This window comes from Xyrauchen texanus, chromosome 32 (assembly GCF_025860055.1).
Source record: "Xyrauchen texanus isolate HMW12.3.18 chromosome 32, RBS_HiC_50CHRs, whole genome shotgun sequence".
Classification (NCBI taxonomy): Eukaryota; Metazoa; Chordata; class Actinopteri; order Cypriniformes; family Catostomidae; genus Xyrauchen; species Xyrauchen texanus.
In genome coordinates this window covers 31559795-31620742 of record NC_068307.1, presented here as the reverse complement: position 1 = coordinate 31620742, position 60948 = coordinate 31559795, and the positions used below count along the sequence as shown (strand labels likewise).

Below are 60948 nucleotides of genomic sequence, written 5' to 3'. Positions count from 1 at the left end.
AATTTTACATGTATTAATTTAGGCAGACTTTTCTATACAAAGGGACTTACAAATGATGAATACAACAACATGAGTGAATTATCCTATTTATTTATTTATTCATTGTGAAACAGAAACATGATAATGTTTTATTTAACTTTTTACAGTGATAGTATCAGATGGTATCATAATTTGATTGTGTACATGTCAAAAAATGTAAAAAGGTGAATTTTATAAATATATATTTGACTTAAAAAAATAATCTCTAATATTCTGGTTGGAACTGGGTCTAATTTGGGCGGGCCCAGGCCCACCCTTGGCTACGCCACTGGCTAACATCATAGTGAGCACATAAGCCGGAGTTCAGCTACACACTGTCAGACTGCGGAGACATCTCTCGTACCTCTGGAACCCTAAACCAATGCTTCGCTTCTCGTCTTGCACCTGGTCAGTGGGAACAAATTTTACTCTTCTACCTGTGTGCACCAGCAAAGAAGCACTTCTTCAAACTATTCCGGGTTAGTAGTATTTACATTGCACTCCTTAAAGTAAAAAATTAAAGAAGTAAAATAGCCACTTGCTGAAAAGTATGCCTTTTTAAAGGCAGAAATATTTCACAACTGTTTACACCTGCTAGCAATACATCCCTCTTGCTGATGGGCTTTAGCGCTGTTCCTTAACAGCGCTTTTTGAGACTCATTGCATTCAATGTTAGCGTATGAAACTCATTACACTTGGCTCTAGTGGTTCTGAAAGTCGAAGCAGCTCACCTCTCTTCCTGCTTACTCCTCTGCAGCTCCCGGAAATAGGACAATGTGGCCTCTGTGAGTTGCTTGAAGTTCTCACTTGACCCCTTACAATTGGGCAACTGGATAAAGAGCGTGTTGGTGCCCAGTCTGTAAGTTTCCTTCCTATGAAATTCAAGGCAGTTGCCAGGTCAACATACATGACCAACTAATGCCCTAAGTCTATTCTCCTATGCTTGACAAGGTTTAAGCAGAAAAGGCTAAATGTGTTCACAGCGTTGGTGCCTTCGATCTTCACCACCGGTGCTGCCCTTTCCAGAGTTGCACATTTGACTTGACGCTCTCCCCAGTTAGGTGTCCGTACCTTAATGATTGGCTGCTGATAACTCAATCGAAGCGTGGTGATGTGGATATGGCCGAGTGACATCTCTGGAGAGTGAAGCCAGGAGAGGAAGAACGGTAAGGATTGACACCTGTGGGAAATTATTTCTAACAGCTGTTCTGCATTGCAGTGAGAGCTGGAAAGGGATAAAAGAGGCAATCCAGACCACCGGAGGAGGAGAGAGAGGTGCACGAAACTGTGTGTGTGAGACCGAGTGCATTTGTTGTGCTGAAAAGCAGGACCATTTAGGTGTTTATACTGAAAAGTATTGTGAATTAAAAGACTTATGCTGGACATTTACCCGGCTCCTGCTTCCTCCTTCAGAAGAATCTAGAAACCTGTTACATTGGTGCCAAAACCCAGGATTAAGTGACAGGCCGGATGGCTCCCCGGCCTGAGTCGGGCGATGGGGGTATGTGGTGCTTTACTAAGTCAGGAGAGTGCAGTAACAGCGAAGGTACAAGTGTGCAAGCACAGACTGGTTGCTAGCACTTTGGGGCCTCAAGGGCAATTTGACAAAGAGCGTGTGAGTGTCCAGTCATCAAGTTTCCTTCCTAGGAATAAAACTCTCTAATCGACTCTCGGTCATCGGCACCTGACCAGTGAACAAGTTCAGTCCATACTCTTACACTTGACAAGGTTCAAGCTGGGTATAACCCTTTTGTTGCACCAGTACCAGCAAGCACTAGGCTTGATGCCCACTGCAGCCACAGTCACCCTGCTAGGCTTGCTACAGATGAGACCTCTCCAGTGCTGGCTCTGCCCGAGGGTTCCTTATCAAGCTTGGCAACATGGTGACCTTCGCCTCGCTGCCTAGCCACGCTAGCTATTTGGAGAAAAAGTTTTACGGCAAAGTGTGAAACTTGCCAGGACAGGCAGAGTCATAGTTGTCACTACTGATGCGGCCTTCATACAGTGCTCCTCAGCCTGTGTAGGATGCAAGTATTGAGTATTGTGCAAGATATGGGAAAGCAGGGGAGCAGTGAAACAGTCACTGATTCCCAATGTGGTAGAGCCATGGGAAAATCATTTGAGGTTGGATCTGCTCTCGGAAGCATCCTCGGCCAGTGCTATGGAGACTGCAAATCTGGCATCTGACTGAGGCTCATCGGACACAACAGGGTTGTCGCAACTGTTGTAAAGCACCATACTACAGGCCAGGGCCACCTCAACGCTTCATGCCTTCAAGTGGCAAACAGATGAGGACACAAAGGATTGCCGTGTGCAGATAATACTCTCCTTCCTGGAAGAGCACTTGGATGCAGGCTCACTCCATCCAGGCTCAAGGTTTATGTCACTACCATAGCAGCCATTCATGACCTCTGTGGACATGACTATAGAAAAAATACCTCTGGTCAGCAGATTTCAGCTAAGATCCTATTTTGCACTGCTACCATCTCAGTGCTGATGTTAAACGCACTTATGTGTTCCCCATTTGAGCCATCTGAGGCACGCATACGCTCTTTGAAGACTGTGATGCTTTAGCTTTAGCATTAATCTAACATGTTGGAGAACTTCAGGCCCTTTCGGTCAGTAACTCCTGTTTAGAGTTCGACCAGGCCTGTCAAAGAACATTCTGAAGCCTAGCTAAGGTAAACTCCTTTAGGGCAGAGATTACTCTTGCTCTGCCCAGTGAAGGCATTACACACCAAAATTGACCAAATAAGTAAATTCAGAGTACCAGAACAACTGTTTGTTCGTTTTGGAGGATGCACAAAGGGTTTATGCGTCTCCAAGCAAAGAGCATCCCACTGGGTCATGGACGCTATTGCATTCACATATGACTCGCAAGGCATACAGTGCACCATGGGGATCAAAGCCCATTGACCAGGTGTCTGGCCTCCTCCTGGGCATGGGCAAAAGGCATGTCTCTAGAAGATATGTGTCTGGCTGCAGGTTGAGCTTCCCCTAACACCTTCGCCAGGTTTTATAACCTGCATGTATCTTCCCTCTTCACGTTGGAGACTGCAAGTCTGACATCTGACTGAGGCTCATGTATCTTCCCATGTGTATTCAGGTGGGAACAGGGTTGATCAGTAACCAATAAACATTTAATACTGTGTTAGATTAAAAGCTATGGTCTCCCTATTCCCACTGGGGTTAATGAGAGCATTTGTACAATGGTTCACTTAACTGTTGGCTAGTGTCATTAGCCCTGAGGATTGCTCTGCTCCCCTAAATCCTGCTAACCAGGGAATTACTGGGAATAGATGTTGAGACACTGATCCACTAGCCTGCATGGCTAGTGTCTCTATCTTGACATCAAGCCATTATTTTACTGTTCCCACTTACCAATATGAAGGTGTGGCTACAGCGATGCTTTGGACTACCCTTTTATGTCTATTAGGCATTGCACATCAGTGCCACGGTGTGATGGTTTACTGCTCCAACAACATCAGCTTCCGACAGAAGATCTCTGTTACTACATAACCCTGGTTCCCTGAGATGAGGTAACAAGGCTCCAAACAAATTCCGACTGCCACATCTGTGAGCTGCAATGATGAGAATCACCCGGACTGGGGTGAATGAATTTGGTTTGAGATTCACCTCCGGCCGGAGCTCCGCCCTCTCAGGGACAACTGTCGCTAAGGCCTCGGGGACCACCTCCCTCCATGATTTTAGGAGGTTTAGATGGTAAACTTGACGTGCTCCACCCTATCTGTTCGCTTAACCTCATAGTTGAGGTCTCCGACTTGCTGTGTGACCTCAAAGGGCCCTTGCACTAGATGTCTCCGCAGCCTGAAAAAGGAAAAGTCTGACAGTGTGTAGCTGGACTCTGGCTTATGTGCTCACTATGATGTCAGCCAGTGGCGTAGCCAAGGGTGGGCCTTGGCCCGCCCAAATTAGACCCAGTCCCAACCAGAATTTAGAGCTTGATGTAAGCAGTAATACAAGCACTTATATCCCAGTGTGAATTTTCATAGTCGAGTGCTGCTGTCATATAGCCGGCTTTGACATTCCTAAGCTTGGAGCAAATTCTCCTGTGTTAATCGACTAAAAGTGTGGAGATTTGCTCTAAGATCAAGAACATACAGAATTACATTTTTACTGTTTGAAGGTCCCTCCTTCCAAGCTTCCTGTATGATGTCGAGCAGGCCGCGTGGCATGCACACAGCAACTCAAATGGGGAAAAACCCTGTTGAGGCTTGCGGGACCTCTCGCACTGCAAATAGCAAGGGTTCAAGCCACTAGCATCCTCGTGTACAAATTTACAAATCATATTTTTTAAGGTTTTATTAAATTGTTCCACCAAACCATCTGTTTTGTGGGTAATAAACACTGGTGCGAATAAATTTAATACCTAGCAATTCATATAGTTCATGTAGTGTTCGTGACATAAAGGTAGTGCCTTGATCAGTGAGGATATCTTTTGGAATCCCCATTCGGGAGATTATTCGGAAGAGTGCCTCTGCAACACTACGTGCTGAGATGTTGTACAGGGGCACTGCTTCTGGATTTTGCGTTGCATAATCCACTAGACCAACACAAATCTATGCCCGTGTGCAGTCCGTTCTAATGGCCCGATGAGGTCTATGCCAATTCTCTCGAAGGGGACCTGGATAAGAGGTAAGGGGTGCAATGGTGCTTTTGGGGTGGCCGGTGGATTCACCAACTGACATTCACGGCACGCCACACACCACTTGTGAACGTCCCCATGAATGCCGAAGTGTGTGCCGGCTACATCACATGTCTAAATTCACAAGAGTGGCCTCTGCTGTCTCATGATCAGGTATTTATAGAGGAACTGTGACCTAAATAACCTAGTATGCAGCCTGGGTGATGCCCCCAAACCAACGGACACACAACAACAACCATAACTGATAAAAGGTAATGTGAAAAACTAAAGGGGAATGAATCATTTTGAGGTGTTGAAAGTGTAAAATTTTGCAGTTAAGGAAGGTTTGGTGTGTATGTGTGGTGGTTTGTTATCTTTTTGCATTTAGAAAGTCTTACCAAATTGCGACCTGTTAAAACTGCTGTGTTTTTTATTAATTATTGTGCCATACCATGATATTGACAGACAAATGCATGTCATAAAAGTAAAGACTAAAGCAGTTTACTTATATCACACAGATGTTTAATTCCAGTTATACACTTGCACGTGGTATTACATTTACAGTTTACATGTTTGTTGCAATCACATGGGCTGGAGATATTTGGCATGCATATCGTAATAAGTCACATGACATCTTTGCTCTATGATCCCATAAGAATAATTTTTTTAAGTGTTTCTCCTAGACGTCATACTAAACCCCGATAGCACACGTAGATCACCCAGAAGCCTATTTGATGTGTGTGTCTACATCAGGAAGATGCTGTTTGCTAATCTGGAATATGTCTATAAGATGTATGTCAATCAGATGTCACTAAGACATTCAACAGATGTCTTTAAGATGTTTGTGATTTAGAATGTTTGTAAATCTGATCTTTTTAAGATGTTTAGCAGATAATAATTAGATGAAATGCTCTTAAACAGACATCTCAGAGATATATTTGTGCTATCTCTGGGAAACTTTTCGCCAAATGAATTCGGGACTTTTGAGCATTTTGAGCCCTTCAATAGGCTATGGAACGTTTTGCCATGTTTCACTGTCCAACCTTTGAAAGATAAACCTCTGAGCAATACAATGTTAATATCACCAGGAGAGGAGAAGTTGATTTACAATTGAAAAAGGGTAATTTGAAGGAGTCACCAGTCACCACGGACATCCACCAAGACGGCATTATGGATCTGGACACTTCAGGAGATATTTTCGATGAGGATGTGGCAACACAGTTCATAATTGAACAGAGTCTGCTGCAGTGCCACAAGCAAACTGAGGTCAATAACTCCTCTGGTGACGTCTGCAGGTGCAAACAGACTTTCCGCCTATAACAAGCTGGAATTCAATGATGTTGTGAAATACTTGAATTAAATTTTACATTTTTGTCTGCAGGAACATTCAGATTACTCCTGCGAGAGAGAAAATATTCAATGCCATAAAACATGGTAAGAATGCTTGACAACCTTAGTAGGTTTTCAGGGGCATTTCTAATGTTTTTGAAAAGTAGCTGTAAAATAATGGATGAGATATCATCACACAATAAATACTTCCCTAAAGTTCATTTTAAATGTCCGGTCTCTATTTTAGACTCCACATCTATTTACTGTCTACTGATTTGAATGTAATCATGTTACAATTGTTATTTTTCCCTTTCAAAAACATTCAAACAAGCAATGTATTTAACATAATGGTTCCTCAGGGGAAGTAACAAAGTATTAATATTTAGTTACTGTGCTTAGTTAAAGCTGAAGTGTGTAACTTTTTCAATGTTGAAATACTTACATTGTATACAGTCATTCGTTGGGTAATTTTCTCAAAAACTGTAAATACTGTGTTTCTTTGACTTTACAAAAATATCTTTGTTTGGTTTGCCCTGCCATCCTGCCCGACACACAACATTGGCTCGACCAATGGGGTGAGCTGGGGGCAGGACTACAGAATCTTCACACTTCAGCTTTAAGTACATAATTGTACTTTCAAGTTCAATAATTGTAATTTTCGTTTCTATATTTCTGATGACTTCTATTTCATTAGTCGAACTTGTCAATTCATTTTGAGTAATTGAGGAAGTCAATTAATATTTTTACACCAATACATCAATCCAGACACTTTTGTTACTTTTGCGACTGATCAAAACACAAAATAACACTGTTGTAAATGTTAGCATATGCGACTCGGAGATAGTGATGTTCAATTCGTGGACAAATCGTTTAAGTCAAATCTTTCAATAAATGCGATTCTCTTGAATCAGTCAAATCTGTTCGAAAAGCAGTCTGAATCATTAATTTTGCGAATCAATTAGTGAATCTGAATCAAAATAATCCAGAACCCAGAACGGCGTGTTTTATGATACGGTTCATGTAAATTGTTGTATTCATTTTTGAATCAAACTTTTAAAATGTTGTGAGGGGGCCTGTGTAGCTCAGTGAGTATTGACTCTGACTATCACACCAGGTGTCACAAGTTCGAATCCAGGGTGGTTGAGTGACTCCAGCCAGGCCTCCCAAGCAACCAAATTGGCCCAGTTGCTAGGGAGGGTAGAATCACATGGGGTAACCTCCTCATGGTCGCTATAATGTGGTTCGCTCTCGGTGGGGCGTGTGGTGAGTTGTGCGTGGATGCCGTGGAGAATAGCGTGAAGCCACCACACGTGCTATGTCTCCGCGGTAATGCGCTCAACAAGCCACGTGATAAGATGCACGGATTGACAGTCTCAGAGGCTCAGAGATTCGTCCTCAGCCACTTGGATTGAGGCAAGACACTAGTTCCAAATTGGGGAGAAAAGGGGAGAATAAAAAAGAAAAGAAAAAAGAATGTTGTGAAATACTGATGAAGTTATGTGCGTGAACATGTGTTCAGATTTCCCGCCTTTCCTGGAGAACATGTCCATATATGTAATATTTAGCAGTTGGTGGAAGGGTAATAAAATGTGGTAACATTTACATTTAACCAAATGTACAATTTGGGTACTTTCTATAACACTGGTGAATACAGATATCTGACATCTATAGCTCACAACATTGTGTATAAATGTACTAAACCTCTAGAAATGCCTGAAATAGAATACTGTGAAATATATATCAACATATAACAAAGAAAAAAACAGGAATTCTACAACAGTTTATTGCCCCGACATTTAAAACATTTGGGTCTCTTTTTGTCACTTTTTTTTTCCTTGCCATTTTGCCTTTCTGTTTAATTTCTAATCCTGTTATTGACTCATGTCTCTTTCTTGATGGTTTATCAGGTGATGAAAATGCTCTCCGTAAACTGACAGTTCACCAGCGAGCCTTTTATGAAGAGGATAGCACAGGATTCATTCCATTACACGAGGCTGCTATACAGAGCAACCAGAACATCCTTGAGATCACATTCAATGGTCTGTCGTGCACATTTTTAGGCTTGTAGCAAAGGCAGACTAGAAAATCCAATGAGTTGTTCAGTCTCCCTATGTTGTCACATCCCTGTATTAGTTACTTCTGTGAAACACAAAAGGTCATCTTAGAGGGAATGTCTACTCTTTTTCTACAATGTAAGTGGATGGTGATTTATCAACATGATCACACAGGAATTCGACATGTTGGTACCGAATGTTCCGGTTTCCTGAAATTGACACCATTCTGCCGAGATACTGAAAAGTGCCATCTTCCATCAGACATTTTTGCATAGATTAAAATGTGTTTACCTTTTCCTGTGATGTTACTGGTGCTACTGAGACATGTGTTCTTGTCCTGTGGGAGTCAGAAAGCAATCACATTCACATAATCAATGGTGAGCATGATTTGGAGGTTGCATTTTTGCTTTAAAATTTTAATTATACTCCACTGATGTTTAGATTTAGGGTTGGGGTTTGAATTTGAGTAAGGGAGTAGAATTAACTAAAAATACAACTTGCTTTTGGCACCACTCTGTGGATATTTCACCCGGAAATTGGAGTGCACAAGTGCTCATACATTCAACAACACGTCAAGCTTCGGCCACTGGGGGCAGTAGTTTAATTTCAGGTGAAGAACTTTCAACCAACTGTTGGTGAGTTCACATTGAGATCATCTGGTTTTTATTTAGTTAAGCGCCAAAAAACCCCACTATAAAAGTAGTCCATACGACTTCTGTGCTGTATTCCAAGTTTTCTGAAGCCATATGAACCTAATGATAATCATTCCATCTGCCATAACTCTTAAAAGCCCTTATACTCAGGTGCATTTTAAGGTTGCTGCCCACAGTTTTTCACACTAAAATTGAAATGCTTACCATTCACACACACTGTGAACTAATTGCAAAAAATCTGTCTATTTTTTCTGAGGACACCCCAATTAAAAAATAAACAAAGACTCCAATTATTCATAAATAATATTGTGTTTTTAATTTTATAATAAACAGAATGTTTGTTTTTTTCAATAAATAATTTGGTCCTAACTTTGTTAACATGTAATTCTGCTTCTGTTCACTCTACCTCACTTTGACAAGTCTAAATTTATTCCACTAGATGGCAGCAAGCACTTCTCTATCACATTCCATCACAATATACTCATCTGAAATGTAGGTGGCACTCTTACACATTTTCGCCCTCACAGATGTGCTCGTCCATAGACATTCAGTCTTATTTTCAGTTCAAGCACCACCCTCATTGTTTCATTGAATATTTTAGCCAATGAGTGGACTAGAAGCTCAATCTAGGTGTCATTAGAAAGCTGAGATCCTCCCTTTTGTAATGATATATAACATTTTATCATCAATAGTCTAAAAACATATTTTTCTGATGATTATTTTTAATGCTTTTCCTTCTGGATGGGTTGTAACATTGGATAATTCAGCCAAGCAAGCTCCCAAAGTAAAAAAACAGAATTTTTAGGTAAACGCAGATATAAAGTTTTTGGCTACTTGTGGCTTACAGCAGCGATTATTGAAGTGTAAAAGAGGTGTTTGTATTTGATGACTTACAGAAATCATATTTCACTTTGTGATTCTTTTGAAAATCTTTCAATCTGTGGTTTTAGGGCAACAAATGAACTGTACAGTCACGTTCCTGACAATGAGAGAATTCTTTTGGTGTATGACTTGTCCATTTAGGTGCTATATGAAGGACTTTTATTTGTATAGAAATATTTCTACCCCATTAACTTTAGGTGGTGCTAATTTTCAACGTGAATGATTTGAGGCTTTATTTTGTTATTTTAAGTAACATAAATGCAGAAGTGATGGTTATCTCTTAAAACGTTTTGAAGCTTTCAAATGATACCTCATATGCCTGAGCTATACATATGGGGACTTTAATGTTTGAAGCAAAATAGCGAAATAGCGCCACCTTTGTGCGCCGGCGGGTCCATAGGGTTTAAGGGTTAACTTTGATGGTGCTAAATCTCTATCTACTTTCGTTGTATGGAAAAGAGAAGCTCAAACATTCTGCCTAACATATCATTTTGTGTCTTACAACAGAGAAAATAATAATGGTGTCCAAACAACATGAAGGTAAGTCAATATTCATTCTGAGTGAACCATTACTGTAATTAATCATTTCCACAGCTTCTCCTGAGGATTCAAAGCACAGAGGGACTCATCATGGTAAAACAGCCCTATTCTTAGCTGTGGAGAAAGGTCTTGTGGAAAACACCTGTTTTTTGTTGGACAACGGCAGCAGTCCAGACACCCTGGATGAGGAGGAAGACTCGCCTCTCATTGTAGGTCAGTAAAGCTTCATTAAAATGACAATTTAAAACAGAATGAACTGGCTTGACAACTTTAGTTTTCTTTCCCGTTTTTATGTATTTCCTATTTTTTTCAAATTGACAATATTATTTACTTTGACTTTTGTTTGATAGTAATGATTACATTACACTTCTTTTGCAACCAAATTTGACAGACAACTCTTTCAGTTCAGTTATGTTCAAGCTGTCATCTTCCTCCCCACAGCCATACGAAACAACCACTACGACATGGTGAAAGTTCTACTCAACTTTAATGTTAGTGTTAACCAGGAGGGGGCGCACCGCAGGACCGCACTACATGAAGCTGCCCGGTTGGGTCTGACAGATTTTGTAGATCTGTTGTTGAAAAACGGGGCTCATCCTGACCCCATGAGCACTTACGGCCTGACCCCTTTAGCATTAGCTGCACAGGGAGGACACCTGGAAATCATTCGAACTCTTCTGCGGAGAGGTCAGCATTTGTGTTGAAGCATATGATTATGTAAAAATGGGCTGCATCCCAATTCTAGGGTGACCATACATCCCCTTTTTCGGACCTGAAAAAGTGTCCGGCCGGGATTTGGCTTTGTCTTCATAGTGATGTACTCTCTATAGTTAGGACTATCATGCATTCTGTATATATCCCCTTTATCTCGGAAGAGCGAGATAAAGGGGAGCCAGAGGCGTCAGTTCCACAGAGAGAGAGAGAGACGCACATGGCCGTGTTGCATGTGTGTCTGTGTTTTATTTATGTTTGTTTTAAGTTAAGTTTGAAACTCGAAATTTATGTTTACTGTTCAGCCGATTCCCGCCTCCTCCTTACCCATCCTTGAACTGTAACACATTCCTTACGAAATATAACCGTGGTCTTTGTAGTAAAACCAAAGTAAACACAACATCTACTATGGTTGTGAGAGAATGCAAAAATATTGCAAGGGAACCCAAAACTTAATGTGAGGGAACGCAAACTATTTTAGTCCCTCCCTTTCCTCTAAGAGGCTCCATTGTTCTTCTCTAGGTGATGGGAAAGTCCAAATGTTTGAATATGTAGAAAGATAACAAGCAAGTAATGGCACATGTTTCCATAACATAAATTCTGTGTGTTGTTTGCAAGGGATACTGCGCAATAATGACCCAAAAAGCATGCACAGGTGCACCCTTTGAGAATCCAATGAAAATAGTACACAATTAGCTTACTATATTCAATGTACAGTACTATGATATACAAAATATTTAGGATGGTTAGTGTATGAATTGGAATGCAGCTATAGTATTGTACATTATAGTATAGCATGTTTGTTATGTGCCGTTCAAAGTCACTAATAAAACTCTGATGTAGGTGCTAATGTGGAGTCTCAGGCTCAGGACAGCGCTACTATCCTGTTTGAAGCTTCTGCTTCAGGAAACCCTGATGTGATTTCACTACTGCTGGAACATGGAGCAGACGCTAATGTACCCAAACACACAGGCCATCTGCCCATTCACAGAGTGGCTCACCGTGGACATGTGAAGTTAGTGACGTTTTTTATATGATGTTTTTTCAAAGCAAAGTCACGGAAAACAACACAGTATGTAAAGCTGGTTTAACAGCCTAGGAATAAACCATGGTTTGATTTAAGGCTTTAATATTAGCAAAGAATTTCAGTCATAACAGGCCTCACTGTTTCACCCCTAAAGGTATCTTTCACACAAAAATGAAAATTCTCTCATTATTTGCTCATGCCATCCCAGATGTGCGATGTCCTTTGTTCTGCTGAACACAAACTAAGATTTTTTGAAGAATAATTCAGCTCTGTAGGTCCGTATAATGCAAGTGAACATTGGCCAGAATTTTGAAGCTCCAAAAAGCCAAAAAGTTGTGCTGCACCATTTGCATTTGCTTTGAATGATATCTCAAATTTTGCAGCTAGATGAGGAGAGACATTCTTAAAGTAAGTTAAAATTAGGTTTAATAAATAAATGTAATGATCTGTAATTGAAATAAATTTTAACAATTAATTTTATCAAAAAAATATTTTACTTTAATTTTAAAATTAATTAATTTAAATGTTAAAATTATTTTAAAATTAAATCAATATTTCTTTTTTAAAATGTAATTAAAATCAAGCAATCCAAATAATTTGCTAAGCAATATTGAAGTATAACTTGCGTAACTTGTCCCACACAATTTGTGCAATAAATGATTGATAAGCATGCTAAAATTAAGCAATTCATTCATTAAAATTTTATTTTTAACAATTAATTAATAAAAAGTTAACAATATATTATAATTTAATTATTTTTCAAATCAAGCAAGTAATAAATTGTTTTTATATTAAATTAATTAAAATGTAATTAAAATGTAATTTAAATCAAATTAAAATTACAATTAAATTAAAATGAAACAATCAAAAATTAAATTAGTTATATCTCATAATATCATTGTGGCAGGGCGGAGGGCGAGGCCGGGTCGTGATCATACACACCCGGTCCCGTATTAGGCTAATCAAGCCTCCGTGAGGGATAAAGGTTGACTGCAGAGGATTGGGCGGGAGAGAGAGATTGTTTACGGACATGTCCGTCATGTGTGTGTTTGTGTCTTCTGGATGTTGGTGAGGGCGTTGATGACTTCGGCCAGCGGTGAAGGCTCCATAGCGACACTCTCCTCCAAACCGGGTTCTCGGCACCACTGTAAAGTGATCAATGGAAAGGAGGGGGCGAGAACCGGCTTTTCAATATAAATAATACTTTAATTTCAAACTAAAACAGAAGACACAAACACACACATGACGGACATGTCCGTAAACTATCTCTCTCTCTCTCCCGCACGATCCTCTGCTGTCGACCTTTATCCCTCACGGAGGCTTGATTAGCCTAATACGGGACCGGGTGTGTATGATCACGACCCGGCCCCGCCCTCCGCCCTGCCACAATCATAGTCTAATTTTTTAAATATGTAAATTAAAAAGATATCCCCCATCCCAGTGTGGCTAATTTTTATTTGTATCATTTGTTATAGCTAACTAATTTTACTAAAGGGCTGCATTTAAACTACTTTAAATTATGAGTAACTTAACCCTGACTCTGTATATAAACATCATCTCCTCTCAGGGCTCTTGCTCTTCTGATACCCATAACAACATGGGATGCAGTAGATGACAGTGGAATCAGTCCCCTTCATTCAGCAGCAGCCAGTGGACAAACACAGTGTCTGGAGATGCTTCTCAATGCCGGTTATGATCCCAACTTCATGCTTCATTCATGGGTACGGCGTAACTACGACGACAATCGCCAGTCTGCCTTGTACTTTGCCGTAGCCAATGACGACGTCGCATCTACCAAGGTTCTGCTAGAAGCTGGAGCCATGCCCAACCAGGACCCTATCAAATGCCTGCAGTTGGCGCTACACCTGGGCAACTATGAGCTGATCCACGTGTTGCTACGATATGGTGCCAATGTCAATTATTTTTGCAGGGTGAACACAACTCACTTCCCGTCGGCTTTACAGTACGCCCTAAAGGACGAGATTGTGCTGCGGATGCTGTGTAACTATGGTTACGATGTGGAGCGTTGCTTTGACTGTCCATATGGAGACGGCTCGCACGTGCCACATGGTTACGAGGGCTGGAGTGATACTGTCATCAAAGACACTCTGGTGATTAGTTAAAAAAAATTGGCTAGGAATATAAATTCTGTCATTTTTTACTCACACTCAATTTAAGTCTTTATTCACTGAAAATCTTATTTGCATTCAGAGACAAAAATGGCATGTTTGCACACAAGGTTTGATATCATGGACGCTTCATTGATCATTGAGTTGATGACAGAAATTACATTTTGTGTAAATTTCTAATGTTTCAAGCACTGATTTTGGACCTAATTAAACCGTATCTCTCTGTAGTTCTGTGAGGTCATATCAGTGTCATGGTTGAAGCATCTCTCTGGAGATGTGGTACGTATCATGCTGGACTATGTTGATCATGTGACCTTCTGCTCGAAACTGAAGGCTGCTCTCATGGAGCAAAAACAATGGCCTGAAATCTGCAAAATTCAAGGTTTGTACAAGAACAATGTAGATAAAAATGTGACATGGGGTCTTACGAAGTCTCTCAGGAACATGTCCAGGTCATATTTAACAACAGAAATGAGAAATTAGATTATACTTTATAATAAAGACGTTTAAATCTACTTTAGGACCATTAAGATTTATTGCATTGTGACATTATTTTCGTGACACTTTCCCCAACAAATTCTGATTCTCTTATGCAAAACATCATATCTTGTTTTTCTCTTCATGATTCTCTGAACATGATCGTCAAGAGATTGTATGTACAAATGGTGGAACACAAATGATGATTATTATTTTAATTTTTTTTCTTACGTTTTTGTTCACAGAGAACGTTCGCTCTTTGCAGCACCTCTGTCGACTGAAGATCAGGAGCTGTTTGGGTCGACTGCGTCTGAGAGCTGCAGTTTTCATGAGCTTCCTTCAGTTGCCAGATCGACTGAAGCAGTTCATCCTATATAAAGAACATGACCTCTACAGCCAGAAAAGTCAAAGCAAATGAAATAATCAAAACATACTTCTGATTTACGTTTAAGACAGATGTGGCTATAATGGTCCTTAAAATGTAAAGTAAGGCTAAACACTTTTTTTAGGGGCTGATTATGCTTCTGCCTTTAATAAAGTATATCAAATAATATGATGGACTTGTTGTCCAAAATACCCAAGTATCTTCTTAACATACAGGTTTTGAGAATGTAAACAAAGTCTTAAATTTGATACATATTTATTGAAGTGAATAATTTGTATAAATAAATAAATAATGGATGATATCATCTTTGATAAGAGCATTGATATATTTACAAGTCCTAGCGATAGCATGTAGGAAACAGAACTGTGTATAGAGCTTTTTTAACCTATATAAAAATGTATTTTAGGAGGCTACATTGTTTATGCTGTGATTATAAACAAACGACAAATTCTTTGAAAAAATCGCCTTATTGTCATAAATGTTACCACATATACATTTCTTGTCTTCAACACTATTAAAAATATTTTAAAAGTTTCCAAAATCTCGTGATTTTCTTTTAAGATTTTCTTGAAAATGCCCAATTCCCAATGCACTCTAAGTCCTCGTGGTGGCATAGTGTCTCGTCTCAATCCGGGTAGCGAACGACGAATGCCTCCGCATCTGAGACTGTCAATGCACGCGTCTTATCATGTGGCTTGTTGAGCGTGTTACCGTGGAGAGGTAATGCGCATGGAGGCTTCACACTATTTTCTGTGGCATCCACACACATCTCACCACGCGCACCACAGAGAACCACATTATAGCGACCACGAGGAGGTTACCTCATGTGACTCTACCCTCTCTGGCAACTAGGCCAATTTGGTTGCTTAGGAGACCTGACTGGAGTGACTCAGCACACCCTGGATTTGAACTTGCGACTCCAGGCTGATAGTCAGCTTCAATACTCGCTGAGATACCCATAGGCTGATAAGGGTTTTAGAATATAATTAGTAATAAGTAAAACAATTACTTTTCAGACAGAGTAATTAGTACAGTAATCTAATTACACAGTTGAAGATGCATTTCTTAGTTAGTAATTCATGACTTTGTTTAGAGTAACTTACCCAACACTGGTCATTTCAATACAATGTTCTGACCACCATTCACTTGCGTTGTATGGACCTTCTTTCATTTTTGGTTGAACGTCTAGGTTACGTATCTAACCTCCATTCCCCGATGGAGGGAACGAGACGTTGTGTCAGAGAAGCGACACTAGGGGTCTCTCTTGAGCGCCGATATACACCTCTGATCTATGAAAAAAGGCCAATGAGATGTTGGCAGCCGGTATTTGCATATCCCACCCCCGGACATACGGGTATTTAAGCGGCGCAAATACGGGAGTTCATTCAGGATTTTTCTGAGGAGCCGGAAATGGTCCGGCCACAACAGTGGCTCGGCACAGCGACATGGCGGGGAAGACACAACGTCTCGTTCACTCCATCGGGGAACGGAGGTTACATACGTAACCTAGACGTTCCCCTTCTGTCGCTCTCTCCACGTTGTGTCAGAGAAGCGACACTAGGGGTCCACTTATAAACGCGCCATGTGCTGAGCCATGTACGTGAACTGCTGATACAGGAGCGAGCAGGTATTCTTACGTGCAAAGGCGACCAGCTGTATCAGACTGCACGTACCCTTCCCCAATGCCCCATTAAAGCCATCAGAGTCCTTCTGGTTACCCTGGAGGGGGGAACAAGGTGATGGCCGCCAACCTGGGAACGGGCCAGCCTGGCTGGGCCTCTTTTCTCTCTATGTTTCTCGCATAGAGCAACTACGGCCGGGGCCCTTACACTCATTGAGGGAAGGGGGTCTTAGCCCTTCTTTCAGGGGGAGAAGACCCTGCAGAGGCCACACCTACCCTGCAGGGGAGGCAAAGAGTGGCAAATACATCACATGGCCTGTTAGGACCTATGTGGAAAAGTTGGTGCGGTGATAGATCCAGCCTCGTACAGCATGGCGACCGAGGCAGCTGTAACTGCCTAAGGGAGACACGGGGGTCCGCTTGTGAGGGGACAGTACAGCGGAATTACACACAGGGGAAGTCCGAACAGGAGGCCTTACCTGTGGAGCACCTATTCCAGTACAGGGTAGATTGGGTACCCGTAGTGGCTTGGGTCGGCGAGTTCCTCCGCTGAACTGCGGACCCAAAAGGGCTAGGGAGGAGTCAACCACGACCCGAAGATGGGATCTCCTGGGAACGGAGGCGCACTATTTTACCTCGGCTGAGGGAAAGGCCGCTAGGCGCAAGCGATTCACCCGGCCAGATCGTCAGCGGGAAAACACGGGACGATACTGACTCAACTCGGAGATTGTAAAATCTCGAGAAAGTGTTAGGTGTTGCCCACCCTGCTGCTCTGCAGATGTCTGCTAGGGAGGTGCCCCTGGCCAGTGCCCACGAGGACGCAACACCCCTGGTGGAGTGAGCTCGGACCCGCAAGGGGGGCACGGCCTGGGTGTGATAAGCCAATGAAATGGTGTCGACAACCCAGTGGGCAAGCCTCTGTTTGGAGACAGCATTCCCTTTCCGCTGTCCCCCGAAGCAGACAAAGAGCTGCTTAGAGCGTCTAGTGCTCTGCGTGCGGTCCAGATAGATACGCAAAGCACGTACCGGACACAGCAACGAAAGGGCTTGGTCTGCCTCCTCCCTGATCAGCGCTTGCTGGTTCACTACCGGATCTATGAAGGGTGTGGTAGGAACCTTGTGCACATAGCCCGGTCGCGGTCTTAGGATCACGTATGTGTCTGCCAGACCGAACTCCAGGCAAGTGTCGCTCACAGAGAATGCTTGCAGGTCCCTGACCCTCTTGATGGAGGCGAGCGTGATCAGCAGGGCAGTCTTGAGAGAGAGGGCCCTGAGTCCAGCTGAATCTAGCGGCTCGAAGGAGGGTCTCTGGAGGCCCATGAGGACGATCGAGAGATCCCAGGAGGGGAATCGGTTAGGCCGGGAGGGAGGTAGCCTCCGGGCACCTTTTAGGAACCTGTCAATTTTTATTTTATTTTATTTAACCTTTATTTATCCAGGTAAACTGTTTGAGAACCACTTCTCATTTACAAACATGACCTGGCCAAGAGGCTACAGGAATAAATAAGAACATACTGTACAGCTGTACATAGTCAAACACATAACACATAGAACAAGCAATTAAATTAAAAAAGATAGACAACAAAGGGGAAAAGAAAAGGAATAGAGTGCTTAAATATGTGTGTATAAATATGGTTCATTATTGTCAGCAGGAACAAGAGTCAACTATGTAATGTTCGAAATTTTTTTTAAAGGTGGAGATTGGGATCAGAGATGTAAGTTTCAGGGTATTTTGTAGTATATTCCAGTCATGTACTGATGCAAAGCGGAAGGCATTACATCCAAAGGTAGTAGAAGTAGGGGGGGTACTAAATTTAATCAAATTACTTGATCTTGTGTGATAGGTGTTATGAGCGGCATGAAGTAGGGATGACAAATATAGAGGTGCCTTGCCTCTATTAGAATTGTCTTGTATATGAAGAGAAACCAATGATGGAGCCGCCGGGTATAAAGGGAGGGCCAACCCACCAGTTTATACAGGTCACAATGATGAGTGTGAAAGGGTGCATTAGTGGCAAAACGGATGGCTGAATGATAGATGGTGTCAAGTTTTTTTAGAGCTGTGTTTGGTGCCATTCTGTAGATAATATCTAAAATTGGCAGTACTGTCGTCTTAACGAGATTAAGTCGTGCTTACCAAGAGACTTGCTGTCTATCGTGTCGTGGTGAGCCGCGATGGCGGCGACATACACCTTGAGGGTGGAGGGTGACAGCCTCCTCTCCAGCCTCTCCTGTAGAAACACGAGCACTGACCTAAACGCGCACTTCTGTGGGTCTTCAGCCTGGGAAGAACACCAGTTTGCGAACAGACGCCACTTTAGGGCGTAAAGATGCCTGGTCGAGGGGGCTCTGGCTTGGTTGATAGTATCTATGATGGTCGGTGGTAGGCCGGCTAGATCTTCCGCATCCCGTCCAGGGGCCAGACGTGGAGATTCCAGAGGTCTGGGTGCAGGTGCCAGAGCGTGCCCCGTCCCTGAGAAAGAAGGTCCTTCCTCAGGGGAATTTGCCAGGGAGGGGCTGTCGCGAGGAGCGTGAGGTCCGAGAACCAAGTCCGGGTGGGCCAGTATGGGGCCACCAGAATGACTTGCTCTTCGTCCTCCCTGACCTTGCATAGCACCTGTGCAAGAAGGCTCACTGGAGGAAATGCGTACTTGCACAGCCCCGCGGGCCAGCTGTGTACCAAAGCATCTGCCCCGAAGGGAGCCTCTGTCCGGGCATACCAGTGCGGGCAGTGGGAGGTTTCTTGGGAGGCAAACAGGTCTACCTGGGCTTGCCGAACCGGTCCCAGATCAGCTGGACCGACTGGGGGTGGAGCCTCCACTCTCCGCCGGGCAAGCTTTGTCTTGACAGCGCGTCCGCTATCACATTGAGGTTGCCGGGGATGTGAGTGGCGTGCAGTGACTTGAGTCGCTGCTGACTCCAAAGGAGGAGATGACGGGCGAGCTGTGACATGTGGAGGGAGCGTACTCCGCCTTGGCGATTTATGTAGGCTACCACTGTGGTGCTGTTTGTCCTGACTAGGACATGTTTGTCTCGAATTAACGGGAGAAACTTCCTCAGGGCAAAGAAACAGCCAGCAGCTCGAGGCAGTTGATGTGTCAATGCAGCGGGGATGGTTCCAACGGCCTGCGGCTGCGTGCCCGTTGCACACGGCACCCCAACCCAGTTTGGAGGCGTTGGTTGTGACCAGAACGCGTCGGGACACCTGCTGCAAGGGTACCCCTGCCCGTAAAAAGCAGAGGTCTGTCCAGGGTTTGAAGGTTTGGCGGCAGGCGGTGGTAACTTTCACATTGTGCGTGCTGCGGCGCCATGCTCGTCTCAGGACACGAGTCTGGAGCCAGTGCTGAAGTGGTCTCATATGCATCAACCCCAGCGGCGCGGCTGCCGCGGAGGATGCCAAATGCCCCAGGAGCTGTTGGAATCGTTTTAGAGGGACCACAGTACCTGGCTTGAAGGAAGCGAGGCATTTCAGCACCGACTGAGCACGCTCGTTGGAGAGACGTGCTGTCATTGAGACTGAGTCTACTCCAAACCGAAAGCCCCAAACGGCTGAGGTGCCTGAGCACCTGGTCTCTGTGCACGCATAGTAACTCTCGCGAGGGGGCCAGGATGAGCCAGTCGTCGAGGTAATTGAGTAAGCGTATGCCGGCTTCTCGGAGCGGGGCAAGAGCTGCCTCTGCGACTTTCGTGAAGACGCGAGGGGACAGAGACAGGCCGAAGGGGAGGACTTTGTACTGATACGCCTGGCCATCGAACGCGAACCGTAGAAAGGGTCGATGTCGAGGGCGAATCGAGACGTGGAAGTACGCGTCCTTCAGGTCTGCCGCTGCGAACCAATCTAGATGCCGGAAGCCAGATAGAATTTGTTTCTGGGTGAGCATTTTGAACGGGAGTTTGGACAGGGTCATATTGAAAACTCCAAGATCAGGTCCAAGATCGGTCGTAAGCTGCCGCCTTTCTTGGGTACAACGAAGTAAGTGCTGTAGAAACCCTTCTTCGTTTTGGTTGGAGGGACAGGCTCTATCGCGTCCTTGATTAGAAGGGAGGCGATTTCTTTGCGCAGGGACTGGGCATGTTCGCTGTGTACTGCGGAAAAATGAACGCCCACGAAGGGGGGTGGAGGCCTGGCAAACTGAATTGCGTAACCGAGTCAAATGCTCCGGTGCATCCAGCGTGACGGGCTGGGCAGTGAAAGCCACGCCTCTAAACTCTGTGCTAGGGGCACCAAGGGGACGAGTATTTTGGACGTACCCGGCGGGGCTTCGCAGCGGTGCAGAACAGGTAATGCGGCGTCGGGCGGCAGTGAAGCGGCCAGAGGCTCCGGTGCTGAGAATAGACTCAAAGCACTTACCTTGCTGAACCATCCACAAACGCAGCCTCGGTGTGATCGCTACCCAGACACATGAGACAACGCCTGTGGCCGTCTGAAGCGGAGAGCACTCTACCGCATCCAGGAACAACACAGGGGCAGAAAGGCATCTTTATAAAGACGCGTCCTTAAAAGGACGGTCAACGCCGCTGTGTTTTGCTCTTTTAGAGGAAATTACTCTTTTAAATAAAATCACTCTTTTAGGAAAAAAACTTGTGAGAGTTTTTTAATCTGCACTGTCGAAGCGCCCAGGGGCAGGAATGTACAGCCGTGCAAACAGGAGAAAGCCGCTGTTGTGCACCGTAAGACCCATAAATACCCGTATATCCGGTGGCGGGATATGCAAATACCGGCTGCCAACTTCTCATTGGCCTTTTTTCATAGATCAGAGGTGTATATCGGCGCTCAAGAGAGACCCCTAGTGTCGATTCTCTGACACAACGTGGAGAGAGCGACAGAAGGGGAACTATCCCTTTAAGGAGCTAAATCAAACAAGCGCAGACCTCATCATAACGTCATCATAACTTCTCAGCCAATCGGCGGACGCGAAGAAACAGGACTTCCGCGTTTGTGGGCGGATCCAAGTGGGTGTTGATTTGTCAAGAATAAACCGTACAGCAACATTGTAACTTTAATTGTGAATAAATATATCGATAATTGTTGCGTTCGCTGGAAAAACTGCAGTAATGCCGGGAATAGAGAAATTACCGATAGAAGAGACTCTGGAAGACAGTCCGCAGGTAAATAATCATAATTTAGCCAGCAAGCTAACGCGATTAAATGCGTATAATAATGTAATAAACATTAAGTGTATTTGTCACCTTATTATGTAAAGCTAAGCAGATCATACATTTCTGTCGTTTGTATGTTTTAATGATGTCATGATTTGACAGTTTCTGGCTTTTAATGGTTGATTTTCTGCTGTTTAGCTTTGCTGTTATTGGTGGTGGATTTGTCAACATCAGTAATTACAAACACATAGATGAATCACAAATCATATCACAGATATGTAAGGAAATTGTATGGTCTTCTAGAGAGAGTCGGCCTACATTGTGTTTATTTACTTGAGATGAAACTGTGTATAAGGTAATTATGAATAAGAGTGAATTAAAGTCATATTTGCATTGGGTGGGTTTTCTAATCCAGTTTAATTTTGTAATTACATTGTAATGAATGTTGACACCAAAATTAAACTAATTCATTAATTTTACTTACTGATTATCACAACTTCTGTGTTTTCATGCAAATTTCTGTAGAAGATTCAGAGATTCATGTAAATTTTATTAAAAAAATTTACATTTCACTCACATTTCTATTATTATCATGTAAATTGTAATTTTAATAAATGGTTGTGAATTTAGAAAATGGGAAGTGGCACTCATGACATTGGTGTAACATTTTGTTAATCATTTTTGAAAAAAGTTGTTTTACAGATCAAGTTTAGCACAAGTTTTACACTGTTTAGATCATTTTTTTTTTAGTTATAGAGGGTGATTATTCAAGTGTTAATGAGGGTTTGACAGCTTGAGTTTGACACAGAATAGTAATTTTTAAATTGTATTTATTCATACATATGCAAAACTTGTACTAGTAAAACCCATTGACAAACACCTGCTGATTTACATTCATGTTTGTTTTTGTAGACGCGCTCTCTTCTCGGTGTGTTTGAGGAAGATGCAGAAGCGATATCTGGGTATTTTAGTAAGCTCTTTAAAGCCATGCAGAGAATTTATGACGCCCAGGTTAGAACAGCCCAGAGTTTACATTGATTAACATTCAGACTCCTTCGGCTCTGCCTGATGTACATGAAATATTCACTTGAGTGATATTGAAGTTGTTTTTGATCATTTACGGATGAATCACACAAAATGTTTCAAGGTTTCCAGGACATATTTTACCCTAAAATCTAAATAAAGATACCTGAAATTGTATAATATGTTTCGTTAAAGACAATTAAGCTATTTGTTAGGGCTATTACAATGTTTTGCATAGATTATTTTCATGACAATTCACATATGTGACAATATAATGAAAATAATCTCACAGTATAACAAATTATAATGGTCTTTACTTTATAACTCTCTAAGAAAAATAACAATTCTATAATATCAATTTTGAGCTGAAGTTGGTCTTTTATTGTTTCTCATTTCAGAATGAATTGAGCGCCGCCACTCATTTAACCTCTAAGTTACTGAAGGACTATGAGAACCAGGTGATTTCTGCATTTTCACATGTATTGTCTCACCATTCTGATGTTCTATATGTTGATTCTGCCCATATATGGAGTTCTATCTTGTAACAGTTTCATTGATGTCATAAGCTCATGTTTATAACACTAATAAAGTAATTCTCTATTATTTGCAGCGTTTTCCTCTAGGGGGCGATGATGAGGTCATGAGCTCAACTCTGCAGCAATTTGCCAAAGTCATTGACGAGGTCAGAACGACATCACTTTAATGATTAATTCACTTCCTGTGGGAGTACTGGCTTGTATTGTGATGTTTAATGAGCTTTTACTGCTGTATGCTTTCAGCTCAGCTCCTGCCACGCTGTTCTATCCACACAGCTCGCAGATGCCATGATGTTCCCCATAACGCAGTTTAAAGAGAGAGACTTGAAAGGTACGACACTGCAATGCATTATAGGGGAGAGATTTCAGATTTTTGTAATAATGTCGATAATGTTTTTATTATTACACGGCTCTCAGGAAGACTTGATTGTGATTGGTCAGTTCTGCGATAAAATATATTTCAAGACTGTCGATTAAACGGGTTAATTCAGTTTAAAACTTAAATTAACTTGATACAGCGTCCACAAAATTTGGTGTTTATGGCTAGAGACATTGAAAACCAGTGAAACGCAATGCGAGCACTGTCAGACACTACAAAAGCCACCATCTGACATGTGTACAGACTAATGCATCCTCAGGAAAGTCAACCTCGGACAGATTGACAAACTCAATTGTAAAAGGGATTGCTGTGGACTATAGGCCAATGTTCACTGGCTTATGTTCACTGATATGGAAGTAAACTAAACAGTGTATACAAATAGATAGTACATTTACTTAATTAAATGTGGGTGGTGCTTGCGTTACAAAATTCGTCACCACAATGACCCAACAACCATCCCAAATTGAAAGAGGCCACCCCATGACAGTAGGATGTTCTGGTGCAGAGATATTTGTGTTGTTCCATGGTTTCTAGGCTGTTCCATCTGGTTGCTAGGCAGTTGTCAGGGTAATCATAAAAAGGCTGCTTTCTATCTCGAGTCAAATGAGCAAATCCTGAAGTATCTACGATGTTCTGGTGCAGAGATAAGTGTTTTGCTACTTGGTTGCTAGGGTGAGCTCATTTGGTTGCTATGCAGTTGCCAGGGTGATACTAACAAGGCTGCTTGCTGGCCTGAGTCAAATGAGCTAACAATGAAGTCTCTATGACATTCAGATCCGGAGATATTCCTCTAAATCATTTTCAATGGAAGTCAATGGGGTTGGTTGCTAGGGTGCTATACATGGTTGCTAGGGTGTAGCTAAGTAGTTTACAAGGGGATACTTGAAGACTGCTTGCTAACTTGAGTAAAACAAGCCAACCCTGAAGTCTCTACAACTTTCTGACCCGAAGATATGATCTGAAAAACGTCTTGCCAATGTCAAGTCAAAGGGATTTTTTGGGGTCGTTTTTTGACCCCCAGGGGTATATCATACTCCTGATCACTTAGAAAAGTCATAACACACCTCTCCTCAATAAGATGGTCCATTTGACATCTCATTAAAGCGTGTTCGACAAACAGTGCTGGACGAGTTAGGTGCCAAATATTTGTCCGGAAGAATAATAATAAGTATTTGAGATAATAATAGCGATGCATTGCTACGCAAGCACCACTAATAATGGATTGTTTTTGAATTATCTGAATTATTATATTTATTATATATTATATTTATAATTGTTTGATAACTGTATATATTGCATTTTCTTTATTTGATGGCTTATTTCTGTAAATATTGTTATATGTGATTAACTATTGTACACTTATCAAAAGAGAACCCCGTTCCATCTGTTACATCAAATGTGGACCCCTAAATTATTTTTTAAAGAATTGTAATAACACTATCTTCACTAAAGTAAAAACACTACATTTACGCATTTCTTTTAGGATTTTATGGTAGTTTTGACATCATTTACCTCTAAATTACTCAATTAATACATTCATGTTCATATAAAGTAAGCACATTTTATGTTACCTTCATTTCAATAAAAACCTTCATTTCAGTAAATTGAAAGATTGTTAAAACCATAGACTGTAAAAAAAGATGGACGACGCCTCTTCGCTCTTTTCCATTTGTGAGAACTGAAGCCGCCAGTGTCCCGATATGGCGCTGACATCTTGGGACTTGAGTCTGCGCAGTTGCGATTTCGGGACCAGACCTGCGCAGTAGTGAGCAGGAAGTAAAGCCGCGAAATCAAGGCCCCGCCCTCACTCTCGCTGAATCAATCGCAAGCACACGCCCCTGCACTTTTGACTTTTGACGGTGTGAAATAATTAATTATAGAAATTTAGATATTAAATTTAAAGCTCCAATCTCCTCAGTCCTCCAAACATCCCTAAAAAAAGTCAGTTGGTGCTTCAGTGACTACTTCACTGAGAGAACCTGTCAATCACAGCTGTCAATCATGATGTCACAGCACCGTTTTTATAGCATCAAATAACTAAAAACAAACTTATTTTGAAAACAAACACTTGAAATGACATCAACGTGATAGAAACTGCAGTAAATGACAGAAACTATCTTTGGCAAAAAGATATGTGAAGTGTAATTTAATTGTTTGGTTGGTCTCACGTCCCGTTGAATAACATGGGGAGGCGGGGTTTATGACCTATACTAGGACCAGTCACCGGGGGGCGATCGAGACGTTTTGGCTTCACTTTTGAGGGCTTGTGCGGCACACTTGGTTAAAACGTAAAAAACATTTATGCATTGGGGGTTTCTCGTGACATCTGCTGGAATAAAAATACCAATTACATGAAATGACAACTGTGGCCAGTAGATGCTTCAGCGCTCCATGCCCTGGCTGATCTCTAAAAGCCATTATAAAAGTGAATTATTTGTAAAATTGTAGCAATTAAACCACTTGTGTTGAAGGGTGAGATTTTGCAATGATGCCACAATATTGTCACAGTCAAACCTGACCATGGTGTGCAGCTCCCACAGCTAAGTTTTAAACTTTCTCACAGTGAGGTTAGACTAAGACTTTGATCTGACTGTGATGTGTGTGTGTGTGTGTGTGTGTGTGTGTGTGTGTGTGTGCGCGTGTGCATGTTTTCTTCATTATGGCTGATTGATTTTCATTTGACAAAAAAAAAAAAAAATGCTCTATTGTAGTCTCACCCATTAATTCCTTTGTGTGTTCTGCATTGTAGCTGATTGATAGTTATTTGACAGAATTATAAAAAATTGCTCTGTGATAGTCTCACCCATTCATATCTTTGTGTGTGTGCACGTGTTTTTGTTTGTGAATGTATGTGTTCTCTGCATTGATGTTTTATTGTCTCAGCATTTCATTTATGTGTGTTTGTATGCATGTGCATTGTGTCTGATTTATTGATTTTTATTCAACAAATAAAAATAATGTGTTATAGTCTAACCCATTCATTTCCTATGGCGGGTCAAATTTGAGTAGGTTTTATGAACAATTAAAATTTTGGACATGTTTGATGAATAAGGCCCAATGAATGCTAAACGGTGTAATTTACTGTTACATGCTACTCTCCCAGGTAACCTACATAGGCTTTCATGATTTAATTTCTGCCAGTGACTGACTGACAGTTCTTCCTTACATAACACTTTCATTGCCCATGTTTATTTTCTTTTTCTAATTGTGATTACTATCTTTTATGTTATGTAGAAATTCTCACCCTGAAGGAAGTATTTCAGATTGCAAGTGAGGGTGAGCACCAGTTATTATAATTTTATTTTTTATCCAAATTTTACATGATTACTGTACAACATAATATAACAGAAATAGCCACTTCATTATGTTTAAATTAATTTAATTACAGATCATGACGTGGCCATCAACAGATACAGTCGTCTGTCTAAACGGAAGGAAAATGAGAAGGTGTGATTTGTTTTTATTTTTTACATGTTGTTTGATTGACAGCTGAAATGTTGCTCCACAGCACTGATACAGAGATAAAAAGTCTGTATTTTTATTGCCAAAATTCTGGCATTGCTCAGATATGTGCTGTGCTGGCTTTCTTCATTTAATACAACACACACTGTGAGTTGGCCTGAATATTTAGATAAGCATCTGTTACACAGATACGATTGGCAGATGATATCATGTGTCCTTTTTTAGAAAAAGAGAACAAAACAGACTTTTAGTATAAGAGTTTGGTTCATACACCTGTGCACTTTAGTTGAATACATTTAGTTCAGGCATCATTTACAGGCATCTTTTAAAAAATATATATTTTATCCCGTTTCTCCCCAATTTGGAAAGCCCAATTCCCACTACTTAGTAGGTCCTCTTGGTGGCGCGGTTACTCGCCTCAATCCGGGAGGTGGAGGACAAGTCTCAGTTGCCTCTGCTTCTGAGACCGTCAATCAGTGCATCTTATCACATGACTCGTTGTGCATGACACCACAGAGACTCAGAGCATGTGGAGACTCATGCTACTCTCCGTGGTCCACGCACAACTTACCACACACCCCATTGAGAGCAAGAACCACTAATCACCACCACAAGGAGGTTACCCCATGTGACTCTATCCTTCATAGCAACCAGGCCAATTTGGTTGCTTAGGAGACCTGGCTGGAGTCACTCAGCACACCCTGGATTCGAACTCGTGACTCCAGGGGTGGTAGTCAGCATCAATACTGTCAATACTTGCTGAGATACCCAGGCCCCTGCATCATTTACTCTTAAAGTAAAACATATTGTAGTTATCTGAACTAAATCACCATGTACCGTTGTTGAATAAGACATATAATGACTTTAAATTATGTGTCCATTGCAGGTAAAGACTGAAGTGATGGAAGATGTTTACACCTCCAGGAAAAAACAACACCAGACCATGATGCACTACTTCACTTCCCTGAACACACTCCAGTATAAGAAGAAGATTGCACTGTTGGAGCCGTTACTTGGATACATGCAGGCACAGGTATTTTTCAGGAGCCCTACGGTCATGGAAAACCTGGAAATATTACGGAGTTTTAGAATTGTGATATAAAGTCCTTGAAAAGTCATCGCCGTTAATAAAACATTAGAATAAGTCTTTATATACTGTATATATACAGCAGGGTTTCCATTAGCCAGTAATTACCAGTTTTTGACCGTTAAAATGCCCTAATGTCCAATAAATTCAAGCATTGTTGGACATAATGTCCGCTGAAAATATTAACATGATGCTATGTGACTTTTGATGCCCTTTAGTTTTTTGTTTTGCCCCCATTGTTAAATGTCTTTTAAAAAATGTTTTATGAAAAAGCAGCTATGATGAACATAGTTTATCGTTCATTTGACTTGATTGTGCCATTATTAGTGTTACGAATGGAGGCAGCGAAGGCAGACGAGAGAGCGGGTCTAAATGCAAAACTTACTTTATTGGACCAGATAAATGAACAAACACAAAGGAAAACCTCAATGGGGAAATAAACACAAGACTGAGGAAAACGGGCAGGGAACACACACCAGGCTAACAACATTCAACGATAGACGAGAACTAAACCAAAAACCAGGGTATAAATACATGAACATAGGAAAAAGGGGCCAATGAACAAACAGAACTCCAACAAGATAATAAACAGAAGCAAATGGCAAATTAACGAGGGCAGGTGCAAACAATGAACGGTGAACACGAAAGCTGACAAGGAGACTATGGAGCTAAACAAGGGACAAAAGTGAAAACTACGGAATTAAAAGTGCACATTATTATGCACAGTTTTGCACAGTTTACAGCATAAATAATGGGAGCGCATTTTTACGGCAAACTTTATCATTCCTGGACACGTTGGCCGGCACAAAATTTTCTTAGCAAAAAATCTGATATAAAATATACTGTGTAGTATATACAGTAAATGGATTAACAAATCAAATTAATTACATGAAATGCTGATTAATTAATCACAATTATCATATATACATTTTTACTAAGAAAGGCCTCCAAACAAAGATCATTTTGTATATTTAGTATATATATCTGACGCTTTCTGTCTGTCAATCATTTTTCACATTCTAATAGTGTTGTAGTTGCTGCAAATTATTGAGGCTTAATGCCATTTTTATGCCATGTTGCTCAACAGTTGTCTGTTGAGGGTGCTATTGTTTTTGACATCCATTTCTGCTCATGTCAAAGATCATTTGGTATCTTTGGAGTGCAGGGTTTTGGATAAAATGGGCGTGGCTAATCCAACAGCTCAGCTTGATAGCTTGAGGAAATTGTAGAACAGCTAAAATCGCTTACAACTCCTTTAAAAATTGTATTAATTAATGATGCCTTCATGCTATCGGAATTATCCTACTTCTCACTTCTGAATTTACGAGTGTGTCATGTTCAATTGCTTTGTTGTCGTAAAAAACGTATATTCATATATATTTCACAAGGAACTTTTATTTTGACACCAATAAAAAATACGACTCTGCTTTTGGTAAAATAAAAGCTATTTTTATGGTGTCAAAATGTTCAATATTCATCAAATGGTTGCTGATGTACATAAATGAATATGAACAAAATGTTAAGCGCTAACGATTAGCTGTCTTTAGAAAAATGAATAAAACCTGTCATTCTCTACTGAAACCGTACTCTCATCTGCCATGTTGAAAGTTTAAGACTCCTCCCATCTCGGAAACTCGGGTATCAAAATTATCTCCGAGTTTCCCAGTTGTAATTACAACTTGAGGGTTTGTTCATGTGCAACTTCCGAGTGGGAAACTCGTATTATCGATAATTCCGTTAGCACGTGAAAGCAGCATAACAGTAGTTAATGCAATGTGAATGTATAGTTAAAACATGAAATAACAATGAACAATAACGTATTTACAAATCAACATTTACCAAGATTAAGACATGTTCTAAATTGTTAATGGAAATACTTTTGCTGTAAGTAAAAACAGTTGGAAAAGTCATGGAAATTCATTCACAGTCAAAAATAGGGCAGAAACTCTGTTAATGCCTCTTCTAAGCTGAAGTATAGTTTTATATTTAATTTATACCACTGATAACATCAGATCATGACCTTAATAGTTAATTATACAATTCTGTTGTCTTTGTTTTCAACAGATCAGTTTTTTCAAACTGGGATCAGAGAATTTGACGCAGCAATGGGAAGATTTTCTCACTAACATTGGAACCAGCGTACAGAAGTAAATTTCCAAATATACTGGAATAATGCATCCGACATATGACACATTACATATCGTTAATAGAAGTTTTTATGGTCTTATAAGTATTGTATTGTTTTTTGTAAACTATCATACACTAGTGTCATTAATGTTTAACTTCTATAAGTACTTCTGTGCCCTTGTGGTTTCCTGTTGTTGATAAGATGTTTTTTGCATGGCATTTGAATGACAATTATTTGCTAACTGTTACTGAAAGTACATTTCAGACAGTTCTTACTTTATTAAGAAAAAATGAAAGACAAATGCAATTTGTTTGGATGTGTATTCATTCCAAATTCGAACCATAGATATAGTTTACAAAATATACATAAATAAATTGGGATGTATTTGTGAGTACAACCTAATTTTCTCTTTGTGTCATAGCGTTCGCAGAGAAATGGACAGTGAAGTGGAAACCATGCAGCAAACCATTCTAGACATGGAGCAAGTCAGTGATCCGCTATACTTGCCCGACCCTGACCCGAACCAAATCCCTGTCAACCGCAACTTGACCCGCAAGGCCGCCTACCTCAACACTCGCAAGTAAGAACACACTCAACCACTTTCATTTACACAACAAGTCGAAAGTGGACACACATACTCAATCTTTATTATTACGATTTCCCTCATTTTACAATAATAGTATTGAAAGTTTAGCTACAAAAGATAAATGTGAAATATATTGACATGATACTAGTTTGATAGATTCAAACCTGACTTGAACCCCATTGAGATGCTGTGGCAGGACCTTAAAGGGCAGTTCATGCTCGAAAACCCTCCAATGCAGCTGACCTAAAGCAGTTCTGCAAAGAAGAGTGGGCCAATATTCCCCCACAGCGTTGTGAAAGACTGATCTCCAGTCATCAGAAGTGTTTGATTGCAGATGTTGCTGCTAATGGGGGCACAACCAGCTATCAAGTTTAATGGGGCAGTTAGTTTATTGAGAATCACTCCAACTCAAACAATGTATGCATTTTTAGTTTTGCAATGAAATTCAATTGAACAAATTTCAAGCATTTAAGCCTTTGCCAATTTCTTTCAAGTGTGTTCAAGGTTTTCGACTGTAAATATATCGTCATTTTCTCTCATTTTAAATAAAATCAGAAGATGTCTGTATTTCTTATTATCCTGTGCATTTAATATCCAGTAAAACAGGTCTGGTGTCGACTTCCTGGGATCGTCTGTACTTTTTCACGCAGGGTGGAAATCTCATGAGTCAATCGCGTGGTGACGTGGCCGGTGGTCTCGTTATGGACATCGATAACTGCTCCGTCATGGCGGTGGACTGCGAAGATCGACGATTCTGCTTTCAAATCACGTCGTTTGATGGCAAGAAGTAAGATTTTTCAGTACCCGCTTTATATTAGGTGGCGTTAACTACTATGTACTTAACCATTTAATACAATGTACTTATTATGTACATACATGTTGTTGCATTGTAATTACATTTAAAGTACTTGCATTTAATTACATTAGTAGTTACACTGTTAACTTTACCCCTAATCCCAAAACCTAACTCCTTCCCCTAATCCTAACGCTACCCGTACCTCAACCTCAGTAGCAATAAATGTGTATATTTTACAGAACAACATGTAGTTACACAGTAAACACATAGTCTTGAATGTATTTAATATTAGTACATAGTAGTTAAGGCCACCTAATATAATGTATGACTTTATTACTCCAAAAAGTAATCCACTGCAGATTATTAATTACTCTTACACTTCAGTTACTTTCTAAACCCCGTACTAACACTGTTCAAAGAAAAGCTTTTGTTTATTTGCTTAAAGAATTCAATAACAATAAAAATGTAATATGTTACATGTAATCACATTACACACAGCACTGTTAGTTACAAAAAAAATGTATGTTACCATTTCCAAACATTTTGGCACCCTTATTTACCAAAATATGGAATGAATATTATATAGAGATCATTACATTGTATAATATACTGGTAAACAAATGCCTTATTGTCTCTCAGTAGATGGAGATGCTAAATATCGAGACATTTTGAGTCATGGCTTTAATTAAATGTTCTGTTCTCCAGGGTGGTGATATTACAGGCAGAGAGCAGGAAAGACTGTGATGAGGTAAGAGACACTGTTTTTAATCTGATTCGCCTTATAAAGGTATATTAATAAGATTGATTGTCAAATAATAAAGGTGTGAACATGGTTTTTCATTTATTTTAGTGGATTGCAACAATAAACAACATCTCCAAGAGGATTTACCTCAGCGAGAACCCTGAAGTTAGTGCTGAATTTAGTTTTACTTTTACTGTCATACATGAAGATCTTAACCTCTGCTACACATGAAATGTGAAGTAAGAATCATTCTCATATCTGCAGGAAATCGCAGCCAGAGTGAATCAGTCGGCTCTAGAAGCCGTGACACCTTCACCCTCCTTTCAACAGCGACATGAGAGTTTTAGACCAAACATGTGAGTTTCGAGAGCATGTGTACATTCATCTAATACTTAATAATCTTCTGTAGTTGATTGAATGTTTTACTAGCTTGTACAATGTTTTAAAACTATATTGAAAAGATACTTTTAGTGTTAAGGTTTCAATAAAAAACAGTTCTATCTACAGTGCTGTGAAAAATGATTTGCCCCTTCCTGATTTTTGTGTATTTTTCTTACTAAATTATTTTAGATCTTCAATCGAGAGATTATTATATAAAATAAAGGCAACCTGAGGAAATACATAATACAGTTTTTAAATATATATATATATATATATATATATATATATATATATATATATATAGAAGCAAAAAAAGTTATCCATTACCTATAATCACCCATGTGAAAAACTAACTGCCCCATTAAACTTGATAGCTGGTTGTGCCACTATTAGCAGCAACAACTGCAATCAAACACTTCTGATGACTGGAGATCAGTCTTTCACAATGCTGTGGGGGAATATTGGCCCACTCTTCTTTGCAGAACTGCTTTAGTTCAGCCACATTGGAGGGTTTTCGAACATGAACTGCCCTTTTAAGGTCCTGCCACAGCATCTCAATCGGGTTCAAGTCAGGACTTTGACTAGGCCACTCCAAAACTTTAATTTAGCATCTTTGAGCCATTCAGAGGTCGACTTACTTTGCTTTGGATCATTGTCTTGCTGCATAACGCAGTTGCGCTTGAGCTTCAAATCATGGACTGATGATCGGGCATTCTCCTTTAGGATTTTCTGGTAGAGAGCAGATTTCAGGTTTCCCTCAATTATTGCAAGTCACCCTGAAGCAGCAAAGCATCCCCACACCATCACACTACCTCCACCATGTATGACCGTAGGTATGGTGTTCTTCTTGTGGAAATCAGTGTTTGATTTACACCAGATGTGATGTTCTTTTTGTGGAGTTCAGTCACACCAGATTTAACGGTGCTATAGGATGCTCCCTTGCTCCCTATGTAGTGAATGACTTAACCTCCAGTGTGCTGTCTGTCTGCACTGGTCTCCGAACAGTTTGATATGCACCTTACTTTCATCCTAACTCCATATAAAGCCTCTGAAAGCAACATGTTTCAGTTTTTGGATGAACCCATTTATTCTCAGTGTGAAAATACATCGTAAATATATGAATGCATTTAATAATGTTAATTAATTTTACCGTATTGTACAGTGATAACAAAATTAAATATGAATTTAAATTATGCATTGCATATTACGAAGCCAAAATACAACGTCCATGCATGTGGACGAGGGGTTGCACTAGGTTAAGATGAATTAACAAACATTATGTTTTTTTATGAAGCTAGTGGGTATTAGTTGTAGCCAATATCACAGCTCTTGTCATGACCATATAGAGCAAGCATAACTGGAAACTTTTGCACAATATGCACAAGTATACCAGAAAGGGGCCCAAAGGAATTGCTTTGGTAAAACTCACTTAACACACAATGTTTGTATGGAAGAATTAGCAAGAAATGCACTTAAGATAAAATATGAGCTTCACATTCCTGCTAGCAAACCCTTCGTTACAATTGCCCCATATACTTCCATTTGTAAGTGTGTTACTTTAAACACAAGTGTTTTGTTCTTTCTTCACCTCTAAAGGCAAGGTCGACCCAAAACATCGCAATCAGGCAGTCAGTGTTCCGTGGGATCAGAGTCTCCAGTGCTCTCTTCCCTCTCTCTTGATTCGCTGGTGGCCCTGGACACGCCCATCCAGTTTGACATCATCTTACCTGTCAGTGAGGAACATGCGAGTCAGACGAAGAGAGCCGGTCAGGGCAGGTCTGTGCCTATAAATGTGCTTGTAAAATGATAGCAAAGAAGGAAAATGATCTTGATCGTCATTGTAGAATTAATAAGCATTGGTATAAAGCATTGATTTTTTCTTTGGGGAAAGAAGGACCAACCCGTTTGGAGAGTCTGGAGGGTCTCAATCTGAAGAAAGTGAAGGTATGTCCAAACATCAGAAAACCCTCTGAATGTCCCTCTCGTTTTTAAACTCCCTGATGTTGTTATAGACCCATATGCTGTTATTTTTATCTGTGAAACTAAAAAGTACACATTTTGTAGAGTCTTTACACTGCTCTGTTTTACATTAGTTCATAGAGACAAAAGCTGCCAAGCTCCAAAAATTACAAAAAATCACCATGAAAGAAGTCCAAATATGCGCTATAAATCTGTAAACGATTGCTTTGTGTGAGGAACCGACTGAAGTTTAAGTCATTATTCAATGATTAGCTTCCCTTCTGCTGATGCTCTGACATTATTGATAACTAGGGTTAAGAACTGAAAACAAATTCCTATACAGTCCGGTTCCATTTTTTAATAATATGAAAAACATATAATTTAATGGCTTTCAGTTCTGTTAACTGTTCTCGAACTTTGCGGAGGCAAGACCGTGCTAAAATACTCTGACAGTGTTTACATGGCTACCAATCAGCGGCACCGCAAAACCACTATTGAATCAGTTGTGTGAAAAATACTGCATGACCAGTGTAGTTGGGATTCCCAAACTTATGTAGTTGTCGACCAATATATTGCCACGGTGGATAAATTTGCCGATATTTGATAATTAAAAATTATTGCCATCGGTCGATAAATTATCCTGTTTGTCCGAATTAGTAAAAGTTAAGAAAATCTTTACCAATATCATATACATGTAATTTATTATCATATTAAATAGTGTGATATCATATTTAGCGGCATTATATCGGTCTGTCGGGCACCCTGCTCTCTAGATATCGGTATTACATCGGCCATTAAAAGCCCGTTTTGGTTGATCACTACTCTTATGAGCCGGTTCTTTTAATCTACAGTGTGAAACACAATGAGAACAGTGCAGTCGGGATTCCTGAACGAATGTAGTTGTCGACCAATATATTGCCATGGCAGATAAATCTGCCGATATTCGTTGTTTTTAAATTATCAGTTTCAGTGAATAATTTTTCCTGTTTGTCTGAATTAATAGAAGTTCATAAAATGTTTAGCAATTTCATGTACATTAAATGTATTATCATATTAAATAGTGTGATATCATATTTATCGGCATTAAATCGGTCTGTCGGGCACCCTGCTTTCTAAATATCGGTATCGCATCAGCCATTAAAAACATGTATTGTTGATCACTACTCTTCTGAGCCGGTTCTTTTGAATTTCATGTCATTTATTGTCTTATTGAATTGTGTGATATCATATACTGTATATCAGTATTATATCGGCCTATTGGGCACCCTGCTTTTTAGATATCGGTATCGCATGGGTCATTAACAACCCTATAATGAATCTGAAATAATCTTATCATTTGGTGACAGGCTGTTGAAGTCAGTAAATCCAATAAGAGTTGCATTTATTACTTCCATATATAACTGTAATAGTTTAGAGGAAACAGAACCGGCATGGTTAAATCCCGATCCATATCGATTAGGACAGCAGAAAAGTAAAATGGCTTCAGAGGCAGTGCAATTTATTGCATTTTGATGCAAAGGTCATGACAACAAATAACATAGACATTTTATTACAAAAGTAAATGGGGTCAGTTTTGACAAATTTGCGATTGAACCTCCTGTGTTCTCTCAGACTCAATCCTACATCAGCTCTTCATCGTGCGGTTTTTGGGCTCGATGGAGGTGAAGACCACAGAGAACACTGATGTCATCTACGAGACCATGAGGCAGATCCTGGCAGCTCGAGCCATCCATAACATCTTCAGAATGACTGAGTCTCATCTGCTCGTCACCTGTGAATGCCTCAAGTGAGTTACAACCGATGACAGTATGAATGTAACATGAAAATGTCAAAATGGACATAGTATTAAATAATGATTAACATAAATTTGTGTCTCTTTTAACAACTTATTTGCAGGCTTATTGACCCACAAACACAAGTCACAAGACTACAGGTGCGTTCACAAAATGTTGCATGTATAATCATGTTTATACTCTTTTCCCAATACATTTTAATATTCTGTGTTTAGATATTAAACATTACCCTGTGTTGCTCTAAAGTCAATATTTGTCTGTATTTCCAGTTTGCTGTCTCTAGTGTTGTGCAATGTGCATCTCACCAAGAGAACAAACGTTTGTTTGGTTTCGTGCTGCAGACAGCTGGACGTCGAGTCGATGGTCACCCTGTTACCATCTGCTATGTCTTTGAGTCAAACAATGATGGAGAGAAGGTGCAATTTTTATTATAATCCATTACACTGACATGTTTTTTTTTCAGCATCTACAGGATAACTTGTGATACTTTTGAGTCTGTTTCAGATCTGTGACAGTGTTGGCTTGGCAAAGCAGATCGCCCTTCACTCTGAGATGGTGAGATGGTCAATCTGATCATTTATTGAAATGACTCTGGTGTAGAGGTCGACCAATAGTGGATTTTACAGATACCGATAAATAAGGTGGTGGAAAGATAATGGATTAATCGGCCAATAGTTTTTCAAATCGATTCATAGGTAAATGGTCTGCACTTTAGAGGTTACCAAAGCACTTTACACTGTGTCCCAATCACCCATTCAAACACACTCATACACCAATGGCGGCAGAGCTGCCATGCAAGGCACTAGCTTGCCATTGGGAGCAACTTGGGGTTCAGTGTCTTGCCCAAGGACACTTCGGCACGTGGAGTCGTGTGGGCCAGGAATCGAACCACCAACCCTACGATTAGTGAACAACCTGCTCTACCACCTGAGCCACAGCCGCCCCTAGAATGTTAAAAAATATTCTTGGTCTTTTCTTACTATGACAATTTTTTTCCTATAATTCCAAAAAGCAACTATCGGCACGATTAATCTGTAAAACCGATATATCGGTATTCCTCTACTCTGGTGGTTATTATTGAAATGGTACTTTTTTCTTGAGAATCTGCAAATGTGTTTTCTGACAGGACCGCAAAGCCACACAAAAACAGAGAGAGATGGACAAAGCCAAGGAGAAACAACAGGAGGAACTACATAAACAGAAACAAATAGAAAAGGTAACAGAGGAGAAATGGTTCTTTTGAGGACATCTATTTGCTAGTTTTCACAAAATGTACTTTAACTTGTTCAACTCTGTGGACTCACGGTTGGTCCAAAAGGGGGCACTTTATTGCAGAAAAAGATTACACTTAAAATACTAAATTCCCTGTGTACATAAGTTAGGTATATCTGGTATCGTTTGAAAGCTTAGTATCTGAACTTTTCAAAGGTAACATCACTTCTGCATTTATGCTACTTAAAATATATAAAATATTTGCCTTAAAATGTCTGCATTGCAAATAAGAACCTCCTAATGGTTTTGTGGTTAGAAATATTAATATGAATATAAAAGTCTTTAAAATAGCACTTAAATAGACACATCATATATCTACTGAAAGCTCTCATTCTCAGGAATGTGAAAGTATAGCTTATTTTGTTGCAATAATACCACAGTTGAAAAGATGTTCAAAACGATCACAAAGTGAAATATGACATTTGTAAGACATCAAATACAAATGTCTTTTTTATGCATCGATTAATGCTGCTGTAAGCCCCAAATAGATAAAAACTTTACATCTGCTTTTACCTTAGGAAGTTCCCTGAAATATGCGCCATAGTTTACTTGTCCACGAACTTGCTTGAGTGAATAATCCAATGATGTATCTTAGATGTCCAGAACAAAATATGCAATCCCGTAGGAAAAGCATGCTAAACAAATCATCAGAAATATATGTTATTGTCTATTAATGACAATATGTTATACATCATCAAAATACATCACAATGAGGAGGATCTCAGCTTTCTAATGACACCCAGATTGAGCTTCTAGTCCACTCAGAGGCCGAGATATTCAAAGAAAAATAGGGGTGGTGCATGAACTGAAAATTAGACTGAATGAGGTGATTGCTGCCATCTTGTGGAATAAAATAAGACTTTTCGGAAGGGGATGGGGTGAACAGAACCATAATTACATGCTTACAAATTTAGGGGAAATTCTATTCCTCATAAGATTGTAAACATATATAATATTATTTATGTATAATTGAATTCTTTTTTTTTTTTCGTGTGTGTGAAATATTGCTGGCGGCAGCCCAAAAATGCTCCAGAGTTGAAGAGGTAGAGGAAAAGAATATTGATGGCTCATCCTGCTCTATACAGATTTTTATCCAATCCAGTGTTCTCTAGAATGAGAATGTCCCTCCCCCTAACCATGTAAAGTCAAAAGTGAATTGTATTCTCCAAATCGACAGGATCTTGAGGAGCAAAGCCGTTTAATAGCTGCCTCGAGCCGGCCCAACCCACCCACTGCTGACGGACAGTTCTTAGTCCTTAGCAACAGCCAATCAGAGGACAGCGATGTAGGGGAGGAGGGGCAGAAAAAGGGCGAATCTGAGGCCTGACAGTCCAGTGTGACAAAAGTCCTGCGCTTTAGTTCTTCAAGGGTTCTTCACTGTTGCCTGCAGGATCAAAGAACACAACCTGACATTAAATGAATAGAAAAAATGAATTGAAACATACATGAACATTCTGGGAAAACCTCCCGAAAGTTGTGTTATTTGTAAGAATCCTGTATTTTATACAATTTCCGTTATTGAATTTACATTTAAAGGGTTTTTATACATGTATGTGTGAAAATGAATCCACTATAAGGACATACTAAGACCTAAAGAGACTTAAGGTGACATTTGTTGCCTTATTTTGATGACATTGCACGTGTGAATAACAGATTTGTTATTAATACAGTACATCATTCTTCATAATCAGTTCCGGTTGTGGTTTAAGACCGCATGTGTTTTCGTTCACATCATTTTAATGGTGAATTGTATTTGGGTGAATCTTATGGAACCTGTCAAGAACATGTCTATGTCATATTTCATCCTGAAATCAAAAGAAACAAATTATATTTTACTTTAGAAAATTTGCATTGTGAAATAATTTTCATGTCAATTAAGCAAATTTTCTCCTCCTACAATTCTCATTACCATTGTGCATTCAGATGTTTTACTTTTAAGTTTATTTGTTATTGTAATTATTATCAATTTTACTATCAGTGATGATTTTCATTACTGTAATACAGTAAAATCACCACTACGATGTATCAATTTTTTACCATTTAAATAAGATAATAATAATATTTTTTTTCGCATTACACAAATGAAAACTGTTGGGGATTAGATTCACATATCAATGCAAAATATATTTTCCTTTTGGTTTTGGGAAATTATTGATAGGTTTCGTGAGATATTACGTAGGGTTTTGAAATGACTGTGTATGGTTAAATTTTGTTGTTGCAGTTACGGTTATGCGGTTCAGTTTTATTCATTTAATAACCAGTCGCAAATAATATTTCATAATAAGAATTTAAAACACTAAGACAAATTGTTGATTTCATGCCTAATATCATACAATCATATGACTTTAAACACTAAATGTACTGTAATTTTTGTTTAGTTTTCCTTTTCATAACCCATTTACACTCACTGAGCACATTATTACGAACACTATGTTCCTAACAAAGTGTCCGACGTGGACTTCTGCTGTTGTAGCACTTTTGCCTCAAGGTTCGACACGTTGTGCATTCTGAGATGCTATTCTGCTCACTGCAATTGTACAGAGTGGTTACCTGAGTTACCATTGCCTTTCTGTCAGCTCAAACCAGTCTGGCCACCTAAAATCACATATTTTCCCCATTCTGATGGTTGATGTGAACATTAACTGAAGCTCCTGACCTGTATCTGCACGATTTTATGCACTGCTGCCACACGATTGGCTGATTAGATAATCGCATGAATAAGTAAGTGTACAGGTGTTCCTTATAAAGTGTTCAGTGAGTGTTATTGACGACTGCCACGTGTGCTTTCTACAATGTCCATTCATGATTTGGGGTTAAATGATTATGGTATTAAAAATTGGTTTTAAATGAGTTGGTCCTCCTTTATGTGGTAGTCTAGCAGAAATATCAGAGCATACATATGCTAAATAATCTTTACAATACATTTTTTTTGTTAAAGACTTGACACACTGTTTGTCTTGTATATACAGTACATATCCAAACGTCGGAGACCTTTAGTGAAAATGTTTCTGTTTGCATATTTCTAAAACAATTGTTTTAAGTACAAATTATATTAACAGCAATTCAATTAAAGTTGCATAAAAATAATTGATTAATTGCTCTTCATTTAACTTCATAACATTAAACATATTACAAAATCATATAACATTTTATTTCCAGGTTTAAATGAAAGAAAAACTAGATTTTCAATGTGGATATACAGACCTGCACAGTTTTTCTAGGGGTGTTAATTACAGTGTTAAAAATAAACATTATTAATTAAACATCTGTTGTTGTTGTTTTCCAACCAAATGGTCCCATGTTCCAAACTTGGGCACATTTGGATAATCTTTGGGAAAAAGTTTAACTTGTATTGTTGGTTAAGTGATTTGATATTCATTTCTAATTGGCTTTCATTTGGTTGCATTTAAACAAGTCTAATTGGTATTTTTAGCAAAACAATGAAGCCACGGGGGCTGCGCTCGTGTTGTCAATGCACTCCGAGAGCCCAAGACAAATTAACAAGCAACTCATTTATTAAAAGCAGCCAAGCAACCAAAAGCGATCAATTCGCCATTGAATGGGACAATTATTACATGCTGCTTCCAGCAAATTGCCAAGCGGCTATTGTCTGTGCTCATCTTTCTCCATGCATGTCAAGAGAGGAGGCTGGGAATATTCAGCAGGATTAGTTTAAACAGCAATAGCCTTTATTATTATTTTAAACTCGTGTGCTAGAAAATAAAGTAAATAAGATTAGGCACTAGTTGACTGCTTTCTCATAATGCTTGGGATGCTGCAGAAGGAAATAAGAATAAGATAATTCCTGGGATTGGGAATGGGGCCTAATTTTCTACCTGGTGGGTAACAATAATGGCACGTCCGCCCTGTTGTGTTCTTTTCAATAGCAGATTTAAGGGATTCTGTGTCTGAAGCTCGGAACGCCTCATTTGGACACTAAATTACCGACGATTCATATGTAAAATATTCAGACTCGGTGTTTAATTGGTGACGTGTTTTGGGGACACGGAGTCTGGAGTTATAAAGCAAGACCTCAGCTTTCAAGTCAAACCATTGAAGGTCCACCCAGAAGAGAAGACACTTGGCACAGCTCTCCAAATGGCCTCTCTCGCCGTCAGCGCGCACCAGAACAGCCCGATGCCGCGGCAGTCCGTGTTCACCATCGACAGCATCCTGGGACTGGACAGACCTGATCAGAGGACCGTCCTTTTAGCACCTTACCGACCGTGGACAGGTAAACGCACATATTGGGCAATATATAGGAATATCATTTCTTATATAACAGCCTATTTTAATATTTTTTTTCCTGAAGTTTTTGTTGTTTCCAAATGAACTGACTCACTAACATGATTATTTATTTTATATACTAAAACGGCACAAAATAGGGGAAAAATCTCAAAACATAACAGAATATTGCTAATATAACCTGTATATAAGCTGTTGATTTTTGTGCACATATTTTAGCCTATTTTTAAAGGCTACTGATGTTTTGAGGATTCAGTACTAAAAATCCGTTTTATAACAAAAATGAAACATCTATGAATATTTTGCAAGGAATATTATTGAACCGGTTCTTTAGAACGACCCGTTTGAACGAACCGGTTTGCCCACACGAATCGACTTCCCAACGCCAATTCATTTGTAATACACTAAATTGGGCCAAAATAGGAAAATATATTGTTAATATGCTAGTTATATAATTGTGTTTTGATTTCCAGGCCTATTTTCATCAGATGTATTTTTTGTACTTTTTGTATTGGCTATTTTAAAATAAAAATATTATACAAATATTATAGGCCATTGATTATTGAAAAAACCTAATCTTGCTACACTCTCATCTCTGTTGTGGATAGCAGTACTATTCTGATGCAATTGAAACTTTATAATGCAGTACGTTTCGTGCTACTGTCCCCTTAAAGGAACAGTTCATCCAAAAATGAAACGTCTCTCATCACTTACTCACCCTCATGCCGTTCCAGATGTGTTTGACTTTCTTTCTTCTGCTGAACTCAAATGAAGATTTTTAGAAGAATATCTCAGTTCTGTAAGTCCATACAATGCATGTGAATGGGTGCCAACTTTATAAAGCTCCCAAAATAGCATAGGTTCACATAAAAGTAATCCACATGACCCCAGTGGTTAAATCAATAACATCAGAAGTGATTTGATAGGTGTGGGTATTTTGGCACCGTTCACTTGCTGATACATACTTCTAAAAACCTTAATTTGTGTTCAGCAGAAGAAAGAAAGTCACACACATCTGGAACGGCATGAGGGTGAGTAAATGATGAGAGAAGTTTCATTTTTGGGTGAACCTTTTATGCTGAATCCTTCCTCATTTTGCAAGTCGCTTTGGATAAAAGTGCCTGTTAAATGAGTAAATGTAAATGAAAATACAGTGATTAACAGCTGTTTTACAACAAAGATGAAATTTCTGGTGAACTTATGTTGGCGATGATTCGGCAAAATGGTTTATTCCTTCAGTTTTCATCAGTTTAGTGACCCATTTAATTAACCGATTTGCTTACATGAACTGACTCCCTAATACCAGTGCATTTGTAATATAGCCTTCTAAACTGCCCCAAAATAGGAACATTTTTAAGGATATTGCTGATATATTTACATGTAAGTGTTTTGAATGTATTCATTCATTTGGCTGCTTTCTAAAATATTGTTTGCACTTTTTGTAGGCCTATATTTTAAAACTAAAATATCGTACAAGTAGCCTATATATATGATTTTTTTGTGTGATAAAATCACTCACTAACATTTTTTGTGTAAAGCTATAGTTAATTTGACAACTTTGTTGCCATGTAATGTCAACAAACCCTAAAACCTTAAAATGACTGTGTAAATATAGTCTGAATAAATATCATACAAATAGATTTATTGACGCTGATGGAAAATACAGTGATCAACAAAAATGACCTTTGAATATGTTCGTGCATGGACTCTGTGAATCGGTTCGCTGATCCGGTTCATTGGAAAGACCAGTCCGAATTTGCTCAAATGATTCAGACTTCCCAAAGCAAGCACTCGTGACCTTTAGCCTTCTAATTAACATGCCCACTTCCCATGCCGGAGATGCCGCTTGGACTGGGTTAAGCAGGACTGGTTGCAGTGGTGCCTTGACCCGGATAGGAGCAAGGTTTAGGGGGGTGATTGTAATGGTAGCCAGCTGGTAGGTAGCTGTGCAGTGTGTAACCCTCACTCCCCTGGCCTCAAGAGGCGCACTAGCGACTGTTGCTCGGGGTTGTAGCCTTTAGCCTCCTCGTTATGACGGAGACACCGGTTCGAATCCCGCTCAGAGCACAGCACACTAGCAAACTGAATAACTTTTATTTATTTCAGATGTCGAACCAACATGCCAGAATCATTGCATTGTTGCAGACAGTGATGGATCTGTAGATGTGAGGGTGAATGAAGATAAATCGTACTGTAAAACGCCAGCAGACTTGTACAGAAGAACACTGAACTGGTACATCGGACGCAGGCCGCGAACAGCTTTCTCTAGTGTGCAGGTAAAGTCTTGACTAAGTCCTGTCTATGAACTAGCCCTACGTGTGGTTACTTAATAGACATATAGCCTACTATTAATTATCAACATGAGATGATGGCTAAATTTTGAGTGGTCCTTTGCCTATCAATTATAAGGTCCTAAACAAATCTTGTAAAACTCAACCAGTTTATCATACATTATATTAAATTTCAATTTCTGGAATATTATTCGCTACGTACAACCATACAGTATATATGAAGGCACATATTATATATATGTTGTTTTTCATACTGTAAGCCTGTGTAAAAACATATATAATATGTATGTTCATATATATGGTTCATAAAAATTCACATACTTAAGTATACTGAAGTATAAATGTGTGTTACTGTACTGTATATATATATATATATATATATATATATATATATATATATATACATATATATATATATATATACATATTCTAATTTGGTCCTAAACCAACGGTTTCCAGATCAAGATCTTAGAGAGTGTATTTCAAGTGAACTCCTACCCGGGTATTGATATACGTGAAGAACTTGCCAAGAAACTACACCTTGATGAAGACAGAATTCAGGTAAATATGAATCTTATCATATCATCAATCATTAACTCAAACAAAAATTCATTTGACTTGAGCTTTCAGTTGTAAACAACAAAGATTATAGTTTTGTAAATGTCTGTTCTTTTAGTATTATATTGATTACTTATTTTTATTAGTACTAAGACTATACCTGTGAAAATACATAATTCAGAACTTGTTCAAACAGTGGGAGATATAATGTATCAAGAGGTCTTTGATAAGACGTTTGGATGGATGAATGATATTTTTGGTTTCTGTCTTTAGATTTGGTTCCAGAACAGAAGAGCAAAGCTGAAGCGCTCACACAGAGAATCCCAGTTTCTGATGGTGAAAAACGTCATCAGTGATTTACAAACCAGCAGAGACGAACACTGATTGCAAAATCACATTTACTGTTATATTTCTGTTATGATATTGTAATATATTCCATATGACTTCTAATTATATGACTCTACTTACCCTAATAATGTGATTAAAACACTGTCATGATCTCTTGTTTGATATTTTTATTAATGTCATTAGTATTGTGTTTTTGGCAAAAATAGAAATAAATAAAATCAATATAAATACAATTTTATGCCAGCATTTTTAACTTAAACTCTTTTTCTAAGTAGGTATAGGCTAACATTATCTTCTGCCAACTGTTAAGTAAATACCCCCCACATACCCCCCACTGCCAAGCTAATTAGTGTGTTGTAATTACTTGTAACTGTGTGACTCAGTAAACACATTAAGTATTGACTGGGACACAAAAGGGGGTTTCTCTCCAGAGACTTGCATTTGAATCAGAATTAGAGACTTAGAATGTCTACTTTGATTCACAGTTTCTAATCAACTGATGTTCCTTTCACATCTTCATTTTAACGTGATTACTTAATTGTCAAATGTAAAAAAAGATTTTAATGCTTTATATGTGATTATAAAATTCATTTTATAATTGTGTATATTTGTTACATATTTAATTGTATATGTTATATTATACATGATTGTTTTACATATAGATCCCAACACTAGGTGATGCTGAAGAGTTGACACAGCCTGTGTTAGACAAAGCAAACTCATTTTGCTCTGAAATAATGACACATTTTCCAAATCTGCTGCAATATGATAAAATGAAAGAATTAAATAATAATAATAATAATAATAATAATAATAATATATATATATATATATAAAAATAATAATTATATATATAGATATTAATTAAATACATTAAAAAAAAAAAACATAAATACTTATTCTTCACTCTGGTTCAAAATTATTTAAATTTATTCCAATGAAAAAAAAAACATACATAAAATGACTTAATGATAGTACCTGGATTCTATTAGGCATATGTATTTTATTCACATGCGTAACAATAATATGCATAATATTGCAAACATACTTTTAATAATATCTAAAACTTAAACATAATGCTACCTATATTTCTTAAAGGAAGAGAGATAAACATTGCAAAACACAACGATGTGCCGTTTATGCCCATATGTTTTAGAACACTTTTATGAAGGCTCTGTTTAATGAATGCATTAGGAGCTGTTTGGGGCATTACTGGTGCGGTCATCTTAAGTAAAAGCTGCAAACAAAAGCAGATGCTTTTCAGGTGAATGTCAATAGTAACAGAAGCTGAAAGCAGATCTAGGTGTATCTGTGCATACAGCAGACTCAAATGCACCAGATTCATTTTGCCTCCAGTTTTTTTGTCTTTGATCTGAAACAGAATAGTTGGATGCACATTGTGGCTGTTGGCAACAAACATGAGCCAACCTTTCTTTCTTTCAGTTTCTTGACACATAGCCAGCAATACCATCAGGACTACATAAAACCTCATTTATTCCTGCTGATGTATATTTGAAAAGAATGAAAAAAGTATCAACAGTGAATTGCAGAATTAACTTGATTCTAAAGTAAATGTGTGTAAGATTTAAAGCATTCTATCTGATAAACAATGTGCAAGTGTTTATAAATTGCATTACCATATATTTATGGGGACAAAATGATGCTGACAGTGTAATATGACATTACATCCTTGGAAAACACAAGGTGCTTAGAAAGAGAATTTAATTGGGATATTAATACAAATATACTGCATGAAAACATGGCAACAGGGCTGACAAACAGGGCTGCCCATAATAAACGTAAGATAAAGTGATAAAAAGTGGACACCTGTTGCTGTAGAATACACTTATTTAAATAATAATGATGTCATAATGACAAAAAGGTTTTATTTATTTATTAATGGACTAGCATGTAACAGGGTTGATGCATCATTTTTTAATGATGGCAAATGACAAAGAAACACATTTTACTTTGTTTACAATAATGATGATGATAATAATAAAATAAATAAAAAACAATCGTATTTCATATCATTCACTCTACGAGAGCAAAATTGACCAATGCTTCCATAATACACTATTGCGTATGATTGTCTGACATATTTCAGATGTCTCACATTGTTTCAGAGGTGTCATAACAGGGTGTATTCACTTCACACTGTCCTGTGTGGCTCGTCAGGTTTGGTAACCTGGAATTAAATGAAAAGACATTGGCGGTGTGCAAGTCTGGAAGTAACTTGGAACTTGTCATTTTAAAATTAATAATTTCAAAACGTGTTTTTTAGATGTGAAAAGTATGACTTTACCATATAATTGACAGTAAAAACTTTATATTATGTTTAAGAAGAAAATCCATGTACTTTTTGTGGTAAACTACAACGTTGTGGTTAATATTACGGTGAAAAAACAATAGCCGGACACTCCCAGAAGTCACTGCACGACTCACCCTCATGCCATCCCAGATGTGTATGATTTTCTTTCTTCTGCTGAACAGAAGAAATTCTTCTTTTAGAAGAATATTTCAGCTCTGTAGGCCCATACAACACAAATGAACAGTGGCCAGAACTTTGAAGCTCCAAAAAGCTCATTAAGTCAGCAAGTAATCCACAAGACTCCAGTGGTTTAATCCATGTCTTCTGAAGCGATATGATAAGTGTGGGTGAGAAACAGATCAACATTAAGTCCTTTTTTACAATAAATCTCTACTTTCACTTTCATATTCTTCTTCTTTTGTTTCTGCTGGTTCACATTCTTCATGCATATTGCCACCTACTGGTCAGGGAGTAGAATTTCTTTCTTTAAATATTTTACTTTTATGCTGCCTTTGTGATTTTTGGAGCTTCAAAGTTTTGGTCAGCATTTACTTACATTTTATGGACCTACAGAGCTCAGATATTCTCCTAAAAATCTTAATTTGTGTTCAGTGGAAAAAGAAGAGAGCCATACACATCTGGGATGGATGGAATGGGTGAACTATTCCTTGAACAAACAATTTTAAAGTGAAAAGGAGACTTTTATGGTTCCAGAAGGTTAGTATATTACATTTCTTTAATTTAATAATATAAACGCTACTGAACGGTAAAATATACAGGCATCAAAATTACACCCCGTCAAGCCTGAAACATGCTCACTGTAGCTTTCGCAGTAAATTTCTGGCCATGGAAAATGTAACACATTTTTTTGTTTTTACATTTATTAGTATATTCTCTGTAGTATGCATATATTGTGAGTTTTCTGAATGCACAAAGAAGCCAGATGATCTACACTTCCCCAGAATGTGCATTATGTAAGAGCCATATTTGGAAGAGCATACTACCACACTACTCTTACTATGTCTTAGTACGCTTTATGTATCCTGTGTGCAGTATACGACACTTCTGAATGGCTATGTTCGAATATGTAATATATATATATATATATATATATATATATATATATATATATAAAATATACAGTGTTGGGTTATTTACTCTAAAAAGTTATTAATTACATTATTACATCTTCTACAGTGTAATTAGATTACTGTACAAATTACTCTGTCTGAAAAGTAATTGAATTACTTATTACTAATTTCTTTCTAAAACCCTTATCAGCCTCAACCAGATGAAAAAACAAGGATAGACATGAAATTGTCATTTATAATTCTTTCAAATAAATCATATAAAATCAAATAAATTATTCATGAAACTGGCCAAAGATTAAGTGGGCAGGATTCAATTAGAAAAAATATATTTTAAATTCACTATTGTTTTAGATAGCATTGTTCTATAGTTTATACAGTAATTACACAATTACATCAGAAGCAAATCAATTACTGAAAAATTAAGAGTAATCCCTTACTTTACTTTTTCAACAAAAAAGTTATTTGATTACTGTGATTAATTATTAGTTAATGCATTACACCCAACACTGGTAATAACTAGATGTGCAATGTAACTCAATAAACCGTCCTACTACCACTGTTTGAAATGTGTATGGTTGCAAAAGCATACAAAAGTAGGCAGGATACAAAGTATACCACCGAGTATGCAGTAAGCAGTACGCTAGTACGCCATAGAGCTCCACCTCGCGAGGCTCGTGAACCGTGCGCTCCTCTGTCGAGCGCTCACTTTTTTCTGCGGTGCTTCATGGACGGTCAGGAATGGCTGGATCACTGAGACTACATGTTCACTTTCTCACGGCGTTATCCGTGTTTCTGTGCTGCGACGCGGCGGTGAACGGAGGCAAGAGAGGAAACTCGGATAAATGCAATTACAAGGTAAAGTTTGATCTGGAATCTGACAAACGCGTAAGAGCGCGCGCACGATGTTTTCAACAGTGACAACAGAGAGAACAAGTTTAGTCATGTTGTTACATTGTAACATTGAGGTCTGTTGTTGATCAGAAATATTGCGTTTTTGTGTTGTGGGGAACTAAAACTTGTTGTTTGTTCTCATTTGTCCAAAACAAACTCTATTATGACAAAGATATACAGATGATTTTCATTTTTCTTTTTTTGTGGTACCATACAAGGTGTAGTGAATGGTACATGCAGGTAAAGACATGAAAATAAAGGTGAAATGTGCAGGTTATTAGCTATATACAGTATAATAAACTATACTGTTGAGGGAATTATTTAGACTACTTGATTTTACAAGTATGTAACTCAAAGTTCAATCTAGACCATTTGAATGGTTTAATCTGTTGTGATTTAAACACAACAACAAAAACTGACTTCATTAATGAAAGTTTGCAGTGAATACTGAACTGTTTTCCATGTGCAGTTGTCAGTTATTTGCATATAGTTTTAAAGTCTAGAAAGGGCTTTTATGAATATACACCGAAAACACCTAATAAGCTGACTTTACTCAATTTAATTGAGTAGGCTGATGGTGTCTTCACAACTTGTGTAATTAAGTTCACTTAACTTGGTGATCGTATAGAATGAACTTACATTTTTTAGTTAATGTATCTACAGTTGAAGTCAGAAGTTTACATACTCCTTAGCCAAATACATTTAAACACAGTATTTGACAGTTCCTGACATTTTATCGGAGAAACATTCCCTGTCTTAGGTCAGTAAGGGTCACGACTTTATTTTAAGAATGTGAAATGTCAGAATAATAGTAGAGAATGATTTATTTCAGCTTTTATTTCTTTCATCACATTCCCAGTGGGCCAGAAGTTTAAATGCACTTTGTTAGTATTTGTTATCATTGCCTTTAAATTGTTTAACTTAGGTCAAATATTTTGGGTATCCTTCCTTAAGCTTCTCGCATTAAGTTGCTGGAATTTTGGTCAGGTTTGTTGGACTCCTTGCTCGCATACACTTTTTCAGTTATGCCCACAACTTTTATATCTGATTGAGGTCAGGCTTTGTGATGGCCACTCCAATACCTTGACTTTGTTGTCCTTAAGCCATTTTGCCACAACTTTGGAGGTATGTTTGGGGTCATTGTCCATTTGGAAGACCCATTTGCGACCGAGCTTTAACTTCCTGGCTGATGTCTTGAGATGTTGCTTCAATATATCCACATCATTTTCCTTCCTCATGATGCCATCTATTTTGTGAAGTGCACCAGTCCCTCCTGCAGCAAAGCAACCCCCCAACATGATGCTGCCACCCCCATGCTTCACGGTTGGGATGGTGTTCTTCGACTTGCAAGCCTCACGCTTTTAACCAACATAACGATGGTCATTATAGCCAAAAAGTCCCCATGTGCACTTGCAATCTGTAGTCTGGCCATTTATGGTGATTTTGGAGCAGTGGCTTCTTCGTTGCTGAGCAGCCTTTCAGATTATGTTGATAGGACTAATTTTACTGTGGATATAGATACTCGTCTACCTGTTTCCTCCAGCATCTTCACAAGGCCCTTCCAAACTATATTCATCTCTAGGAGACAGAACGCGTCTCTTATGGTCCAATGGTGTTTATACTGGCGTACTATTGTTTGTTCAGATGAACGTGGCACCTTCAGGCATTTGAAAATTGCTCCCAAGGATGAACCGGACTCGTGGAGGTCCTCAAGTTTTTTTTTCTGAGGTCTTGGCTGATTACTTTTGATTTTCCCATGATGTCAAGCAAAGAGGCACTGAGTTTGAAAGAAGGCCTTAAAATACATCCACAGGTACACCTCCTATAAGAAGCTAATTATCTAAAGGCTTGACATAATTTTCTGGTATTTTCCAAGCTGCTTAAAGGTACAGTTAACTTAGTGTATATAAACTTCTGATCCACTGGACTTGTGATAGTCAAATAAAAATGAAACAATCTGTCTGTAAACAATTGTTGGATAAATAACTTTTGATGTCTTAAATGACTTGCCAAAACTAGAGTTTGCTAATACACAAATCTGTGAAGTGGTAATGACTTTAATGACTTCAACCTAAGTTTATGTAAACTTCTATACTCTACAGCTCTATATGTTAGTACTTAATAATTGTAGTTGACTGGACAAAAATTTATATTTGAGATATTGAGAAGTTTTAGCTCTTTTGTAGTATTATTTATGTTGTTTTGTTGAAAACCGTTGTTTCATGTGATGTCACCATTTGGGGATTTGTGTCCCCTTTGTAGGCCTGCACGATTATAGCAAACATCATAATTATCGATTATTGCCCTTGATATTGTAATCGTGATTATTAAATTACTGTGATGTCAAAAAAAATAAGCACTCTCTCTAATGCTCATTAAAAACAAAGCTGTCTCATCAGCATAACAAATACATTATTTACACCGTGTCTGTTCCTTGATTAGAACGGGAATGTTTTAGTTTTGTCTTGTTGCTCATTTGCAGTGTATTTAACATCTGTGTTCGGTGCAGTATGCAAATAATTCCAAGTGATTTTTGTTCTTGTTCTACAGCTTCTTTCAAGTGTCAGGTAATGTTTCATCAGTATTAATTTTCGTGTGCCACCGTGAACAGAGGTGGAATATAAAGCAAGCATCAGGGCATTCAGACGGTTTAAAACTTGCACATTAGGATCAGTTCTCTTTACTGATAGGACGGAGGAGTAATTTAAGCAGCACTGATTGGCCATTGCCGTTTCATTGCTCAACGGACATAAAACACATTGTAAATAGAAACCATTGATGCAGTAGGAGCAGGCATAAATTGAATGCTGTAATGGTCAGTTTTGACGATTAAATAATCGTGGCAGCTGTAATCGTAATCATGATTTTCGATTAATTGTGCAGTCCTACGCCTTTGGTCACGTTGGTCCCTGTTAACACTGTCTCAGTTCTCCTTGTGGATGTGCAACTGAAATATGGGCATAAATGCATTTCTGTGGGAAAGACATTTATTTAATAACTGACCTAGAATAAGTTTAATCTTCATTTTTTAAGATGTGTTATTGCATTACCCAAATTTGAGTCCTTTCAACTCAATTAAGTTGAAACAACAACATTTAAATAGTAAATCTGAGTTCATACTACTTGCATCTAGTTACCTTAACTTAAATAGTTAAGTAAATTCCATATGAACACCAAGTTAAGTGAACTTAATTACACAAGTATTGGAGACCCCCATTATTCAAATAAATTGAGGGAATGAGTTTACTCAATCTATTGAGTAGAGTCAACTTGCCTTAATTTTGTACTCAATAGTTTTATAATAAGAGTTATTAACACTTAAAATCTTCAGTCTATTGATTTTTAAGAAATATAAGTTTAGTGACACAAATTTTTGAGTTATGAGCCCAAAACTTGAAATTTCAAGTTGGGTTTAATTAAGACAACTTGATTTTTCCAGTAATGACAACATTAGGGTTTAGTGGGATTCAGAGGGTCCTGTCTAGGATTAGATTAAAAATATAATTTAGGTTTTAGGATTTTGAAAAATTGGAAAAAAATGAATGAGAAATGTTTTTAATTCATAATTAAGTTTGTGATCTGCTTGGTTTATTATTTCTTGACAGTCCATAATATCTGCAAATATCTTCTGTCTACCATTTTTTTGGCATTCTGTGCTAATTGGAATTGAGTGTGCATTGACTAAACGCGATAAAAACACTAAGTTGGCCATTTTAAGAGACTCTCCACACTTCCATGTTGTGTTTGTAGTTTTTTTGTTCCCTTTTCTTCCTGTTTAGCAATGTCTGGTCATTTGCTGTTGATAGATGGGCTATTGACTGACAGATTGCCCTACAATCTCATTGTCTTTGGATGACCAGAGTTGCTTTGAAGTCATTTCCCACAGGAAGTCAGGGAGATGTTTGCTCTGTTAAAATTCTTTGGCATTTCCTCAGGCCACCTCCCTCCACGGCAACATCAAACACCTGGCCTGTTGAAGGAAACACTTCAGGTGTTAATGAATTGTAGTGTTCTTGCGAGCTGCGTCAGTATATTCTTCTACACCGTTGAACTTGTTGCACTTTATGGACAACAGCGAAGCTGGATTTATTGAAGGAATAGTTCACCCAAAAATGAAACTCTGTCATTTACTCACCCTCATGTTGTTCCAAAACAAAAACAAAGTTTTAAGCATTGGAATTAGGGCTGGGTAGCGATACAGATTTCCCGATTCGATTTCGATTCTCAAGCTTTCAATTTCGATTCAAAATTGATTCATATGGGTATATTTCTATAATAAACTCTCTTCCAGCTAATGCTGTTAATTATACTGGGAATCTTCTGACTAGGTATAATATGAAAATATACATTTTACTAATTATATTTTATTAGTTTTTCATCAATTTGGTCAAATTGTAGCTGTTTAAAAATTCACAATTCAATGTATTTAATCAGTAAATATGATATTAAAATGCATATTATATTGTTTAATTGCATCATTTACATTGATTGGTACTGTCCATTTAAGAAACTTTGGCATATCTATAAACAGCGTTTTTAAATTAGCGGATGTTAATGTGAGAGAGACTCAAATGGCTTTATCTTATCTGCGCTAGGCCTGGTTACAATTAAATGTTTCTATTTTTTGTTTACGATCAGCAACTGACTGTAAAGAACAGAAAGATTATTAAAAGAGACATTATTCAATGACAAATCGGTTGTGTGGATCTCGTCTTTGGACACACATGGAACAACTTACTTTCAACATTCAGTGAAAGGATCTTGCTGCTGAATACTTCACCAACATATTACACAATTACTGGTGAGTGAAATATAAACATTTACCAGCCAGTTCCAAAAAGCAACTATCGGCACTGATTAATCTGTATAGCCGATATATTGGTCTACATCTAATTTTTAGTTGCACAGCACGAATTTGGTTGCAAATGCAAGTGATTCATTGTAGTTGAGGGTTGCGCATTGAAAATAAGATCAATCCATGGCTTTTAAGAATGGATAACGAATCGACCAAACAAACAAACAATTCATCGAATAAAATATTTTTTTGCCCAGCCCTAAAAGGAATACTGCGATATTCATTAATTGAAAATTTCTACTGGATGACACTTCTACCAAATTTGCCCTTTAATGAAAAAGTTCACGGTTCCACCCTGACCCGAGACCCGACACGGGACCTGTACGGGTTCAGATCTATGTTTTATATGGTCAGCCTGGTCTGGGTCCCATTCTATTGCGGCGGTTCCCGGGTCTGTTTAACATTGTGTAATACCAGAGTCGATCCATGAAGCAATGCTAACATGTCGTGCCGTGGCAATGAACGAGCAATCGTTTTTATAGTTCAAATGGCAAACAGTCAAAGTTATCTTACAGCTATGCTGTTTCAATCAGCAAGAGAGGAATCACAGAAAACCTGGATGTATTTGACCAACTTTCTTGGCAAGAAGGATTGATTGTATGCATCACGGCCAGGCACAGGGGAGAAGGCTACTAACATTACATTAGGTAAGACATAAAGTTTTGTTTTCACAACTTGTAAATTAATTTGTTAATAGCAATCAGCTGTAAAGTCGGTGTCTATCGGGTCTGTGTCTCCCGGCCGGGTCCGGGTCCTGATGCAGTTTATATCCTAATAATAACTAGAAAAAAATGAAGATTTGGTGCATAACATGAGAATTTTAAGTTTAAACAAGCCTAAAACTCACTGGGGACTAAATGATGGAAATACCGATTAATCAGTAAAGCCGATATATCAGTCTTCCTCTAACAGTAACACCTTGGCAACCATCAACAACACCCCGGCATAGTGGTTTGTACAGGAAAGGACACCTTACATTTAAGTAATACGTGTTTAAATTCAAGATGCAAAAAAAAATATATTTTTACTTTAATAGGATCTATAATATGGTGTAATTGTTGACACTGTATAACTTCCTGTCTTTGCATTGTTTTCTGTTTGACTGTGTGGCCACACAGCTGGTTAAGTCTGGGAAAAACAAAGATAGATATTTAAATTGGCCTCCGCTCCCTCTGTGCTTTTCTTGGCTTCATCCTAGGGACAGAAAGCTCAATTGGATCTCTGAAGGGGGTCTCTTGGACTCGGATTAAAGTGGTTGTTCTCTCCGGAACTCCCATGCCTCTCGCCTCAATAGGAACCTGCCAATGGCTTTCCGACGAGCTCTCAGAGAAATCCCGCCATCAAAGAATTGTCCAAGTATTAGATATGAGCCTGTCTTTCCTTTCCTCTCCGAGATTGACTTCCTGTTCCATATCTCTGTTAAAGAAACGAAGGACGTGAGCATTGGAATTCATTACAGGATGGATATTAGCAGCTGTGTAATCGGTTTAGCAAAAGTCCTGTCCCTTTCCATCTGGTTAAGTTCTCTGAATGTGGGGAGAATTATGTCAGACAAACCCTCACAAACATTAGGTGTTATCTCAAAATTGTTACCAGTGAGAGCAATGTTTTCTGGGGGAGCGACACTGTAAGCGATTAGCATTAGGGGAGACTGATCAGAGATACATTTTTTAAAAGTTAGACTGCAATCGCCCGGATTCATTATATATGTGTTGCATTCCTTTATTTGTCTATTTCTAAATGTGTTTCTCAAAAGAGCCTTCACACTTGGGTTCCCTGTTCTCGTAACATCTGGTTGGTATGAATGATTATGAAGGGGGTGTGTTTGACGCTGCTCACGGTGCAGAGAAAGAATGAAAGGAGGGGGGAGGTCCAAGTTATTTCTGTGCCATCTTAAGGGGGCATTGAAAACCAGCCAAGCAGCTCGTCACCTTGGAGTCTGCGGTGGGAAAAACACTGGTTGGCTAGTTCTGAATCAAGCTGGTTCGCTGAACCACTTTGAATTCCGGGACAGAGGTCTTTGAGTAGCAATGCCTCTTTTGACTGAACGAGTGGTCCTGCCGTTCGCTCTCAATGGAAGGATGTTGCTGGTAAACTTAGGTATGTTAAAAGTTGGGCCACTGTTCACCTCGGTTGGGTGCCTGTGATTGATCAGTGATTTTTTTGTGATCACGTTAAAGAGCCTAGTTAGTTAGTCTTGGGTTGGTCTGACCAAATCAACTCAGAAACTTATGATTGTTTTGTGGCTTTTAGTCCTTGTCTGTTTGGGCCAACTATATTCTGGTGTACTCCTAAAAGTTACATTTTTTTTATAATGTACAATCTTTCTCTTATGGGTAAACGGACCAAAAGGTATTGATGACGTCATCTTGCACTCGCTGAGATTTCTAAAGTTGTTTCCAATCTACTACTTATACCAACTACTTAACCTATTAAGCTCTGGTTCATTTTTGGGCTGTCGCCTGCAATTTTTCACACTCAAATTTAAAAGCTCAATGTTTATTGATACTGTGGACTAATTGCCCAAAATTGGCTCCCCAATTAAAAAAAATACACTCCAGTTATTCATAAATAATATTGTGTATGTTTACCATCTTATGATGAATAGATTAGCCACGCCCACTCTTTCCAAAACCCTGCATTCCAAAAATACAAATGAGCTTCGTAGAGACCGACATCATGCAGAAACGGTTGTTACAAACAAAATACTGCAAAATAGCACCCTCAACGGACAACTGTTGAGCAACATGGCATAAAAATGGCATTAAGCCTCAATAATTCACTTTAACTACAATACCATGAGAACATGCAAAATGAGCGACAGGTCGAAAGTGTCAGAGACTGCGGCCCGCGGACACTTTTTTTTGTTTGCTGTTTAGAGAGTCTAGAGCAGTCACAGAGACCGGTGAGATATCTCAACACACTTAGAAATTTTTTTTGCAAACCTTTCCATGAGAAAAATCTCTTTAAGCACATTTAAGAGACTGTATTTTGAATCTACACTGCAAAATATACAGTGCTACCTCCCGAATGAATGGCACTTATCTTATCAGCCAGTTAAAGTGAATCAAAAATCGACAGCAAGTAGTCAACGCTAAATGAACCACAATGTTTACTGTGATATGTGGACTTAAGACTCATTACATTTCATGGGGTCTTTAAAAAAAAAAAAAAAAAAAAGAAGAAATTCCCACAAAAACATAATTATTTTAAGGCAGAACAAAAATGTCAACTTCATTAACACAGAATGAATTTGAACATCTATTTCTGCTATTTTAGCTGCCTTTTTAAAAAAAAATGTTTAACCTGGTACTGTCGCCAATCCTCAGGTGACCCTCAGGGTTGTAACCCGAGTCCTTTTGCATTGTGCAGAGACCTATTTGTGGTCATACCAGTCCTTCCTCTTTCTCCCTGCCGCCCCACACACTGAAGTCATTACAATCAATTAGCTGCTCTTTTCTCCGGTCTAATCAAGCATCTGGCGCTGGGGAACTTCCTGTCTGTAGGTTTCAGGCAATGATTTGAGATTATACAGTGTTTCTCCTTTACAGGGAAAAGTATGTGTCCACCTCAAGAGCTCTTAGCTGCGGGGTGGATGCAACTTTTATGTCCGCAGTTTGAGGTTGCTTAGATTAATACCACCGCACTATATGTGTGCTATCATTGATGTTTTATGAACTTTAATGAGGTCCAGAAGGTAATTCAGCAAGTTGGTGAGATTTAAAGCCAACATGAAATCGAAAAAGGACCCCATTGACTTCCTATTTACTACTCTTTATGTTTTCATGCACTATAAAAGTTCGATTTCAGTTGATTTGTCTCTTTGGAATGTCATGTAAACTCTTTAGTTTGACAGAAATTGTACCACACGATCTGCTGATACCATCTCAACATTCAAGAAGCAGCTGAAAACACATCTATTCCGTGAGAAATTGAGCTGATTGCACTGACTATTTAAAAAATCTTGTCTGTCTCTTTCTTCAGTGCTAGCTTCTATACTAGCTCCAGCTACTTTGAGAACTTGTCAGTCTGTTAATGCAGATACCGTATAGTTGACTAATTGATGACAAATGGCTTGTGTTCTTCATTGGTAAGCTGCTTGGATAAAGGTGTCTGCTAAATGACTAAATGTAAATGTACCAGTCAGATTTTAAGTAATAGCGAGCTATAGTAAGTCTGATGTTATTATTATTTATTATGATTTTTTCTTTCAGGAGTGTTGGTTATTCATGTTTGAGACGTTACAGACATTACAGCAGATTTTCTGTAAAGCTGAATATATAAATGTGATTCAAAGGAATGGTAAACATCATGCAATCACTGCCAACCATGTTCAAATAAAATCTAGCATTATAAATGGTGAATCTATGTACTGATTATCATTGTCCCATGTCTGCCAAACATGTTGAGTGATGCAAACATCTTCTGCAGCCTGAACTCAACTTTTGGTCAGATTTAAGGTGTGAATGTGCTTGCATAGAGAGCTATAGGATGCCCCCTTGCTCCCTACAGTAGTGGCCAAAAATATTGGCACCCATGGTAAATCTGAGCAAAGAAGGCTGTGAAAAAAACTGCATTGTTTATACTTTTGGTCTTTCCTTCAAAAAAATTACAAAAATCTTACCATTTAATTGAAGTAAAACAATTGAAACAGTGTAAAATCTCATAATTAAATATATTTCTCCAAAATGCATTGGCCATAATTATCGGCACCCTTTTATTCAGTAGTTTTTGCAACCTCCCTTTGCCAAGATAAGTGCTTGGGAGTCGTCTCCTATAATGCATAATGATGTTGGAGAACACATGGCAAGGGATCTGAGACCATTCCTTTATACAGAATCTCTCCAGATCCTTCAAATTCTGAGGCCCACATGGTGGACACTCCTCTTCAGTTCACCCCACAAATGTTCTAAGGGGTTCAGGTCAGGGGACTGGGATGGCCATGACAGAACCTTGATTTTGTGGTCAGTGAACCATTTTTGTGTTGATTTTGATGTTTGTTTTGGATCATTGTCCTGCTGGAAGATCCAACCAGGGCCCATTTTAAGCTTTCTGGCTGAGGCAGTCAGATTTAGATTTTCTATCTGTTGGTATATGATGGAGTCCATGATGCCATGTATCCGAACAAGATGTCCAGGACCTCTGGCAGAAAAACAGCCTCACAGCATTAAAGATCCAGCACCACATTTAACTGTGGGCATTGGGTACTTCATCATCTCTGTGTGCGCCAAACCCATCTCTGGTGTTTGCTTCTAAAAAGCGAATATATATATATATATATTTTTTTTCATCTGACCATAGATGGGTCATTTGAAGTTCCAGTAGTGTCTGGCAAACTGAAGACGCTTGAGTTTGTTGTTGGATGAGAGCAGAGGCATTTATTCTTGAAACCCTCCCAAACAAATTGTGGTGATGTAGGTGATTAGTTAGTATTTTTATATAGACTTTCTGACCCCAAGACCCAAATCATTTCTGCAATTCTCCTGCTGGATCTCCTTGCATTTGGCCACTTGATCCATCCTCCTCATCACGCTTGGATACAATATAGACAGACGTCCTCTTCCAGGCCGATTCTTAAGATCTTCAGTTTATTGGAACATGTTAATTGTTGCCCTGATGGTGGAAATAGTTTTTTTTTCAGTGCTTTGGCTATTTTCTTATTTTGTGAAGCTCATGCCACTTTTGTTGTATCAGAACTATATTCTTTAGTCTAACCCACTGTGATTGATGATTAAGGGAATTTGGCTTGTGTGTTACCTCACATTTATACCCCTATGAAACACAAAGTCATGGCATGAACAATTTCATATTCCTACTTCCTAGTCACCCAGGTGCACTAAACAATGTAAAATATTAAGGGGAATACACTTCAGAGTTCAGACATATTTTACTCATAAGAATTTCTAGGGGTGCCAATAATTGTGAATGATTTAATTATGAGATATTTCCCCTCTTTCAATTGTTTTACTTCAATTAAAGGTTAGATTTTTGTAAACATTTTTAATGAAAGATCAAAAGGATAAACAATGCAGATTTTTCAAAGAGTTTTTGCTCATATTTACCAAGGGTGCCAATATTTTTGGCCACTACTGTATTTAGTGAATGACCTCAAGTGTGCTGTCTGTCTGCACTGGTCTCAGAACTGTTCGAAATGCATATAAAGCCCCTGAAAGCAAAATTTTTCAGCTTTTGGATGAACTTATTGATTCTCAGTGTCAAAATACACAGTAAATATATTGAAATGCATTTACTAATGTTAATGAATTGAACCATATTGTACAGTGATAACCAAAATAAAACATGATAACGTTTATATTCAAACGAAGCTAAATAACCCACAGATAATTAACATCTTTTTTAAACTTTTGAGGGAATAATGTCCCACAATACATGTATGTGGCCATCATGTTTATCATCGCGCTGGTGAAAAATGTATAAATGTTTTAAAGCAACATAAGAAACTAGAGATGTTACTCTTAACACTCAAACAGGTTTCAATGAAACACTTAAAAAGAGTTTCTTAGCAGGGGCACTTTTGTTGACTTTGTTCTCCTAAAGCGCTTCAGGGAAATCGAGGCCATTCCGTTGTGTCATGTGATTTGGTGCGGCAGAAATGTAACACTTAAATGACAGTCTAGTATTT

General features: G+C 38.7%; 4 protein-coding genes across 9 annotated transcripts in view; all 4 read left to right on the top strand.

Annotated features, from left to right (window-relative positions):
• Window positions 1-4858: 4858 nt before the first annotated feature.
• Window positions 4859-15331, top strand: asb14a (ankyrin repeat and SOCS box containing 14a). 2 transcript variants are annotated; one of them, XM_052101923.1, is made up of 10 exons: window positions 4859-4935; window positions 5752-5958; window positions 6045-6097; window positions 7900-8031; window positions 10176-10334; window positions 10563-10808; window positions 11676-11847; window positions 13427-13970; window positions 14217-14370; window positions 14711-15331. In XM_052101923.1, exons 2-10 carry the CDS (start codon window positions 5834-5836, stop codon window positions 14881-14883), a joined length of 1758 nt encoding a protein of 585 aa, XP_051957883.1. In that variant the 5' UTR covers window positions 4859-4935; window positions 5752-5833; the 3' UTR covers window positions 14884-15331. The 2 variants fall into 2 exon arrangements, with proteins under 2 accessions (XP_051957883.1, XP_051957884.1); XM_052101924.1 differs by lacking the exon at window positions 4859-4935 and having other exon boundaries at window positions 5468-5958.
• A 6088-nt stretch (window positions 15332-21419) lies between these two features.
• appl1 (adaptor protein, phosphotyrosine interaction, PH domain and leucine zipper containing 1) lies at window positions 21420-40935 on the top strand. 4 transcript variants are annotated; one of them, XM_052102038.1, is made up of 22 exons: window positions 21420-21580; window positions 22484-22582; window positions 22993-23052; window positions 23205-23276; window positions 23374-23461; window positions 26744-26785; window positions 26898-26956; window positions 27858-28004; window positions 30123-30205; window positions 30608-30766; window positions 31371-31559; window positions 32274-32316; window positions 32419-32475; window positions 32575-32666; window positions 34288-34467; window positions 34586-34635; window positions 36262-36436; window positions 36547-36583; window positions 36713-36859; window positions 36948-36998; window positions 37570-37659; window positions 38893-40935. In XM_052102038.1, exons 1-22 carry the CDS (start codon window positions 21527-21529, stop codon window positions 39040-39042), a joined length of 2124 nt encoding a protein of 707 aa, XP_051957998.1. In that variant the 5' UTR covers window positions 21420-21526; the 3' UTR covers window positions 39043-40935. The 4 variants fall into 4 exon arrangements, with proteins under 4 accessions (XP_051957998.1, XP_051957997.1, XP_051958000.1 ...); XM_052102037.1 differs by having other exon boundaries at window positions 34583-34635; XM_052102040.1 differs by having other exon boundaries at window positions 34583-34635; window positions 38733-39028.
• Window positions 40936-41532: 597 nt separating this feature from the next.
• On the top strand, window positions 41533-45193 carry LOC127625988 (homeobox expressed in ES cells 1-A-like). The gene is made up of 5 exons (XM_052101489.1): window positions 41533-41554; window positions 41785-41949; window positions 44067-44236; window positions 44711-44812; window positions 45083-45193. Exons 1-5 carry the CDS (start codon window positions 41533-41535, stop codon window positions 45191-45193), a joined length of 570 nt encoding a protein of 189 aa, XP_051957449.1.
• Window positions 45194-49254: 4061 nt separating this feature from the next.
• The window catches only part of LOC127625969 (interleukin-17 receptor D-like), a 53320-nt gene continuing 41626 nt past the window's right edge, over window positions 49255-60948 (top strand). For both annotated transcript variants that reach the window (XM_052101472.1, XM_052101471.1), the window contains exon 1: window positions 49255-49414. In XM_052101472.1, the coding sequence (XP_051957432.1) occupies window positions 49298-49414 (117 nt within the window). In that variant the 5' untranslated portion in view covers window positions 49255-49297. The remainder of the gene's footprint in view (window positions 49415-60948) is intronic.

Bases quoted from the DNA above. Each gene is read 5' to 3' on its own strand.
- appl1 (XM_052102037.1), top strand. From the start codon at position 21,527: ATGCCGGGAATAGAGAAATTACCGATAGAAGAGACTCTGGAAGACAGT. The intron at 36,437-36,546 runs GTGAGTTACAAC...ACTTATTTGCAG, and splicing joins GTCACCTGTGAATGCCTCAA to GCTTATTGACCCACAAACAC. The intron at 36,999-37,569 runs GTGAGATGGTCA...GTTTTCTGACAG, and splicing joins TCGCCCTTCACTCTGAGATG to GACCGCAAAGCCACACAAAA.
- asb14a (XM_052101923.1), top strand. From the start codon at position 5,834: ATGGATCTGGACACTTCAGGAGATATTTTCGATGAGGATGTGGCAACA. The intron at 10,335-10,562 runs GTCAGTAAAGCT...TCCTCCCCACAG, and splicing joins AGACTCGCCTCTCATTGTAG to CCATACGAAACAACCACTAC. The intron at 11,848-13,426 runs GTTAGTGACGTT...ATCTCCTCTCAG, and splicing joins GCTCACCGTGGACATGTGAA to GGCTCTTGCTCTTCTGATAC.
- LOC127625988 (XM_052101489.1), top strand. From the start codon at position 41,533: ATGGGGCCTAATTTTCTACCTG. The intron at 44,237-44,710 runs GTAAAGTCTTGA...AACGGTTTCCAG, and splicing joins CAGCTTTCTCTAGTGTGCAG to ATCAAGATCTTAGAGAGTGT. The intron at 44,813-45,082 runs GTAAATATGAAT...TTCTGTCTTTAG, and splicing joins TTGATGAAGACAGAATTCAG to ATTTGGTTCCAGAACAGAAG.